This window comes from Drosophila gunungcola, unplaced genomic scaffold (genome assembly GCF_025200985.1).
Source record: "Drosophila gunungcola strain Sukarami unplaced genomic scaffold, Dgunungcola_SK_2 000067F, whole genome shotgun sequence".
Classification (NCBI taxonomy): domain Eukaryota; kingdom Metazoa; phylum Arthropoda; class Insecta; order Diptera; family Drosophilidae; genus Drosophila; species Drosophila gunungcola.
In genome coordinates, this window is record NW_026453230.1 from 246,665 (window position 1) to 318,753 (window position 72,089).

Consider the following 72,089-nt stretch of genomic DNA (forward strand, 5'->3'; position numbering starts at 1 on the left):
AACGCCTAACCGGGTCCCAATTCAGCTGTCGAAGAGCAAATAATAGAAATTGCTTTTGGACAGACTCGATTAAGATTAGTTGATCAATATATTGAGGGAGAATTTTTATAAAATTCAGCAGAATTTTTATAAATTCATGTTGTCAGACCCAGTGGCGTCACTCTTTATTCTCAGTATACTTTTAAGGACATTACACTGGTTAACACACATAAACCTAAATCTAATATCACATACAGTTTCAGGTACAAATCGTGGGTTCAGATAGTTATTATCAGTGATTTCAGGTACTGTGCAGCTTAAGAACTTTTTATTAAGTTCATTTACATTCATGTCTTGTTCAAGTCTTGGTTTAACTTTGCATATTCCCAGGTTTTTAAATAGTTTGCATGTCTGAGCAGTGGAAGATGCGTTGTTGAATTTATGGGAATAGAAATTTGTCTTTGCGGTGTCAGTAAGTTTGGTAACTTTTTTTCTCAATGACTTGAACACTGCGTAAGCTGGAGGTGTCCTGTACCTTCTCCAATTATTGTACGCCCCGTTACGCTGCAATATTGCGTCTTTGGTGTTTCTTTGGAACCATGGTTTTTCAGAAAAACGAATAACTTTGCTACGAACAGGTACAAGACAGTTATATAAATAACAAATGTAGTTTTGTAAAAGGTTAACTTGTTCCTCTACTTCGGAAATGTTATTCCAATTGCACGAATTAAAAGTGGAGTCCAAAAGGTCATAGTTGATATTTCTAAAGTCCCTAAAAACTATTGGATGGTCAAGGTATTGTAGATCAAGTGCGTAAGTCAAGAATATGAGGTCATGTTTTGAAAAGGATGGGACAATAAGTTGGTCATATGTAGCTACTTCGTCTGTATCAGACACAAAAAATAAATCTAAAAGCGAGTTCCGGGTTTTGGTAAAATGCGTAGGGACACGAAGTGAGCCAACTTCATCCCCAGCGATTTCATGTCTTCTGTGAGGTTGAACTCCCTTAAAATATCGCTCTTAAAATTGCCTGTTATAATGACGTCTGAATAATTTAATGAATAATTAATTTCAAAATTGATCATAGTCAATATTTTTCTTGTCTGTAGCTTTACTAGTTTAGTAGTTAAAGCCGTGCAAAAGATAGCTGTTTTCAGCGATTTCTCGCTAAATAAGCTGGTTTTTCAAAAAGAAGTAGAACAAACAAACTAACGACCTGCCCAACCCAAAAATAATATTCCAGAATTCTAAAACAAGTCCTTCAAATATTTTGAGACTGACAAACGACATGGAAAAATGTTGTATTTTTAAATATATTAAAAAATAAATAATTTTTGAACAACTTTTTAAAACAGCATCGGATACAAGCACATTTGGTGTCATTCGACGCGAATTTTGAATAAAATTTGAACTGTGTTTAAAAAGTCTAAAATTTTAACAAACCCAAACTCAAGAACTTAACTTAAAAAAATTGTTAGTGTGTAACTTTCATCGCCCTTTCTCCTAAGCCAATTAGTTTTTCCAAAGTCTTGGTATGCAATACTTATTCATTTAGCGATACCATTCAATTGATGTATTACTCGTTACGATCGGACCATCACAGGTGATTTTCAATTCTACGGCTATATAAAGTATGCACACTCTTGGTGCGCATCGTCACTACATGTACTGTCGTCCATATTAATGTTCATTGCCTGCTTGTAGTTTTTTATTTAATTTAAATGACGCAGGATAACAGAGATACCTTAATAGCTGGCAGCTTGGTCAAGGTCTTACGCGGATTTAGAAATGGGTTGACTATTGTACATATAAATGCACAGAACTTATGCATAAAAATTGATGAGCTTTGAGAGATATTTGAGAAAGTTGACATTCGGATATGTGTCAGTCCTTCCTTACTTGTGAAGACTTTGTAGTAGTAGTAGAGTAGGCTGTTTATTATTTGTTTCTTTTTTCTTTATCTTTCTTATTTTAGCTGACTGTATAAATTTGAAAGTTAAATAAGAACAAAAAAACAAACAAAAGTTGGTCACAACGACAATTGGCTTGTATGTCGTCAGACGGTTAGTTTAGTAAAGTTTGATTTCTAAAATAATATTTTGCCTGTAGAAAATGGCTTTTGAAATAAAGCATGCCAGAATCTCCCAGTTTTCCTCATTTAGAAGACTGTGGAATCCGATTCGCATTGGGTGGTTTTCGTAAAACATGTAAAACAAATCTCTCTCAGAATGAGGCAGACTGCAATGAAGTGTTGAGCATCCTCGAATTCTGGCATGTTGCAGAGGCTGCACTTCTGTGATGGGCTGCTGCTGTATGACCTGCCATTAAGAGGCAAAGTCTCGGTTCTTGCTTAATATACATTTTTTTTTAAATTCTGCTCTATTTTGATTGTGGAAGTAATTTTTTTCAAATAAATTGTGCTGAAGCACTCCTCGACGCGCTGTTTTTGGCCTTATTTATAAACGTTTCCCTTTCCATGTTATTGTATCTGGTAATAATTTCTAATTCGTTCTCCACGATTTTACATAATTGAGATCAAGGGACCAGTTGCCTTCGGTTGCAATACCCTTTCATCTAGAGAACGGAAAATCGTTTCTTTCGCAAAAAAATGTTAGCACTCTCTTATTTCCCCACACCTCTGCCGAGTAGCACATGATTGATTTAACTGTCGCCTAAAAAATACTGTATTTTGCATTCATTTTAACGTTTTTTTGCCGAAAAGTTTTTCAAAGCGGCGTTTATGCTGTTTTTGCATCCTTGAGCGTATCCTATGTTGGTATAAAAACTCGGCGTTTATGCTGTTTTTGCATCCTTGAGCGTATCCTATGTTGGTATAAAAACTCATATTTGCAGTAAGCGTTATAATGAGGTATTTGAAGGATTTAACACGTTCCAGCTGGATTCCGTTCATCGGCGCACATAAGACTCTTAACATGGGTTCCACTCACGGTCACTCCACCTGGTAGAAAGTCGACGACATCGTCCACAATGAAAAAAAAGGGGAAAGGGCTGCGAATATATTTTTGTTTAACTCCAACATTGGTATCGAACCAATTCGAATGTTCTGATCCATCTCACACACTTGCTTTGCTATCCTTATCCATGTTGGTGAGTGGTAGTATGGCTTTAGTTGAGAGTCCGTGTTGGCTTAGTTTGTACAAAAGGCTATTTCGGTTCACAGTGTCAAGTGCGGCTTCAAACACTTTTTTGCAGAAAGGTTTGGACGATGGATGTCAGCACGAAAACCTTTTCGAAAGCCTGTCTGAAACTCACTGAGAATGTTTTCTCGGCTTACCCATGTCGTCATACGTGTAAGCAAAAGTCACAATTCTTGTAAAAATCTTAGAGACTGCGTTTTGTGTAGAAATGCCTCGGTAATAGCTGGGATCGGTCTCCACACTTTTTTTAAATTTTTGGACTGGTCAGACTTTATTGGAAGCCATGGAAGTCCATGGTTGTAAAACTCATTGTAGGCATAAGTAAGTCGCTGTATTTATCTGAGCGGAGCGTTTTAGTCAAATTCTGCTGTTTTCTGTCTTTACCAGGAGCTTTAAATAGTTTTAGTAGTAGGACAACGCATTCTATTTCTGCTAGGCTGAAAGAGAAGTCCATATAGTCTAAGGAATACAGCGGCTTAGCATAGCTAAATTCTGTACCGTTTTGCATTTGGTAAAGCAGGCCACTGAAGTGTTCTGCAAAATCTGTAGGCTAACATATATGGGTTTATTCTGTTGGTTCTCATTTAATTTATTTAAGATTTCCCAGAACTTTTTGATGTCGCGTACTTCTTGTAGAACTGTTTGTTTTTCTCTTTGCATAGACGTTTGTAGTTTATTATTGGCGTTTTGTAAATATTGTCCGTTATTTCGTTTGTTGTTTAATCAAATGAGTCTTACCGAGCCCTTTTGATTTCCATTCTAAGTCGAACCATAGGTGCTTGCTGCAAAAGTTTAGTGACTGCTGCATGGGCTTGGAGGCATCTAAAATTAGGTTGAAGATTAATGATGATACCACTTTGCCAACAAATTTGCAACTGCTGTGCAGTAAAATAACTTTGTGTCCAACTTATCTTGACGTCAATGACATGACTTTAGACCCATAGCTATACTGACTTTTCTTTCTAAAGCTTTCGGGCAATTAATGACAACGCAAATGATAGACCACCTTAATGCAAATAGTTTACTAAGTGACAACCAATCTGGATTTCAAGAAAATGCGGAGTTGTTCATCCGCTACTATAAAAATGTTTGAGGATATCTGAAAGAATGTGCATAAAAGCTATGTCACTATCTCAACCTTGCTTGATCATAGCAAAGCTTTTGACACAGATAATCATAACATACTCTGTTCTATGCTGAATAACTTGTATAGCTTTTCAACCTTCGCAACCAGTCGCATAAGGTCACATTTATCTGATCGAGTTCAAGCCGTCGTATCTGGATCAAGAATGTCCAAACCATTTCAAAGCAGCGTGCCGGTTAAAAAACAAATTAAATAAAAACAAATACATTTTTGTTGGTAAAATAAATAGAATGGTCGTCACAAAATGTGATAATAGAAGTTTTTGAAGTTAAAGGTGCGATCGTCATGTTAATTTTACCACGCCTGAAGAGGTATTTTTGTTTGATTAAATATATTAATGGTATACCAATTGTGGTAGAAATACTTTAAATCTCAAGTTCAGAGTTTGAATATAAACATTCAATTCTATTGGGATTTAACAAACTAACGATGAAACCAAATTAAAGTTATTATAAGAAAAAATCTTTTAAAAGTGTGCAAGGTACTGCTCAACAAATAATTTAAAAATTGTTTAAATACTGGTAAAGATTACTCAGGTCATTATTTTGTAAAATGTAAAATGTTTAAAAAGTCGTGAACAAAGGATATTTTAAGGATAAATTGCCATATATGTTTGTATGGCCTCCAAAGCCAGAAGATTTATTGGTAGACAGAGGAAATGTGCCAACATCTATTCTGATAACGGAACAAAAGAAAGTAAGTATGACACAAAGAATCAAGTTTAAAGTCGAGACCATTATATACCACAGTCTCTTAATAGATGAAAATTTTGCCTTTTGGGAAGGTGGAAGGGATGCATAAATGCAGCGATGGTAAAATTCGAGTAAGAAAAAAAATGCAAGAAGGATTTTTCGTTCTGGTGATTTTAGTAACATATGTCCCTTATTAAGTCTGTTGACAAAAAGAACATCTGCAAAATAATTTAGGGTGGCACAATTACATGTTGTTGATTTAGTGGTCACAGCAGAAGTGAGTTTGTTCTTTTCCAAGTTAGGCATGCTTAGACTATTTCACAAGAGTGGAACTTAAACCGATCGTACGTACGAGACCGATACACACATAGTGTTCGGTTGACAATGTGTTTCGCAAAAGTTTAAAAGAGACTTATATAGGATATAATAATTGAGTAACTTAACTTAGAGCATGTATGTATAATAGGATCCTTAGTACTTAAGTGAAGGTGTGCAAGTACATGTGTGTATGACTGCTTTCTACAACTCGGCCATCTTAACCGGAGAGCTCCTGAACTCCTAGCTATTAACATTATTGATCCATGGGCGCATATTTGATACTGCCCAAAACCCTCTGTTAGGAAAATCTGGACTGTTGAAAACCTTCAACATTCTCCAAGACATATCTATCAATACGTAGTACTTTAGTTATTCTATAAGGACCTTTAAACTTTGGTACTAGTTTTTTCGACGCTCCTATGTGAGAGTCGAAATTTTTAATCATTACTAAATCCTCTTGCTCGTACCTGTGAGGATGATTTCTTTTAGAGCCTGTTCGCCACTTGTTGTACTCTTATAACTTTTCAATGCTGTAACTGGATTTATGTCTAATTTGCTCCAAGTTTCTAGTTTAACTATCCTTAAACTTTCTTTTAAACTTTCTTTCGAGCTATCTATTATTTTGACAATTTGAGACACTCCGAAAAAACCTGTTTTGGATGTTGATTTATCGATCTTTGAACTGTATTATTAAGAGCATGTTCAAACGTTCCTAAAGCTGTATCCCAGTAATATCCTTTCCCTGGTTTGGTCAATTTAGCAATCATGGGGCCAATGCTTCTACTTACTCCTTCGACTTAACCATTTGCCTACGGAAATCCAGTAGCTGTTTTTATGTGATTAACGTTGTTTTCCTCTAAGAAATCTTGAAGTTTTTTAGATATAAAGCATGTTTACCGGCCTGAAATCACACTTTTCGGCCTACTATAAGCCTAAAAATAGTCCTTTAACGCTAAAATTGCTTCCCTTGATTTTGTGGTTTTAGCTGGTTAGCCTTACAAATTTCGTAAACGCATCTAATATTACCAACACGAGCTTGTTAGATCTACTTTTATCTACAGAACCATAATGGTCAATTTGTATTACGTCAAAAGGAGTAGTTTTTACTGGGGATGTTGTAATACATAATTTTTTTCAGACTTTTCGGAATAGGCAATAAATTTCAGGCAATTATAATTGAGTAGCTTGCATTTTTGGGAACCAGTAGCTTTTTGAAATCACTTCTACCATTTTATCTATACCAACATGTCCAAACTGATCTTGATAACTAAACAAAACATATCTTTCCATTCCGCTTGGCTCATAAAATAAAAGAGCTTCCTTATCCTTTTTCCTGTAAACTATTCTATTTCGCATTTCATAATTTTTGAGTTCTTCTCGTTGCAACAATGCTTTGGATTTCCTTATCTCTACTCTGACAAATAACTAAGTTTTCTTCTAATGTGTTCTATCGTGAGTATGTGTGTGTTTCTAGTCAGTTCATCAGCGTGTTGCATGCGCTTTCCAGCTCTATGTTCTAGACTATAGTCGTAGTCCTGAAGAAATAGCGCCCACCTTGATATCCTCGGGCACAGTTCTTTTTGTTCAACGCCAGTGAAAATGCACTACAGACTGTAACTATTTCGCTTCCACTTTTGTTGTCTTTCTGTTTCTGCATCAGAATTTAAGCGAAACCTAAGGCGCTAGCATCACAATGTAATTCTGTCGGATTATACAATGCCATAATAGGAGCTTCTTTAAGATTTTTTTAACATGTCAAAACATACTAGCTCTGTCCCAACAATATCAAATTTTCTATTCTTTCTTACCAGATCGTATAATGGCTTTGCTTTTGTTGAAAAATATTTTACAAACCTTCTAGTTCCTAGAACGCTATAAACTTCATGCGTTGTTGTGGGTACAGGAAAATCTCTTGCCACTTGTATCTCGTACCTTTCGATGTATTCTAAATACTTAATTTCCTTTTGAAGAACTTCAACTTGTCTAACCTTAATTCGATTTGGTTTTCTACCAATCGCTTAAACACTTCAATTAATATTTCTAAATGACTCTTTCTATCTTTTGTTGCTATCAAAATTTCGTCCATGTAAATAAAAAACTTGTCTTCTGTAACCAAATCAGCAAAATTTGTATTTACAAATCCTTGGAGCACCGCGGGGAGGTTCGTAATCCAAACGGCATTCTAAGCCATTCATATTGGCCCATTGGCGTTGTGAAGGCGGTAAATTTAACTGAATCTTCATGGATGTTATTTTATTTTTTTTTGAATTGCCTTGCTATTTATTTTATCTTTATTATTTATCTTTGCCACTTGAAAAACTCCCAACCAATACCGACCAAAAATATATGTAAATATTTTGTTTAACATACATTTCGTTTTATTAAACAAATTAATTTATTATTTAAACAATTTTTCGATTATTTAATAACACTTGAACGTTTGTGCTTGTTCCAGGCAACCTTGCTCCCTTCATAATAATTTTTAGGTTCAAATAAACATAAGCAAAAAACATAATTGTATTATTTCATTTAAAAAATGTAGAGCCAAATAACATCAAATATATTCTTTTGCCCCACCGTGTACACAATTACACATATACCAGTTTTGATAAATACACAATTCTACTTTTAGCCGGGTGCAAGAGCGTTATATTGCCACACATGAGACATTCAGTTTGGGCGATTTTCGCTTCTTAAAGTGGACTCACTTAATGTATTCCAAACGAGAACACAGGTTAGATTAACAAATGAATGTGACTCAACATCCCTGCTGCATTGAAACGGCCAAGGGCGCTTTCAAGAAATGGGTAGCAAAGCCAGTATATAAATTGGTCGCCGAATTATTCCTTCAAAGTTCGCACGAGCCTTGTTGTCCTTGCCTGGAATGACCAGAACTATGCGGTTATTAATGTAAGAGAAACATCAATTGAGTATTTTTTTTGTTATACTAGTTCTAAGGGCGCCTGTGAAACTAATATACGTTAATAAGATTTAAGTCTAAGGTTTAGAGTTGCCATTTACTTCGCGCCTTGACGAACGTCACGAGATCGTCCTGAACTAGTAGTTAGTATTTATTAGGCGTGGCTATGACCATTCCTGGTTAATCCAGAGAACGTTGGCGTGCCCCTGATGGACACATCCTTGATCTCCGAAGTTACTGATCCCCGATTCCTGCCAGTAGTTAGTATCCCTCAGGCGGCTCAGGGGCTACGAGCATTCCTGGTTAATCCAGGCAACGTTGGCGTGCCCCTATTGGACACATCCCCGACCTCCGTAGTTACTGATCCCCGATCCTTGCCGGTAGTTAGTATCCCTCAGGCGGGGCTACGACCATTCCTGGTCAATCCAGGGAACGTTTGCGTGCCCCTGTTGGATCATATTCTTACTCTTCGCCCCCCCATCCGAAAGCATAGTTTTCGAGTAGCCCCGATTCGCACAGGCACGTGGGAGCACTCCCTCTTGCTCCCCTCCTCGAGGGCCAATTGATCCAAAACACGCGCTCGCGTATTCCTTTTACAAAGACATTTCTTGTCAGGATCTCTGGCACGACTGAGGCTCATCCCGGCCAGAGAAACATCGTAACAAATGGCGCCCGAACAGGGACTTGTAGGGTAAAATCCTAGGAAAAAAACACCTCGTAGAGCAGGGAAAAATTTGGACAAAAAAAATATCCGGTTTCGGAGCCCCGAAAATTGGCGCGAAAGTCTTGATAAAAGTCCAAGACCGCGTGTTTAGTGACGCAAAAAACCGCAAAACGTGACGCAGAGTAACGCGATCGAGTGAAACGTAGAAAGCCCACGAACTAACTGCGGAGTACCGACAAGTAAACTGAACGAGTGCATAAAGTAAACCGAACGAGTGCATAAAGTAAACCAGTGAAAAAAAAATATATATATTTGACAAGTGGAAAATAATCCAGTGGCAAATCAGCAAACCAGCAAGTGAAACACACAAAAAAATACACTGAAAAAAAAATTATAACCTAATAAATTGGCACAGAAGAAAAATACACTGGAAAAAAATAAAATAATAATATCCTAATAAATTAGCAGAGAAATAAAATACACTGGAAAAAATTTAATTAAATAAATAAAAAAAAAACTGTTAATAATGCATACAAATTATAATAATTTATACACTGGGAAAAACAATTTATAACCTAATTAATTAACACAGAAGTTAAGTACGTTGAAAAAAAAGGATAATAATATATATGTTTGCGCACTCAGCGCTTGTATTTAAATCACTAGTTGTGGGGCGAGAGCGGGAGCCAATAAAGCTTTCGTCTGTTCGCTCTTGCGAATTCGCCCCGTCTCTCGCCACCGTAGCATATGTTAGGTTCTAAGAGAAATTATTGAAATATAATTGTTAGTGATCCATCGAACATCATCGTAGCCACTCCTTTTCGTCGCGCTTTCGACATAGTTTCACAATTTTTCGCAAATTAAAATCGTCTCGAACTACTGCGTTCACAAAGTTTTCGCGTTGTTAATACAAAATAGTATTAAATTTTTCATGGTGACCCCGACGTGATCAGCAGTAGAGTTCGCGAGTTTTAATTTTTTTTGTCGGTGAAAACTATAAACAATACCAACAACAACCAATTTATTCGTGTCGGTTCGGCCAATAAATTAAATTCAATAATTTCGTCGCTGGAAATTTTCTGCCGTTCTTGAAGTTGCGCCTGACGTTTCGGCAATTTTAATTGCCCAATTTGCTGCTGCCGCCAAATGGAAGACAAAAAGGAAGTTGCAATTATCAAGTCGGCCATCCAGGTATAGAGTGCCAAAAGTTGAAAGTTAATCTGTGGCGTTTTGTCAATTGTGTTTTGGCCCATCTTTCAACTTTTCGCATTCGTGTAAAAATCGGTAGATAGTGAGCATTCTAACCAAGAAATAAAAATTTGCATGTATTAACAACCAAAATTCTACAATAAACATAATCTTTCGAATTATATGTGAATCGCTTTGGCCAAAGAACAAGCAATAAAATACTCGTCGTCGACCCAATTAGTGCGAACTTAATTCCCCCAACTTTCGTCGTAGTGAGCACCAATTTAGGGTATAAATAAAAATAGCTGGAAAAAAAAAAGTGCAAATTGTGAAAATTGAAGCTCTCAGAAAATTAGCGGCAATAACTTTCGCTGCAGTTTGTACGAACATTTCCCGCGCTTTTCAGAATTTTCCCGCGCTTTTCCAATTTTCCGCGCTTTTCATAATTTTGCGCGCATTTTGGCATCAGGCTTATATATTCGTTGCCCTTAGTTATCGGTCAGTGTATCATTCTCCGTTAGCATCTGCATAGGAAGAACCGCTAGCCGCGTACACATACACACGCACACCGACACCGCTGCCGCTATTTCGAGTTATCTTTTGTCGTTTTCGTTCTCGATCGCTGCAGCAGTGCAATTTTCGGTCTGCCTAAACGTTTGTTCGTTTTTTCGGTACGCTTGAGCTTGAGCGGTAACTCCCCTACAGTGCGTGCGTGCGGCATATTCTGTCGCAGGGTTTATATAAAATATATAAAAACCTTATTTAGATTTTTCGCTGTAATTCTCTCGGCACTTAGCTCCCTTACACCGTGTGCGATCGGTATAGTACTCGTTGATTTTTTATTTTATTATTTAACAAAAAAAAAAAAAAAAAAATAATTTAATAAAAATAAATATTTAACACCTCTTCGATACCAACCAAATAAATACAAATAAACGCAATGGCAACTAAGGATATCGAAGAGCTTAAACATCAACGAGATGTTTGCATGAAAAGTATTAACCGAACTTATCGCCACTTAAAAGATGCTAAATTATCTATAAATCCGGTCGAGCTTGAGTGTCGATTAGAGATTCTAAATACGCACATTGAAAATGCTTCACTTTTGCAAAACCAAATAGAAGTGAAAGATACAAAAGATGTATACCGCGAAGAGTTGGAAGAGAGGGCCGTAATGACAAAGTCATTGCTGATTTCAATTTTAAATAAGTCCAAACAAAATAATATCGAGAAATCCGCTCCGCCAGCAAATCGCCCGCCTCAATGCCGTCTGCCGAGCGTTGCACTCCCAACTTTTAGCGGAAAACACTCCGAATTTAAAAATTTTATAAGCCTTTTCGAAACTTTCGTTGACAAAGATGACACTTTACACGATATTGAAAAATTCAATCATTTAATTTCGTGTTTAGCTGGAGACGCTTTAGGAACAGTTAGGGCCTTCCAAGTCACTGCGGAAAATTATCCCAAAGCCCTTGCTAGCCTGAAGCGGGTGTACGATAATGATTGTCTTATTTTTTTTGACAACATATCGACACTTTTTAATTTGCAAAAAATTTCCCAGCCTTCAGCTACAGCCTTGAGAACCCTCATCGACACGGTCACAGCCTTGTATGACTCCTTGCTGTCTATTGGGGATGATAGACGCATTACTAATGCCATTTTAATACATCTGGTAATGAGCAAGATCGATGCAGGAACTAAAAGAAAATGGGAAGAACAGTTAGATTATACTTCGCTTCCACTTTGGAGCGAATGTGAGGCGGCCCTCAACAGGCGATACCAACACATGGTAGCAGAAGAGGCTTCCAAGCCCAAAACTGTTCAGCAGGCCCAATCTAACCCTAAGAAGAATGGAAATAGGAGTTTTTCGTTTGTCACTGCCAGGAACGACTCTGTTCAATGCATGTATTGCAACTCAGCTGAACATCAGATTGGAAACTGCGCTTCCTTCGCAGCCCTGACAGTTCAGCAAAGATTCGATCTCGCTAAAAGAGCACCCTTATGCATTAACTGTTTAAGAAAGGGTCACACTGTCAAAAAATGCAAATCGAACAGATGTAGAGTGTGCAATTCCTCACATCACACTTTGCTACATATATATGCCCCAAACACAAATCTCGCGTTGCCACCTCCTTCTCAGCCCACGCTCATGCAGGAGTCTCCATCCACTTCGCATGTTTTGCATGCGAATGCATCGGATCGAGTCATTCTTGCAACTGCTGTTGTGAGCGTCCAAACAAAAAGCGGCGAGTTTGTATTAGCTCGAGCGTTGCTCGACTCTGGTTCACAATTAAACTTTGTAACCGACGAGCTCGCCCAGAGGCTCAAAATTACAAGAGAGGACGTGTGCATGAGCTTGCGAGGCATTGGTGGAACTAATGCCCAAGCCACAAAAAAAATACACACGATTGTGAAGTCGCGAGTAGGGAATAGCCAATTGTCGTCCGATTTTTGGATTATGAAAAATATTTCTGGTTATCATCCGGATCAAGCGGTGAACACCAGCGGGTGGAGGGTGCCTGAAAATATTCAGTTGGCAGATCCATTCTTCTTCAAGCCCCAAAAAATAGATATGCTAATCGGCGCTGAAACATTCTTTGAACTTTTATCTATTGGCCAGATAAAGCAGGGGCCTGAATTCCCCATCCTACAAAAGACAGTTCTCGGCTGGATAGTTTTAGGCAGATGTGCCTCTGAAAATAATAAAAACGCTGAAAAAATGGTACATCTCAGCTGCCAGGAGGAAGCGTTGGAGTCAATTGACACAACCCTGCAGAAATTTTGGTCTGTGGAGGACTTGCCGCCCAAGGCTAAAGTCCATACTCCTGAGCAACAACTCTGTCAACAACACTTTGAGAAAAATACTCAAAGATTGTCGTCCGGTAGATTTTCGGTTCGTTTGCCGTTTAAATCTGACCCAAATACTCTTGGTTCGTCATACGAAGTTGCGAAACGTAGATTTTTGTCGCTAGAAAGGAAATTGTCAAAGGACCCTTCGCTGAAGAAGATGTATATTGAATTCATGGAGGAATATGTTTCACTGGGCCACATGTCTTCCACCAATGACAAAATTCCGAATACTCCGCACTATTTCATTCCGCACCAATGCGTTTTACGGCCACAAAGTACTTCAACTAAGTTGAGAGTAGTTTTCGATGCATCGAGCCGTACTTCTACGCAGGTAGCGTTGAATGACATCTTAATGGTAGGCCCAACTATTCAAGAGGAGCTGTACTTGACTCTGCTTCGGTTTAGATTGCATAAGTTTGCCCTTGCGGCCGACGTCAAAAAGATGTACCGCCAAGTGATGGTGGACGAAGCTGATCGTAACTTCCAGACGAGATCCTTCTGAGTCCCTGAAAATCTTTAAGTTGAACACCGTTACATATGGAACTTCGCCAGCACCCTTTTTGGCGATTCGGTGTTTAATGCGGCTAGGAGAGATGGCGCAAGCAACTCATCCAAAAGCCGCAAAGGTTACTCAGAATGATTTTTATGTTGACGATTTGTTGACTGGCGCCGGATGCGTTGAGGACCTGCAAAGCCTTCGAGACGAAGTTTCTCAGGTCTTGCAAGAGGCAGGCTTTGAATTGGCAAAGTGGTTTTCAAACTGCCCAGAGTTATCCGCATCTGATAGCGCTGTAATGCCACTTATGGCAGACTCAGACGTAACCAAGACCCTTGGCGTGGTTTGGTTACCGGTTAAAGATTACTTTCAATTTCGGTTGGATGACTCTTTCCTGGATCTTCGCGCGACAAAACGAAATATTTTGTCGGTGACTGCTCGACTTTTCGACCCACTTGGCCTCTTGTGTCCTTTGGTCACAAAGGCAAAGATGTTGTTGCAGGAACTGTGGCTTCGAAAATTAGATTGGGACGAGTCGCTACCGATGCAGTTGCTCACTTCGTGGGAGACGTTTAAAGCGACGCTTCTGCAGCTGCCTAAAATTAAGGTATCGCGATTCGTCAACACAGATCCACAAGTCCCGATTCAAATACATGGTTTCGCTGACGCTTCCATGCGAGCATATGGAGCGTGCATCTACATTCGGACTCAAACTGCTGAAGGTTTGAAAGTGTCTTTATTGACCGCCAAATCGAAAGTAGCTCCCCTCAAGACGAAAACTTTGCCTCGCCTTGAGCTGTGTGCAGCTCACCTTTTAGCAGATCTCTATAATCGTGTCAGGCCATTGCTAAATTCTCCCATTGAGAATGTTTTCCTGTGGACAGACTCCGAGATCACTTTACACTGGATTAAAACCCATCCCTCGTCGTTGTCGGTTTTTGTTTCGAACCGGGTTGCAGAAATTCAGGAGTGGTCGGAGAAAGCAATTTGGAGACACGTTCCCACGAAAGTCAACCCAGCAGACATAGTGTCCCGAGGATGTGACGTAGAGGAGCTTACAACGTTCGGTGGGCCTTTGTTCTTGCTAGACTCAGAAAATAATTGGCCTGTAAATAAACATTTCGAACTGCCGGCTGATGTAATGTCGATGGAGCTACGCAAATCGGCAATAGCTCTCGTAGTCAGCCCAGAGCCAAATTATGTGCTTCAGAAAATAGAGTCTTTTTCGTCGCACCTGAAGCTTCTGAGAGTTTTCGAGTGGGTTTTTCGTTTTATTCAAAGGTGCAGAAAGGTGTCGAAGCCCTTTGAAAAAAGTATTTCGCCAAGAGAACTGGATTTCGCTTTTGATAAAATTGTCAAAGTTGTCCAATTTCACGAGTCCAGGGACGACATAAGTAAAATTCGGAAGAATAAACCGGTAGCAACGAATATTCAAAAGTTAAACCCTTTTCTTCAGGAAAATAAATCGGATTGGTGCTCCTCGACATTGCTACGAGTTGGGGGTCGGTTATTGAATGCTCCTATCCTGTACGAAGCCAAATTCCCGTTGTTGCTGTCTAAAAGCTCACAGTTCGTCAGATCCTATGTGTCATACCTGCACGTTACGAACTGTCACGCTGGCCCACGAGCTCTCGTAAGTCGTCTGCGCGAGAAAATCTGGCTAGTTAATGCTCAAGAAGTCTGCCGACGAACAGTTCGGTCGTGCATGCGCTGCTTTCGCTGTAAGCCGCAACTTTTGACGCAAATTATGGGAAACTTGCCAGCAGATAGACTTCGAGCTCTCCGCCCGTTCAATATTTGTGGCGTTGATTTTTGTGGTCCCTTCAGCACAACGTATCGTATCCGTGGTAAGCCACCGTACAAGTCGTACGTGGCCTTGTTCGTCTGTTTTGCGTCCAAAGCGGTCCACTTAGAATTAGTGTCTGACCTAACCACTGATGCGTTCTTGTTGGCATTTCAAAGGTTCGTGAGTCGTCGCGGGATTCCGGAGAAGGTGTGGTGCGACAACGCCACCAATTTCGTCGGCGCAGATCGCCACATGAGAGAGTTCCGAGCCCGTCTGGAGGAGCAGGGGGGCGGTATCGAAACATTCGCATCAAAAAAAGGATGCGAGTTTGCGTTCATACCGCCCAGAGCACCGCACTTTGGCGGACTATGGGAGGCAGGTGTGAAGTCTGCAAAGCACCTGTTCCTTCGGACGGTAGGCCAAGACCTCTTGACCGCGGAGGAGCTCGGAACTCTGCTCACCAGCGTGGAGGCCGTGCTCAACTCCAGGCCCCTCGGCGCTCTAAACAGCGACCCGAACGACGGCGAGGCCCTGACCCCCGGGCATCTGCTCATCGGCGGCCCTCTTCTGGCCCCACCATCAGCGGCGCTCCCGGACCAGATCAGCCTGACCTGCTTGCGACGATGGCGAGGTGTCTCGTCTCTCAGGCACAGGTTCTGGCAGCGATGGTCCCGGGAGTACATCTCCAGCCTCCAGCAGCGGTCCAAGTGGCACCAGGGGGAGCCCAACCTCGTCGTGGGAGCGCTCGTCGTCGTCGCAGAAGACAATCTTCCGCCCCAGCAGTGGAGGATCGGACGAGTGGTAGCGGTGCACGCCGGCGCCGATAGCAAGGTTCGCGTGGCGGACGTCAGGACGCAGGACGGCGAATATCGGCGAGCTGTCCACCGACTGGCCCTGTTGCCCGTTCTGGGCTGAAGGACGTCGTCCCTTCAGAGGGGGCGGTGTTTGCGCACTCAGCGCTTGTATTTAAATCACTAGTTGTAGGGCGAGAGCGGGAGCCAATAAAGCTTTCGTCTGTTCGCTCTTGCGAATTCGCCCCGTCTCTCGCCACCGTAGCATAAGTTAGGTTCTAAGAGAAATTATTGAAATATAATTGTTAGTGATCCATCGAACATCATCGTAGCCACTCCTTTTCGTCGCGCTTTCGACATAGTTTCACAATTTTTCGCAAATTAAAATCGTCTCGAACTACTGCGTTCACAAAGTTTTCGCGTTGTTAATACAAAATAGTATTAAATTTTTCAATATATGATCTTATAATTATAAGGTGCATACACTGAAAAAAGAATTATTTAAATAAATCGAATATATAAATAAAATAAAATATTGGATATATTGCAAAATACAATTTAAAATGAAATAATAAAAAAAAAACGTTGGACAAAGAAATACGAGGGCACATGAGTCAAAACAAACGAGATCACAGAAGAAGAGATTCCCAACATGGACGAAGCAAATACCATGGCGCAGAGCAAAGAGGTAGCAAACAATTCTTGTGAGTCTGCTCCAGTTAGACTTAAGAATCCTGGGGTAGGGACAACTTCGATATATACCCGTCGTAAGGAGGAATTATTAGCCTTCGCAGTAGAGTTTGGGTTCGCGCCAGGGTCCGCGTCGAGGATTTTCCGAAAAGTTTCGCCTCCTTCGTTAAGCACTCAGACGCAGTCTGGGCCAAACTAAATTGCCCTCGAATTGCATATTTCTTCACGTGCCCCAAGCCCAAGCCCGAAAGAAGAGAAAGTCAACACTGCCGACGACAAGGCCTCCGTGTCAAATGCAATTATTAATAGAAATATGCACTCACTGCTCCTCCCCGGTAACCTACTTCCTGGTAATCCTCTCCCTGGTAGTCCCGGCATTACCATACACGCACCACAGACTCAAGGAGTCCCAGGGAACGAAGTCCCTCGTAGTTTTAAATGCACCCCGGAAAGAAATCGCAAGTGGGGACTACAATTTAATAGCCAATCCGACCCTCTAACCTTTATCCGCATCGAATTACAGACACTTGCTCGAGCAATGGCTGAGCTTTTGACCGACCGAACGGATAAATTGTTTCAGACCAGCCGACTTCAAAAGGCGGACTGAATGACCTTCCGCAAAAATTTTTAGAATTATTTTTACCTCCACGGTACCTCCAACGGGTAGACGATAGGATAAGGTGACTAGACCAGCAGAACGGAGAGACCTTTAAGGACTTCGTGCTGGATCTTCGGTACTAATGAGGCCGAACAACAGGAGCACAACTGACTCTACGAGAACGCTGCACCGGAGTACCAAATGTACATACGTCGCCGCGAATTCAAAACTATCGGAGAACTGACTCAGCTTGCCACAGAATTTAAAGCCGTATTGTGGTCGACAAGGTCTATCGACTGTTTCCGTAATACGCAGCCTGGAAACGGACCAAGTCCTCGCGTCGTGCGGAAGATGACGGGGACTAGCGAGGCAGGGAACACCCTGTAACCGCACCCATCAGAGTAGAAGACGGAAAGATAGTGGCTACGGTAAGAACTGGAGGGCAGACCAGCCTGGCCACGATTGACACCGGGGCGCCACGCAGTTTCGTAAGTCAGGAGTTTGCAGATGCAGTCGGTGAACCACATCAATTTAAAGAAATTCGAACCCAGATAAGTCTTGCCGATAATTTGATGATAGAAGTACCAAAGTTATTCATAGCCCGGATCATGCTAGTACTGGACCTCCTCGAGATGCCGCTTCTACTCATGACATCCATACTGGAACCTTTGATTTTAGGATTAGACTTCCTTTGTAGTATCAGCACAACACTGCGCTGCGGAGCGGCGAAACTGCATCTTTCATTAAGATCCAACCTTTTTGAGCTGTGAAGCATGGGCTCGAAAGCGACTACACCGGACATATTACAAACCAGAGACACGGTGGCCCTGATCCCACGCTATCACCAGAACCAGGACACGACGATGAACAAGGAAAGCCTGTCACACACCAGGAACATGCAGAACAAACACTCACGCGCGGATCGCAACCAATCACCAGGACCCAAAGGAACTCAGGAGGCCCAGTTACACATGACAAAACAAGCACAAGAAGAAGCGACCTTGAAACCCCGGAGTCAACCAGCAAGGATCATAGATACAGAACCACCACGTCAACCAGACACGCAATAGGCAGTGGAACCAAGCAACAAAGTGAAATCCACGACAGAAGACACGGAGACAGCATCACGGGAACCACAACCGTTTAACGAAGGACAGGAACGGCAGATACAAAACTTTCTTAGCTTCCAGCTTAAGAATTTCAAGGGAATGACATGCGTAGCGACTATAGCCCAACATAGAATCACCATGCGAGATGATAAGCCGTGTAAACAACGATACTTTACCAAGAGCCCTGCCATGCAGGAGATCATTAATCAACAGGTAGACAAGTAAGGGTGCATAGAACCTTCTCGCAGCGCGCCTTTGATGCTGGTGCGGAAAAAAACTGGGCAGTGGCGCATGTGCGTTGACTACCGGCAGCTTAATGCTCGATCGATTCCCGGCGCATACCTCTTGCCTAGAGAGAGACTTAGAAATGCGAAGTATATCTCAACGATGGCATTTACACAGACCCAGAGAAGGTCGGCGCTGTGCGAAATCTAAGCCCATTAGAAAACATCCGGGAACTACGAAGTTGCTCAGGGATGGCCTCCTGGTACCGGAGATTTGTTTCTAACTTTGCATCAGTGGTCCAACCAATGACTAACCTTCTAAGAAAGAACCAGAAGCGGACCTGGGGAGAAGAGCAGAACACCGCATTCGACCGGCTCAAGGAACTTTTAACAGATGCACCCGTCCTAGCATGCCCTGATTTTACTGAGAAAATGACTCTACAAACCGATGCTAGTAATTACGGACTAGGCGGTGTTTAGACCCAGATAATCAACGGACAGGAACAAGTGATAGCAAAATATACGCTGCCGAACTCAACTTGCTTGGCGATCGTCTGGGGAATTCGCAAGCTCAGATGCTACGTCGAAGGTTATCGTTTCAACGTAATCACCGATCACTTAGCGCTTAAATGTCTGGACCATATAGAGAACCCCACGGGAAGAATAGAAAGATGGGCGTTAGAACTCCAGCAATACCAATTCGAAGTCCAGTATCGCCGAAGGAAATACAACAGCCGCTAGAAAGACTCCAGCGGATCACGACAGAAAACCACCAGAGCAAGTGGATTCAACGCAAACTACAGCTGTGTCGCCACTTAGGACATCGCCACGACGACCAGAACTACATACCATGGAATCTATGTGTTCCAAGCGAGGTACGGAAGACCATTCTCCGTATCTCTCAGAAATATTACTGGCCAGGCAAGTTCCGCGATGTCGGAGCCAATGTACGAAAATGTGTCTTATGCTAAAAGTTTAAAGCAGACCAACGAAGACAAGCCGGCATGATGCTCACGAGAAAAGTCGAGGAACCATTTGCAGTACTATATGCAGAAAAACGGGCCGCGTTCCAAACAACATGTTACTTGTCACTCTCCTGCCAGAAATTACACTTGCATTGAACACCTGTGTCTCCGACTCGGTGGGATATTGCCCAGCATTCCAGCTACAAGGCAGAGAACCGTGGCTACCCAAAGCTTGGTACGATCAAGTCACCTTGAACCGTGCCACAGACGGCCACACAGAAAGCCGACCACTTGAGAGAAATCTACAGCATCTTCCGAATAACATACAGAGAACCAGCAAAGATCAGGGTCGTCAGTACAATCTTCGCCGAAGGGAGTGGCGTCCAGCCATATGATCTTTTGTTTTGAAGCGACAACACCACCTTTCAAAGGCTTCCGAGGACTTCGAGGCTAAATTAGCGCCACAGTTTGCTGGACCATATAAAGTCGTGGCCTTCACCTCTCCCAATATCGTTCGGTTATGCCTCCCCGGCGAACGAAAGAAGCGGTTAGCCAACATTGGAGATTTAAAAGCTTTTTATTCTCCATCCTCTACAGGAAACAGCGAATTCAAAGACGATGACCCCAAAGAGGAAATAAAGTATAAGCGAGGGGTGATTATAAGAATAAACAACTAAACTATGTATACAACCATTGTTAGTTCTTAAGACTTTATCACCGTTAGGAGATTTGTTAGCTTCTGCCCGACATTAATATTAATTTGCATATACATATATATATATAATCTTAAGCTAAGCTAGATACACCTTAATTATAAATATTCTGCAGGAAGATTACCATGGACCAAGTGATTTCCGACTTTCCCCGAGCTCCGTCACCAAAGCCCCGAGATCCGCGTCTGCGCCACAGGACAGGATACCCACAGCGTACGCAAAGCCACCGCGTGCCAGGTCATCTAGTGAGTCGGACTCAGCTCACGAACGCCAGCCCTCTTCAACACGGTGAGGGGATTCCTCACCCTCGCAGTCCTGCCACACCAAGCTATGCCCCCTCCCTGGAGGCATATGTTGCGGATGCAAGCGACGACGAGCGGACCAGCGGTGGACGCGACGCGTCGAGCAATGACGGGACCGGCTACGGAGGTGTTTCGTTACTGCGGCGACCCACGCTATGCCCCATCCCCGGAAGCATTTGCTCTGGAGAACACTGAAGATAGTGACGGTCCTCAGGCTGGCGATGAGAAAGCCAGTGGCGGACGCGACGACGGAACCGGGTACGGAGGCGTTCCGCATCGTTACTTTGAGAATACCGAAAGATACGCCATCCGACACAGCCACTGAACGCAACTTCTACAGGTCCATTACACCTCGTGCTGGATACGGATGCACTTTCGACCGTCGGAGGATCCAACCGTGGAACTCCAATCTCGCCGGAACCCAACCTCGCACCCGAGGGGACGAGGTTGTTATTGACCTGACGACTTCACCACTTTCAGCGCTATGCTGCCCACTGGGTATTTACCCACCGGCATGGCGCGTCAGTCAGTGCGCGCACACGCCGCACACGCTCAGAAGGGCTACAGCACCGCGTTCCACTCTGAAACTCCGGCTATCCATGACACCCTTACCTCAAAAGGCACCCACGCTTTCAACCAGCTACCCGCTACCATCAGGATGCTGCGAGCAGGAAGCACCTATGCCGTCCGTCATATGGATTACGCGCGATCGTCCGACACGGCTAGTGGAAAGTGCATGGTCTTGTCGTCCCAATCCAGCGACTCCGACAAAGACAAGGTTGCCATATTTCGACGTAGCCGCAGGGGGAAACGCAGCCAACAATCTGAACAGCAGCAGACAGTGGGGGCTATCTAGAGGACCCTCCGTGACCGAACTCCTTCGGACACCAGCGCCAACGCACTAGAGCTGTTGATCTCCGACGAGGCAATGGACGCCTTGAAGGCTGAACTCTCACAAGAGGTCGAGAGCATGGTGCTGAACTGGATGCCGAATGGAGACAGACCATCTGCACCACTAGTGCAGATCTCTGATCAACCGTTGGACGACATCCGTCTAGACCTTCCGGAGAAGTGGCCCTGCGACACGCCTGATGGGAGAATCTTCACCGGCGTCGCAGAAATCGTTCAAGCCAGAGCGCTGCAGGAGAGCGGTACCGAGGAAAGCTACTCTAAATCCAAATCCTCTAATCCACGCTACGACTACAAAGCATCGTTTGTAGCAATCGTTTTTGCTTCCAAAAAGTAAATGGGTACTTTCCGTCAGTAACCACGAATGCCGATTTTCTTTTCTCTAAGCTAAGAATTTTATTTTTCTATATTCCACTAGTTTTCGGTGGCCATTTGTTTTCCGGTAAATATAAAGGTCCTCTAAACTATGTTGGCCGGATGATGACGAGTTGGAACGTATCGCCATGTACAGTCCGAGGTAAAATCTTGAATTTCTGCGAAACGGCTTCCGACGTAGGTTGAAAAAGTGGCTGAATGCTGTTTGATCCAGTGTAGCACAACTTAGGAGTCACACTATAGGAATAAGGAAGTACGTAAGCCCTTGAAGCTGATCTTCATCCTTGCGACTAGCGTAGAGAGCAGATGTGCTGCGAATAACTTCAATTTTGGTAGCGACAATTTTTTTTTGTCGGAGCTACCCTTGACTTGGCCGGCACCATATGTGTAGCCGTCTTGCCATTTCATATAAGCTCCTTGCATTAAGACAACATCCACATGCGTGGATTGATGGGTCGCAAAAACCGTGGAATTCTAATTCACGCTGGTTAAAGACACAACCGGGGAACTGTCAGGGACTCCAGAGACGATAACGAAGATAGAAATGAACTCTATACCTGATAACGCGCTTGTGGAATTGACTCGTCCCATTGTAATTTAGGTAGCCAAAGTTCCTGAAGTAATATTTTAGCTGATCCGATTATCGATGATAGTAATCCAAGTGGGTCAAATAACGATGACGTTGATAAAATCGAACGGATTTTAGTCAAGTTGTTGGACTTGAGGGATCAAACACCACTCTCAACTCTGTGCGCGTGCTAGTGGGCTTAAACACGCAGTGATGCGAAATGTAGAAATGGGGTTGTTCCAGGTTGGGCTTGTCGACGAGTTCCTTGTAGTTTAAAGCGATATATTCATCAAAAAAATTGGTATATTGAGCTTTGAGATGTGTATTTCGGTTGAGGCGTCGTTCGTAAGCCAAAAATCTAGTTCGCGCACGTTCAATCAAAGCTCCAAACTGGCAGGGATCCTCTAAATGGCAAAAAACCTACAAGCTTCCCATCAGATTCACTGGTGCTCCGGATTAATGTGACTGACAGGTTTTCGGATTTCTTCAGTGGTCCAAAATCGTTCAAAGATTTTTGATTGATTCCTCTTGAGATAAGTTGAAATTGTGTGAGCTTCCATGACTCGGTGTTCCAGCAAGACCAGAGGCTATCCATCCAAATATGTTTTTTTGCAAGCTTGGTAGATTATCTTTCAATTTGATTTGGTCAAGTGCTAGAGCCTCAAAGAAGAAGCAAGTCAATTCGACGCGATTGACAAAAGGTTTCCTATGCTGCGAATGTCCATGTTGCGATTTTCCCTGGGTAAACAAAGTTTTTGAGTAAAATTTGCTGAAATATAATTTACATGTGAGTACGAGTCGAGAAGTGCGCAACCAATAGTGTCTTTTACCAATACGTTCTCAGTGAACAGGAAAATTTGCAACATCTTCATGTGAGCATGAGTGACTGCCCCGGGTCCGGGATAGGGTTGGTTGATGAGTGGTGCTGCTCCATTCGATTGTAGAATGGGGTTATCCCGATGCCACATGTTATGGTGCGCCCTGGAGCAGTTGCGACACCATTCTGCACTGGGACAGTTGATTGCCCGATGACCAAAATCAAGAAAATTCAAGCACAAATATATACTCTTTTTGCAGTTTCATATCTTTGGACACAGTTCATGGCGCGGAGTTGCTCACACTTGAAGCTTCTGTGCTCAGTACTGCCACAGATTGGGCAAATATTTGCCGAACAATTGAAGCTGTGACCCAGACATGATGGCTGTTAATGACGTTTCTTATTCATGATCTGGGGTGCGATGTTGCATTTGATTTAGGGCGTAGTCGTCGACTCCAAATATTGGCAATGACGTTCTATTATTTGCATGCATGAAGCCCAGGATGGTAACGTTGAAAATTCCAAAGATTCATTCCATTTTAGTCGATTAAGCAATGCCGAGGCCCGGTCGAGAAGGTTGCGTTAATCTTTGATGTTCGTTGTTTCTACAGGTTTTTAAATAAATTGTGAACAATTGTTTTCGAGAAATGCTAAGGTCTGATTATCATAGCGTGATTTTAACCGATCGGGTAGTTATCAATTGTACTTTGAAAGGCCTGAATGGTTTCTAATGCAGCAACCCTGAGACAAGAAATTAGTTTATTAAACTTTTTGATTATTGATAATGGGAATTGGCCATTGATAATCTGATTAAACATTGTAATCAAGTTTTTGTACTCCATGGCATAAAGGTAAGTTGAGCCTTGGAAGTTTTAGCGACGTCGAATTTCCAGTTGACGGTAGCGTTTTGTCACCTGTGCCATTAGGTGACTGTATGCTAATGAGATCTTGAATCTTAACAGCAACGTAGAGTTCTTCGGTTTCAGCCTATCCGTCGGTCGAACCAGATTTCCAACGATTACTCAACAATAAATTGATGTGGCAAATCCGATAGTGGTTCCCAAGAGACATTGTGAACCATCTTTATAAAACGATGTCTCCAAATGAACCAGTTTCTTCTCCATCCAAAACTTAAAGCGAATTCCCAACAAACGAAGCAGTGCGTAACCCAGGAGTGGATGACATCCAACTCTCTGTAGTTTCCACCATGCTTTATGTTCCAATTCGATTATGCTTCCAATCATAAAATTTCCAGATCGAGATGGTGCTACCAATTTGCACGCTATGTCCAACAATGTGAGGTTATGATCCAGTTCAACATTTTCCATTTTTAATCGTAGTCCACAAACGCGAGTGAAAAAACATTAAAAATTAAACCTATTTCAAAACTTAATTATTATCATACCTTCGATGCACACCCCAACTTTAACTTTATCTTTAATTATTTGTACTTTCTAATTTCAAATGTTTTTCCCTTTTTAATTTTTGACTGTTTAAATGCCGAAATTGTTATTCTTGTTACACACTTGCCTGAGAACGCGAAAAGTAAAGTATGTATAGCTTTTTCTCATAAAAATCAGAGCTGAGGTTCTAAAATTTAAACAATATGCTTAAAAAGACAAAAATAAAAGGTAAAAGCTAACAATGTAGTTCATGTGGTTGGATAAACAATAAATGTGACTCAACACATTTCGAAAAGTTAAAATGGTACAAACGTTAGGAGCTGCTGACTTAAGAGTTCGGATTACAAAAAAAAGAGTAATTGGATTCGTTATATTTTATAATGGTTTTCATATTTTACATTAAAGAATATATTTTATTACAAATATTTTGTTGTACACAGTTCGAAAATTTACCGCCTTTTTTTCTCAACAGTTGAGAAAGAAAATTATAAATTTTATATTTATATTTTCTGGCCATAAAAGTATCCAAAGACCCCAAGCAAAATGTCTTGCTAAAAAAAAACTTGTTCTTAAAAATTTACCTCCTTTTATTCTCAACAGTTGAGAATGAAAATTATAAATTATATATTAATATTTTTGGGCCAAAAGAGTGTCCAAAGACCCAAAGCAAAATGTCTTGCTAAAAAAAAACTTTTTCTTAAAAATCGAGAAGTAGATAAGATTTTGAATGTGTAATGGTTTCAATTACTTTTTGATCTTATAAGTTGTTAATATGGAATATAATCGACATAACTTATAAAATTGTTTTGTATAAAGAGATTTATATTTAAAAAGTTACTTACCTAGAAGCAAGAATAGTATTTGCTTGCGTATCCATTATAACGTGACAAAAGTAATATGAACGAAAAATTCTAAGTTGAAGAACAACAAAAGAAAAAATAATCGCATGCCACACTAAAGTATTTTTAAAAATCATATTTTTTGGTCCATAGTAAAATTTGTCTTTTTTTTTTAATGTATTAATTTCATTTATTTCAGATCCTTTTGTGGCATATACTTTTTCAAATGATACATTTTGATGTAGGACATTAAAAACTGCAACTAATATCGGTTCCTTATTAATAATTTGTGAGTCTTCAAGAACAATTATAAAAACTTTGATAATTAAATTAAAAACATTAAAGGCAATTAAGCAGTTCCAACGACAGATGATGTAGTGAATATTTTGCAAGTATACTTCAGAGCCCTGTAGTAAAAAGACTAACGCAAATATTATGTATCCCAAAGACAGAATATCCAAGCTGCAAACGCCACCCATAAATACTATAGCAAGAGTTATCCAAAAAAAACTGCAAAATATAACAGTTTTAAAAACATCCGCGTAGTTACGTACATAAGAGCAGAAATCATGAGTTGGGTTCTCAAAGAACACGTGTCCAAGCTTTGCTATGTTATGAACAACGTAATTATTATTGCCACCACGGTAAGATAAATCATTTATATGCGACAATTCTGCCCTAAAGGATTTTTGCTGCCGTGAAATAAGCAAAAGAATAATATACTCCAGCATAAGATTTGACCTGTATGTATATTTTTTTGAATCATCCAACATACTCCAGATAGACTTATACGAAGACTCTTTTGATGATGCTTTAATTAATCTATTAGTATGTTTCATAAATGATTACATTATAATACCTACCATCGCAAAGGTTGGGAGGAAAATTTAATAGATAGATATATTGCACAAAAATGGATAAAACAAAATATAGTTGAAAGACTTCCCAAATTCGTGCACATTGTGTTCGATTAAGGCACAGCAATAAAATTAGCCATGTTACGTAGGTTAACGCAAGAAAATCGCGTCGATGAGCTATTGTTGACACAAGTCCAATAAGAGTGATTTCTATTCCAAATTTAAAATAGCCATAATTAAGCAAATATTTTAGTAGTCCAGGAAAATCACGCTCCGCATCCAGTCTTGAAATTTTTGGAAATATCACTTTACTATCCTTACTTTTATACATTGCGTATCGTATTAAATGGTCTCGAAGCTTAACCACTGCAAGCAGTGAAGTTACAATCATATAAACAATATTCGGTGATATATACCGCAAGTGAACACCGAATATTTTTCCAGTTTTTCGCAACCCCATCCATTCCGCAAAATTAACAGTATTGTTTTTCTAAGAATAGTTTTTTGATTAAATCGCTTAAATATTTACAATTTTATTATTTTACGCATTTGTAATTAAAGTGGGTTTGATCCAGGTACTTTAGTTGATATATCATTTTCATAAGCACTAAAACCGAAATCCAAAATGTAACTGCCCTAAAAATAACCCGCCTGAGAATTCGATTTACACAAACCGTTAACAGGGAAAAAATAACCAAAAATATATTAAAAAAACAGACTTCGGAAGAAGCACAATAAAAACAAGCTAGTATAACTGCTTTCATCGTATGAATTTCCAAAAATCCCCATGTGAAGAGTTTCCCTGGCCTAAATAATATACGATTCCTTGCTCGTAATTTTTCATAGCCAGCACAAAAAAATATTTTCCAGGACTGCTTATGTATATCCAATACTTTTGGCTGAATTTTCGCTCTTAATGCCAAATGAGAAACAAATTTCCTTAACTCAGTAGACTTTGGACGACGTACGGACTCCATAAATCTTCTGTGAAAATAATGAAGCTGAACCACTGTGAAAATAACAGTGAGTGTGGGTATAAGCAGATTTAAAAATAGATCCTTTGTTTGGTAGCGCCGTAAGCCAATATCACTTTGCCTGGTTTGTATTTGTATATAAAAAAAAGTTATATAAATATCAACAAGAAAAGAATACAACTTCGGCAAGTTAATGTACCCTTGTAGCTTCTTAAAAATTAAATATTCTAAGCTTGTATATAATTTTCGCTAAGTTTTTGGATCGTTTCTATGGAATCTATATGATATTTTAACAAATTTAAAACCGTTATTATGATTAATAAACCATTATTAGAACTAAACGTATATGATTTAATAAATTAAAAATGCGTAGATTTTTTTATTTTGCTTTTTTTCAAATGTTTTTTTTGGAGCTAACCGATATAGTCGTCTGATTTTAATAAAATTGAACCGTAATTAAATTAGAGACTAGTCTGCGGTCAGTACGTGCGACGGACAAAGCTAGATCGAATACCCTAATGACGCTGATCAAAACATTGAATACTTAATGTTACCAAAAATGTCTCCTTTATTGCGCTGTAAGCTTTTGGTTGCGACTATAATAACCTCGGTTAAGCAGAACTAGAGATAAAAAATAAAATTGGCACGAAAACAGGTGAAAACGTAATTTACACAAAACAAATGGTGGCAGAAAAAATGTTAAGTATCATTTTCTGAATTAGGGAGTCCATCTGCAATGAAAAATCCAGGTGTGATCTCTGAAGTATTTTGTCAATTTAAATTTGTAAGCCAGTTCAATTATAGCAATATAAATAATTATGTCAATGTTATAGCTTTCATAATAAATATTAATAAATTTTATAAAGAGTGCCCGAAAAGTAAGTTAGTTGTATTCAAGAAAATGTTAATGTACATTAAGTGCCAATCCCATTCAGTGGTACAATATATAGGGGAAAGATTAAGTGCACAAAACTAATGCAATTTAAAAACAGAAATACACGTCACAAGTAACTGCAGTTAATGAATAGCTGATGCCTTGTGACAACGAAGGGTTAGTGGGCTGAGATACTAGAGTACTTCTTCGAAACTAATTTCTCTATATGAAAATTACTCAATTGTCGAGAAAATCTCTTGTCTTGGCACGCTTAGGCGTATAATGGGCGAAATAATTGATTTTGCAGTGCGATATATTGTTGTGACCCCATCAAGAGGAAAAGCTCGAACATAAAGGCATTGACCTAAGTGAGTCAAAAGTGCATATCTACAAATTTTTGTAGCTACGTTGATTTGCAAAGATTTTGTTTTGTTATTATACGTTAATGCTAGCACAGGTTCACTTTTAAGCCGGGAAATGATCTGGTCAGTTGGCGGTAGGATCCACGTTTTTCTCTATGTCGAGTCCGTGTCCTCGACGGGTCTGCACGGCGCACTTGTACATTTTGAGCCCTTTTAGGACCGTCATGATCACCTGGACTCCTGTCATAAGCCACAGCACGATGTGTATTCTGTTTTTTTTTTCTACTTTGAGGTCTACGATTCCTACGTTGTTCAGAACTTTGGCCTCGTTTTCAGAAGCCTTCGAGGCTTGCGACCCCATAGCATTGCCGTTCACTTTAACCAGGATCCAGGCTAGGCACTCGGATGGGCTCTTCTCGTTTATTGCGCTCGCCTGTAGTGCAGTTTTCAGCGTTTAGTTATCGTTTTTGACTTGTGTATGACTGTCTTTTGCCATGAAGTTGGGCTTTTTATAACATCATTTATAGCATCTATCATCATCATCAATGTACCACTTTTGAATATAGCTAGTTTTCGTGAATTGTTTACCAAGACGCTTTTGTATTGGCCACCTTAGGTGTTTTACAACCTGCTAATGTTAATGTAGATTTATTGGGTGTTAAAACTTTGGCTTCCCAAACCTACCATCCGCTCTAGTTTAAAACTACAGTCGTTTGAATGTCATGTTCTGATATAATTGCCCAGGTCGGTAATTTTCGGTAGATTCTTGAGTACTTCCATTAAACTTGACAAATAGCTTGATGGCTGCCGTTTGTACTGATGTGGATAACACCTAGACTATTTCTCAAACATTAAAAGGGCAATATAACGTTGGAAATGTGGTTTTTGTGAGCCTTCGACTTGTAAAACAAAGGTCTACAAAGTCGGTTCCTGTGTTGCAAAGATCTGGGTTTGGCTGGAAGTAATTTACTAAGGACTTTTGTAAAAAAAATAACGTCTCCCAATTTGTTAAAATTGGATGTCTCACCGATTATTATGTCCCTACAAAATACTAGCTGACACCTCCAAATTTGGGACTTCGTGGTGCTAACATAGATTTTGAGCAGAGAAAAGGAAACGACACTGATTCGAGGCCTCTGCTCATATATAAATATAAAACAAGAAATGAAGCGAACTTTGGCAAGCCGAAGTTTATAGGATAGCCTTAGGTATTGCACAAAACAAATATTCTTTAAAACATCTAAATTTCGGTTCATACATGTTTGAAAACTTTGAAGCTAATATGACTTTCAGCTCAATTATTTGATCGTTCCTAGGGCAGCTATAAGATTTAGTTTTCCGACTTTATTTAAACTGAAACCGTTATTTTGAATATTAAACCATTACTATATACAAAAGAATTTGTTTATGATATTGTTTTCAGATTTGAAAAAAAAACTAATGCGTAAATCTGAACTATTAAGCCAATACTATGTCCAAAAAAAATAAGAAATTAAGATAAGAGAATCTATAATTTTTGTTTTAATTTTTTTTTAATATTCCGATTGTTCCCATTGGATCTATATGATATAGTCGGTTTTGACTAATTAATTCTGAAATAACAAAACATAACTATACATCGAAAAACTAAAAAAAAAAAAACAAATAAGATTGATGTTTCGTGTTTTTGCTGTAATTTTTTTTTCATATTTTCCCCATATATCTCTTATGCGAGCTATAGGCGTCCGATCCGACTTTTATACTACCTGCAATAGGAAGACAACTTTTGGGAAAGTTTCATGCAGAGAGCTTCAAAACTAAGAGATTAGTTTGCGTAGAAACGGACGGACGGACAGGCGGACAGGCGGACATCTATTGTACTTAAAGGATTTAATAACCAGATGCAGACTGATTTTATATATACACACTTTAGTAAGGCTTTTGATTCTTTTAACCATTCCCTCAATTTCAAGTTATTTGAATTGAAAAACTCAGAAGGTTATTTTTAAAAGCGCAGTTTCCAATATGATTAACATAACAATCTAAAGTGCCTGAGGGTAGTCATACGGGCATATTGCTATTTACTTTTGTCATAACACATTCCCAAGAATTAATGTATACTGATGATGTAAAACTTTGTTTGTCCTATAATAACTTGCAATCGGGTTTCGGTTTACAGTCTGATATTGATATTGATTGTTTTCAGTAATGGTTTCATCTAACCTCTTAAATCTGAATTGCCTTAACTATAATGTAATGACATTTTGTAGGGATACGCCTTTATTTATAAGCTATTCTCTGCATAATATGCCACTGGTCCGAATTCGTTCAACGATTTAGGAGTTCTTCTTGCCCCAAAATGTAAGTTCGACTGTCACATAAAGTGTACTGTTAACAAGGCTATGAGTGTTCTTGGATTTATGTAGCAATGGTCAAAAGAATTTGAAGATCCTTATACAACTACATCATTATTTACTTGTCCTATCCGTCCTAATTTAGAACTTTAAGTACAAAAGTAAAGTCGGAACAAAAAAGTTTTTTCGTTTCGCCCTTCGTGGTTGAACTGGGATCAAAACGTAAGGTTGCCTTCTTACTCTAGTAGATAACTATTGCTTAATTTACGCACTCTTGTAAACAGTAGAATCATGCTTGGAACTATTTCTATGCCCAACTTGTCAAAGGTTGACTCATAAAATTGGTAAGCCGATTAACTTTTAATGTATCTTTTAAACCCACCCGCAACTACCATCCTCTTAACTTACCAAGATGTACCTCAAATTTTGGTGTGCAAGAACTCTTTCCCTTTGTAATAATTATAATAACATATATAATCAAATTTGCATTTAACCTCTATCCCTGTCTTAAAAACTACAGTTTTAACATATTTGTACCGTACTTAGATTTCAGTTTTTTTAAAAAGGTCTCTACATTATGTTATTTGTGTTTTCCTCGCAAACTCTATAACTGCCCACTATGCTAATAGGGCCCGAATTATCGTCTGTGGCCGGATCTGGCTGGTGTAGACTGTGCTGGTGGAGTTTAGGAGGCTTCGGGAAGATCCTGGTGGAGTTTTGAGAAGGCTTCTGAATAAAAAACTTATGCTTTCAAGTGTCGCTCTAAGACTGACTTTTATTTTGGTTTCAAGTACAATCGAGAGCTTCGTTTGAGGATGGGGTACATATGTTGAGTTTGCGAAATCTCCTAGGTCAGCGGTTTCGGCCGGATGCCCGAGACCCAGTTGTTTACACGATCCGGCATCCAGAAACCGCTGCGTTGGCGATCCTATGTCCGGGTTGAACGGCATCGCCGTTAGTGGGACAATGCCCGAGGGGGTTTGGGTGGAGGTGATGTCATCGGGAAGACATTAGCGGTAACTCCTCCCCCCTTAGCTTGGAACGATGGCCATAATGAAGGTATGGCGGGAGTGACAATGGGGTCCGCAGGGGTAGGGAAAAAAATTATCTCATTCTTTTTAAAGGTCCAAGCCACAGTTTTGTAGGGGTACGCCTTTATTTATAAGCTATTCTCTGCATAATATGCCACTGGTCCGAATTCGTTCAACGATTTAGGAGTTCTTCTTGCCCCAAAATTTAAGTTCGACTGTCACATAAAGTGTACTGTTAACAAGGCTATGAGTGTTCTTGGATTTATGTAGCAATGGTCAAAAGAATTTGAAGATCCTTATACAACTACATCATTATTTACTTGTCTTATCCGTCCTAATTTAGAACTTTAAGTACAAAAGTAAAGTCGGAACAAAAAAGTTTTTTCGTTTCGCCCTTCGTGGTTGAACTGGGATCAAAACGTAAGGTTGCCTTCTTACTCTAGTAGATAACTATTGCTTAATTTACGCACTCTTGTAAACAGTAGAATCATGCTTGGAACTATTTCTATGCCCAACTTGTCAAAGGTTGACTCATAAAATTGGTAAGCCGATTAACTTTTAATGTATCTATTAAACCCACCCGCAACTACCATCCTCTTAACTTACCAAGATGTACCTCAAATTTTGGTGTGCATGAACTCTTTCCCTTTGTAATAATTATAATATTATATATAATCAAATTTGCATTTAACCTCTATCCCTGTCTTAAAAACTACAGTTTTAACATATTTGTACCGTACTTAGATTTCAGTTTTTTTAAAAAGGTCTCTACATTATGTTATTTGTGTTTTCCTCGCAAACTCTATAACTGCCCACTATGCTAATAGGGCCCGAATTATCGTCTGTGGCCGGATCTGGCTGGTGTAGACTGTGCTGGTGGAGTTTAGGAGGCTTCGGGAAGATCCTGGTGGAGTTTTGAGAAGGCTTCTGAATAAAAGACTTATGCTTTCAAGTGTCGCTCTAAGACTGACTTTTATTTTGGTTTCAAGTACAATCGAGAGCTTCGTTTAAGGATGGGGTACATATGTTGAGTTTGCGAAATCTCCTAGGTCAGCGGTTTCGGCCGGATGCGCGAGACCCAGTTGTTTACACGATCCGGCAACCAGAAACCGCTGCGTTGGCGATCCTATGTCCGGGTTGAACGGCATCGCCGTTAGTGGGACAATGCCCGAGGGGGTTTGGGTGGAGGTGATGTCATCGGGAAGACATTAGCGGTAACTCCTCCCCCCTTAGCTTGGAACGATGGCCATAATGAAGGTATGGCGGGAGTGACAATGGGGTCCGCAGGGGTAGAGGAAAAAAATTATCTCCTTCTTTTTAAAGGTCCAAGCCACAGTTGTAATCAGGATTAACGATGCCACGAGTATGTATATGATTGACAGGTGAGTAGTGGCACGTTCTTCTATGTTGGAAACTGCCAATCCATTTTCCAGGTTGTGCAGACGTAGTTCTTGAAAGTTTAAGGGTTCGACCTCGGGAATTGTTGTTAAGTATTGGATGTGAGGGAGGTTAATTTCGATGTCGTCAATTATTGTAGTGGCGGCCTCGACGTATTTGGTACCGTTGGCGGAGATAGAACAGTTATCGTATTTTAAAAGAGGCATTCTGTGTTATTCGGAGTCGAAGGAGTTTCGCAAACATGTGTACTATCCACTTTTATACAAGGTGTATCAATAATCTTAATTTCTACATCATTCTTAATAATAACATTCGGTACGTTTACATACATTGTTTTGTTAAATGGTAGTGCTATGAGTCGGTATAAATTGTAAGATTGTTGGGACAGAATTGGAACTTTAATGTTAAATATGAGTTTTTATTAATAGTAGTGGATTCTAATAAAAGCACATTATATAATTCGTGTTCCAACTGAACTTCTACTTTCTGATCTGCTAGTAAAGTTTTTAATTTTTCCATAGAATTTAATAAGTATTTCGGGACTATTTTTAATTTGGCAAAAGTAGGCTTTCCGCTATATTATTTAAGTGATTGTAAAGTAAATCTATGTTGAAATTAATCCTGTCTATATATTGAATAAGTTGAATGTTTTTCTGTTCCTCATCTATTTGTTTAAAGATTTTATTCTGGTATTAATTTACAAAATTGCCTATAAGCTCTTGCTCCCTGTTAATGTGGTTAGTTATTTCCTCAAATCTTATACGTGTTTCATTTTGGAAAAAAAGGTTTGTTTCTTTGTTTATTTTTATTTTTGCCTCGTCATAGGCGTCCATATTCCCTGAAACTATTTTAACTATGTGGCCTAATCCATTAATTAATCCTCTCCTGGGCCTATTACCCCCATTGTTGGGAAGCAAGGAATTTAGTCTTTGTTGAACTTGAGATAATTTTTGATGTAAGGTGAGTTTCAAATCTTCAAAACCCTGTTCGTCAGGTAAGTTTCCTATCACCTCCTGTATTTTAGGTTGTCCTGTTCTCGTTTAAGCGATCTATTCGTCTTTTCGTTGCGTCCGCCATGTGTTTCTTTTAGGTCGGGTATAGTTCAGTTTGGAATTCGTTAAGTTTTTGTAAGTAGTGACTGTTTTTACAAAAATGTGAGTGCGGCCACTAAAAAGTTCGAATGGAGTTAAATTTGTACTAGAGTGGATCGCATTGTTGTAGGTTATAATGGTTTCGGAAAGTATCTCATCGTGTTCAATGGTTAATTTTAATTCTTTTCTCTTACTCAAAATGATTCTATACGTTCTACTACAGAGTTACTACTGGACTGTTGAAAGGAAGTAATATGAAGTTCTATTTCGTATTGTGCCAAGAAGTCTTTGAAAATAGCACCAGAGAACTCGGCCCCCTGGTCAAGTATTATTTTTTTGGGTATTCCAAACTGGCAAAAGAAGGTTTTAAAGGCTTTGATAACAAGAATTGAGTTTCTGTTGGTTAACTGGTAGGCTTGAGCGAATTTGGAGAATTTATCAATAATTGTTAAGTTATAATTATTATTGATAGTATATATGTCCGTGTGTAATATTTCTAGGGGCCTGTTCGGTATTTCTGGTAATACAAATGGTGGTTTTTGTGGACACCTATCATACTTAAGTGTAAGGCAGGTTTCGCAGTCCCGGATTACTTGTGAGATTGGAGATTTTAGTTGGGGTATGTAAATTTCCCTTTTTAGATGCTGGTACATCTCTTCCACCCCTCTATGATTGTTGTTAGAATGATGAGTTTTTATTGGGCAGTTAATTTCGTTCGGGTCGATAGGCTCGTGTAAAAGAATCAGACATCTGTAAATCTTATACAAACCGGAGTCTGCGAAATAAAATATCTGTGATTCCTTCTAAGGTATAAGATGGTTCCGTTATACGTGTCCGTGTTTTATTTTTAGATGGATTGCTCGTTACAAATGAGGGGTCTGGCCGATTTCGAATATAACTTGTGTGTTGAATGTGTTAAGTGCCTTTTGGGCTAATGGGATACTAGGTGAAACGGTACGGTCACCGTCGTTGGCAAGTATGTTTGGCTCAATTCTACTCAAAGCATCGTCAATGACGTTTTGTGAGCCTTTTTTGTAGACAATATCGTAATCGTACTCAGAGAGAGTTAGTTTCCAACGAAGGAGCTTGGGGTTTTGGCCCTTAAAGTTTTGTAACCATACTAAGGGTTTGTGATCTGTAATGATTTTGAATTTGTTGCCATACAAATATGGGCGAAAGTACTTAACTGCCCAGATTATTGCTAACATTTCTTTCTCTATATCTGAATACCGGGCTTCCGCTTCATTCAAGGTTCTACTCGCGAAACAAATTGGTCTGTCGGACCCGTCAGGGCCCTGGGAGAGAACGGCACCAATTGCGAAGTTACTTGCGTCCGTGGTGAGAGAAAATGGTTTTTGGAAGTTTGGGTGTTGCAAGATCGGGTTGTTTGTTAGAAGAGTTTTGCAAATTTCAAACGCCTCTATAAATTCTGCATCTATAATGACGGATTTGCCACCCTTAAGCTGGCGAGAAATGGGTTTCGTTATTCTAGCAAAGTCTTTTATAAACATCCTATAATAACCCAATAATCCTAAAAAGGATTTTATTTGTTTAGTAGTTTTTGGGCAAGGAAAATTTTTCACCGCTGCTATTTTGTCTGGGTATGGTTTGATACCATTCTGTGTTATTACGTGTCCCAAAAAATCGTTTTCTTTTCTCAAGAAATTCGACTTGGTGATTTGAATTTTTAGATTTGCTTGGCGTAGTCTCTGAAATACAGAGTTTACGTCCATTAAGTGTTTTTGGAGGGAGGCAGAGAATATAATGATGTCGTCAAGATAGACTAAGCAGATGTCTCCTATTAATTCGCCTAGTACATTATCCATTACCCTTTGGAAGGTAGCTGGGGGGTTTTTCAGTCCGAAGGTCCATCTGGATTTGATGAAACCCGCTGGCCAAATCTAAAGTGGAAAAATATTTGGCCCTACCGATGTAAAGTTTTTAATTTTTCCATAGAATTTAATAAGTATTTCGGGACTATTTTTAATTTGGCAAAAGTAGGCTTTCCGCTATATTATTTAAGTGATTGTAAAGTAAATCTATGTTTAAATTAATCCTGTCTATATATTGAATAAGTTGAATGTTTTTCTGTTCCTCATCTATTTGTTTAAAGATTTTATTCTGGTATTAATTAACAAAATTGCCTATAAGCTCTTGCTCCCTGTTAATGTGGTTAGTTATTTCCTCAAATCTTATACGTGTTTCATTTTGGAAAAAAAGGTTTGTTTCTTTGTTTATTTTTATTTTTGCCTCGTCATAGGCGTCCATATTCCCTGAAACTATTTTAACTATGTGGCCTAATCCATTAATTAATCCTCTCCTGGGCCTATTACCCCCATTGTTGGGAAGCAAGGAATTTAGTCTTTGTTGAACTTGAGATAATTTTTGATGTAAGGTGAGTTTCAAATCTTCAAAACCCTGTTCGTCAGGTAAGTTTCCTATCACCTCCTGTATTTTAGCTGCCGATTCCTCATAATTGTTCAGATGAATTACATGTTTAAATATTTTAAATGATTTTACCACTCTCGCTGTACCCAGGTTGATTTTTAAAAGGGGTTGATCTCTATCCAATATTTCGCTAACGAGCCGTTGAGTTGTTCCCAAGGTCAATCTGTAAAATTACATTGGGAGTATTATAAATAATATAAATTATCCAAGTTTCGCAAGTATGCTTATGTGTTATTTGTCTGTATTACAGTTCTCCTAACTTTTTGCTTGTGTAGTTTTGTTTCCTTATTGTTCGTAATGTTACCCCGCTATCCAGTAATTTTATTTCTCCTATTTTCCTTGCGAAAAATTGAAGTTCCAACCGGTAAGTCGGGGGGGGGGGGGGGGGGGGTTGTCCTGTTCTCGTTTAAGCGATCTATTCGTCTTTTCGTTGCGTCCGCCATGTGTTTCTTTAAGGTCGGGTATAGTTCAGTTTGGAATTCGTTAAGTTTTGTAAGTAGTGACTGTTTTTACAAAAATGTGAGTGCGGCCACTAAAAAGTTCGAATGGAGTTAAATTTGTACTAGAGTGGATCGCATTGTTGTAGGTTATAATGGTTTCGGAAAGTATCTCATCGTGTTCAATGGTTAATTTTAATTCTTTTCTCTTACTCAAAATGATTCTATACGTTCTACTACAGAGTTACTACTGGACTGTTGAAAGGAAGTAATATGAAGTTCTATTTCGTATTGTGCCAAGAAGTCTTTGAAAATAGCACCAGAGAACTCGGCCCCCTGGTCAAGTATTATTTTTTTTGGGTATTCCAAACTGGCAAAAGAAGGTTTTAAAGGCTTTGATAACAAGAATTGAGTTTCTGTTGGTTAACTATTTTTAATTTGGCAAAAGTAGGCTTTCCGCTATATTATTTAAGTGATTGTAAAGTAAATCTATGTTGAAATTAATCCTGTCTATATATTGAATAAGTTGAATGTTTTTCTGTTCCTCATCTATTTGTTTAAAGATTTTATTCTGGTATTAATTTACAAAATTGCCTATAAGCTCTTGCTCCCTGTTAATGTGGTTAGTTATTTCCTCAAATCTTATACGTGTTTCATTTTGGAAAAAAAGGTTTGTTTCTTTGTTTATTTTATTTTTGCCTCGTCATAGGCGTCCATATTCCCTGAAACTATTTTAACTATGTGGCCTAATCCATTAATTAATCCTCTCCTGGGCCTATTACCCCCATTGTTGGGAAGCAAGGAATTTAGTCTTTGTTGAACTTGAGATAATTTTTGATGTAAGGTGAGTTTCAAATCTTCAAAACCCTGTTCGTCAGGTAAGTTTCCTATCACCTCCTGTATTTTAGCTGCCGATTCCTCATAATTGTTCAGATGAATTACATGTTTAAATATTTTAAATGATTTTACCACTCTCGCTGTACCCAGGTTGATTTTTAAAAGGGGATTGATCTCTATCCAATATTTCGCTAACGAGCCGTTGAGTTGTTCCCAAGGTCAATCTGTAAAATTACATTGGGAGTATTATAAATAATATAAATTATCCAAGTTTCGCAAGTATGCTTATGTGTTATTTGTCTGTATTACAGTTCTCCTAACTTTTTGCTTGTGTAGTTTTTGTTTCCTTATTGTTCGTAATGTTACCCCGCTATCCAGTAATTTTATTTCTCCTATTTTCCTTGCGAAAAATTGAAGTTCCAACCGGTAAGTCGGGGGGGGGGGGGGGTTGTCCTGTTCTCGTTTAAGCGATCTATTCGTCTTTTCGTTGCGTCCGCCATGTGTTTCTTTAAGGTCGGGTATAGTTCAGTTTGGAATTCGTTAAGTTTTTGTAAGTAGTGACTGTTTTTACAAAAATGTGAGTGCGGCCACTAAAAAGTTCGAATGGAGTTAAATTTGTACTAGAGTGGATCGCATTGTTGTAGGTTATAATGGTTTCGGAAAGTATCTCATCGTGTTCAATGGTTAATTTTAATTATTTTCTCTTACTCAAAATGATTCTATACGTTCTACTACAGAGTTACTACTGGACTGTTGAAAGGAAGTAATATGAAGTTCTATTTCGTATTGTGCCAAGAAGTCTTTGAAAATAGCACCAGAGAACTCGGCCCCCTGGTCAAGTATTATTTTTTTTGGGTATTCCAAACTGGCAAAAGAAGGTTTTAAAGGCTTTGATAACAAGAATTGAGTTTCTGTTGGTTAACTGGTAGGCTTGAGCGAATTTGGAGAATTTATCAATAATTGTTAAGTTATAATTATTATTGATAGTATATATGTCCGTGTGTAATATTTCTAGGGGCCTGTTCGGTATTTCTGGTAATACAAATGGTGGTTTTTGTGGACACCTATCGTACTTAAGTGTAAGGCAGGTTTCGCAGTCCCGGATTACTTGTGAGATTGGAGATTTTAGTTGGGGTATGTAAATTTCCCTTTTTAGATGCTGGTACATCTCTTCCACCCCTCTATGATTGTTGTTAGAATGATGAGTTTTTATTGGGCAGTTAATTTCGTTCGGGTCGATAGGCTCGTGTAAAAGAATCAGACATCTGTAAATCTTATACAAACCGGAGTCTGCGACATAAAATATCTGTGATTCCTTCTAAGGTATAAGATGGTTCCGTTATACGTGTCCGTGTTTTATTTTTAGATGGATTGCTCGTTACAAATGAGTGGTCTGGCCGATTTCGAATATAACTTGTGTGTTGAATGTGTTAAGTGCCTTTTGGGCTAATGGGATACTAGGTGAAACGGTACGGTCACCGTCGTTGGCAAGTATGTTTGGCTCAATTCTACTCAAAGCATCGTCAATGACGTTTTGTGAGCCTTTTTTGTAGACAATATCGTAATCGTACTCAGAGAGAGTTAGTTTCCAACGAAGGAGCTTGGGGTTTTGGCCCTTAAAGTTTTGTAACCATACTAAGGGTTTGTGATCTGTAATGATTTTGAATTTGTTGCCATACAAATATGGGCGAAAGTACTTAACTGCCCAGATTATTGCTAACATTTCTTTCTCTATATCTGAATACCGGGCTTCCGCTTCATTCAAGGTTCTACTCGCGAAACAAATTGGTCTGTCGGACCCGTCAGGGCCCTGGGAGGAGAACGGCACCAATTGCGAAGTTACTTGCGTCCGTGGTGAGAGAAAATGGTTTTTGGAAGTTTGGGTGTTGCAAGATCGGGTTGTTTGTTAGAAGAGTTTTGCAAATTTCAAACGCCTCTATAAATTCTGCATCTATAATGACGGATTTGCCACCCTTAAGCTGGCGAGAAATGGGTTTCGTTATTCTAGCAAAGTCTTTTATAAACATCCTATAATAACCCAATAATCCTAAAAAGGATTTTATTTGTTTAGTAGTTTTTGGGCAAGGAAAATTTTTCACCGCTGCTATTTTGTCTGGGTATGGTTTGATACCATTCTGTGTTATTACGTGTCCCAAAAAATCGTTTTCTTTTCTCAAGAAATTCGACTTGGTGATTTGAATTTTTAGATTTGCTTGGCGTAATCTCTGAAATACAGAGTTTACGTCCATTAAGTGTTTTTGGAGGGAGGCAGAGAATATAATGATGTCGTCAAGATAGACTAAGCAGATGTCTCCTATTAATTCGCCTAGTACATTATCCATTACCCTTTGGAAGGTAGCTGGGGCGTTTTTCAGTCCGAAGGTCCATCTGGATTTGATGAAACCCGCTGGCCAAATCTAAAGTGGAAAAATATTTGGCCCTACCGATGTAAAGTTTTTAATTTTTCCATAGAATTTAATAAGTATTTCGGGACTATTTTTAATTTGGCAAAAGTAGGCTTTCCGCTATATTATTTAAGTGATTGTAAAGTAAATCTATGTTGAAATTAATCCTGTCTATATATTGAATAAGTTGAATGTTTTTCTGTTCCTCATCTATTTGTTTAAAGATTTTATTCTGGTATTAATTTACAAAATTGCCTATAAGCTCTTGCTCCCTGTTAATGTGGTTAGTTATTTCCTCAAATCTTATACGTGTTTCATTTTGGAAAAAAAGGTTTGTTTCTTTGTTTATTTTTATTTTTGCCTCGTCATAGGCGTCCATATTCCCTGAAACTATTTTAACTATGTGGCCTAATCCATTAATTAATCCTCTCCTGGGCCTATTACCCCCATTGTTGGGAAGCAAGGAATTTAGTCTTTGTTGAACTTGAGATAATTTTTGATGTAAGGTGAGTTTCAAATCTTCAAAACCCTGTTCGTCAGGTAAGTTTCCTATCACCTCCTGTATTTTAGGTTGTCCTGTTCTCGTTTAAGCGATCTATTCGTCTTTTCGTTGCGTCCGCCATGTGTTTCTTTTAGGTCGGGTATAGTTCAGTTTGGAATTCGTTAAGTTTTTGTAAGTAGTGACTGTTTTTACAAAAATGTGAGTGCGGCCACTAAAAAGTTCGAATGGAGTTAAATTTGTACTAGAGTGGATCGCATTGTTGTAGGTTATAATGGTTTCGGAAAGTATCTCATCGTGTTCAATGGTTAATTTTAATTCTTTTCTCTTACTCAAAATGATTCTATACGTTCTACTACAGAGTTACTACTGGACTGTTGAAAGGAAGTAATATGAAGTTCTATTTCGTATTGTGCCAAGAAGTCTTTGAAAATAGCACCAGAGAACTCGGCCCCCTGGTCAAGTATTATTTTTTTTGGGTATTCCAACTGGCAAAAGAAGGTTTTAAAGGCTTTGATAACAAGAATTGAGTTTCTGTTGGTTAACTATTTTTAATTTGGCAAAAGTAGGCTTTCCGCTATATTATTTAAGTGATTGTAAAGTAAATCTATGTTGAAATTAATCCTGTCTATATATTGAATAAGTTGAATGTTTTTCTGTTCCTCATCTATTTGTTTAAAGATTTTATTCTGGTATTAATTTACAAAATTGCCTATAAGCTCTTGCTCCCTGTTAATGTGGTTAGTTATTTCCTCAATTCTTATACGTGTTTCATTTTGGAAAAAAAGGTTTGTTTCTTTGTTTATTTTTATTTTTGCCTCGTCATAGGCGTCCATATTCCCTGAAACTATTTTAACTATGTGGCCTAATCCATTAATTAATCGTCTCCTGGGCCTATTACCCCCTATGTTGGGAAGCAAGGAATTTAGTCTTTGTTGAACTTGAGATAATTTTTGATGTAAGGTGAGTTTCAAATCTTCAAAACCCTGTTCGTCAGGTAAGTTTCCTATCACCTCCTGTATTTTAGCTGCCGATTCCTCATAATTGTTCAGATGAATTACATGTTTAAATATTTTAAATGATTTTACCACTCTCGCTGTACCCAGGTTGATTTTTTAAAAGGGGTTGATCTCTATCCAATATTTCGCTAACGAGCCGTTGAGTTGTTCCCAAGGTCAATCTGTAAAATTACATTGGGAGTATTATAAATAATATAAATTATCCAAGTTTCGCAAGTATGCTTATGTGTTATTTGTCTGTATTACAGTTCTCCTAACTTTTTGCTTGTGTAGTTTTTGTTTCCTTATTGTTCGTAATGTTACCCCGCTATCCAGTAATTTTATTTCTCCTATTTTCCTTGCGAAAAATTGAAGTTCCAACCGGTAAGTCGGGGGGGGGGGGGGGGGGGGGGGTTGTCCTGTTCTCGTTTAAGCGATCTATTCGTCATTTCGTTGCGTCCGCCATGTGTTTCTTTAAGGTCGGGTATAGTTCAGTTTGGAATTCGTTAAGTTTTTGTAAGTAGTGACTGTTTTTACAAAAATGTGAGTGCGGCCACTAAAAAGTTCGAATGGAGTTAAATTTGTACTAGAGTGGATCGCATTGTTGTAGGTTATAATGGTTTCGGAAAGTATCTCATCGTGTTCAATGGTTAATTTTAATTCTTTTCTCTTACTCAAAATGATTCTAAACGTTCTACTACAGAGTTACTACTGGACTGTTGAAAGGAAGTAATATGAAGTTCTATTTCGTATTGTGCCAAGAAGTCTTTGAAAATAGCACCAGAGAACTCGGCCCCCTGGTCAAGTATTATTTTTTTTGGGTATTCCAAACTGGCAAAAGAAGGTTTTAAAGGCTTGATAACAAGAATAGAGTCTGTTGGTTAACTGGTAGGCTTGAGCGAATTTGGAGAATTTATCAATAATTGTTAAGTTATAATTATTATTGATAGTATATATGTCCGTGTGTAATATTTCTAGGGGCCTGTTCGGTATTTCTGGTAATACAAATGGTGGTTTTTGAGGACACCTATCGTACTTAAGTGTAAGGCAGGTTTCGCAGTCCCGGATTACTTGTGAGATTGGAGATTTTAGTTGGGGTATGTAAATTTCCCTTTTTAGATGCTGGTACATCTCTTCCACCCCTCTATGATTGTTGTTAGAATGATGAGTTTTTATTGGGCAGTTAATTTCGTTCGGGTCGATAGGCTCGTGTAAAAGAATCAGACATCTGTAAATCTTATACAAACCGGAGTCTGCGAAATAAAATATCTGTGATTCCTTCTAAGGTATAAGATGGTTCCGTTATACGTGTCCGTATTTTATTTTTAGATGGATTGCTCGTTACAAATGAGGGGTCTGGCCGATTTCGAATATAACTTGTGTGTTGAATGTGTTAAGTGCCTTTTGGGCTAATGGGATACTAGGTGAAACGGTACGGTCACCGTCGTTGGCAAGTATGTTTGGCTCAATTCTACTCAAAGCATCGTCAATGACGTTTTGTGAGCCTTTTTTGTAGACAATATCGTAATCGTACTCAGAGAGAGTTAGTTTCCAACGAAGGAGCTTGGGGTTTTGGCCCTTAAAGTTTTGTAACCATACTAAGGGTTTGTGATCTGTAATGATTTTGAATTTGTTGCCATACAAATATGGGCGAAAGTACTTAACTGCCCAGATTATTGCTAACATTTCTTTCTCTATATCTGAATACCGGGCTTCCGCTTCATTCAAGGTTCTACTCGCGAAACAAATTGGTCTGTCGGACCCGTCAGGGCCCTGGGAGAGAACGGCACCAATTGCGAAGTTACTTGCGTCCGTGGTGAGAGAAAATGGTTTTTGGAAGTTTGGGTGTTGCAAGATCGGGTTGTTTGTTAGAAGAGTTTTGCAAATTTCAAACGCCTCTATAAATTCTGCATCTATAATGACGGATTTGCCACCCTTAAGCTGGCGAGAAATGGGTTTCGTTATTCTAGCAAAGTCTTTTATAAACATCCTATAATAACCCAATAATCCTAAAAAGGATTTTATTTGTTTAGTAGTTTTTGGGCAAGGAAAATTTTTCACCGCTGCTATTTTGTCTGGGTATGGTTTGATACCATTCTGTGTTATTACGTGTCCCAAAAAATCGTTTTCTTTTCTCAAGAAATTCGACTTGGTGATTTGAATTTTTAGATTTGCTTGGCGTAATCTCTGAAATACAGAGTTTACGTCCATTAAGTGTTTTTGGAGGGAGGCAGAGAATATAATGATGTCGTCAAGATAGACTAAGCAGATGTCTCCTATTAATTCGCCTAGTACATTATCCATTACCCTTTGGAAGGTAGCTGGGGCGTTTTTCAGTCCGAAGGTCCATCTGGATTTGATGAAACCCGCTGGCCAAATCTAAAGTGGAAAAATATTTGGCCCTACCGATGTAAAGTTTTTAATTTTTCCATAGAATTTAATAAGTATTTCGGGACTATTTTTAATTTGGCAAAAGTAGGCTTTCCGCTATATTATTTAAGTGATTGTAAAGTAAATCTATGTTGAAATTAATCCTGTCTATATATTGAATAAGTTGAATGTTTTTCTGTTCCTCATCTATTTGTTTAAAGATTTTATTCTGGTATTAATTTACAAAATTAACTATAAGCTCTTGCTCCCTGTTAATGTGGTTAGTTATTTCCTCAAATCTTATACGTGTTTCATTTTGGAAAAAAAGGTTTGTTTCTTTGTTTATTTTTATTTTTGCCTCGTCATAGGCGTCCATATTCCCTGAAACTATTTTAACTATGTGGCCTAATCCATTAATTAATCCTCTCCTGGGCCTATTACCCCCATTGTTGGGAAGCAAGGAATTTAGTCTTTGTTGAACTTGAGATAATTTTTGATGTAAGGTGAGTTTCAAATCTTCAAAACCCTGTTCGTCAGGTAAGTTTCCTATCACCTCCTGTATTTTAGCTGCCGATTCCTCATAATTGTTCAGATGAATTACATGTTTAAATATTTTAAATGATTTTACCACTCTCGCTGTACCCAGGTTGATTTTTAAAAGGGGTTGATCTCTATCCAATATTTCGCTAACGAGCCGTTGAGTTGTTCCCAAGGTCAATCTGTAAAATTACATTGGGAGTATTATAAATAATATAAATTATCCAAGTTTCGCAAGTATGCTTATGTGTTATTTGTCTGTATTACAGTTCTCCTAACTTTTTGCTTGTGTAGTTTTTGTTTCCTTATTGTTCGTAATGTTACCCCGCTATCCAGTAATTTTATTTCTCCTATTTTCCTTGCGAAAAATTGAAGTTCCAACCGGTAAGTCGGGGGGGGGGGGGGGGGGGGGGGTTGTCCTGTTCTCGTTTAAGCGATCTATTCGTCTTTTCGTTGCGTCCGCCATGTGTTTCTTTAAGGTCGGGTATAGTTCAGTTTGGAATTCGTTAAGTTTTTGTAAGTAGTGACTGTTTTTACAAAAATGTGAGTGCGGCCACTAAAAAGTTCGAATGGAGTTAAATTTGTACTAGAGTGGATCGCATTGTTGTAGGTTATAATGGTTTCGGAAAGTATCTCATCGTGTTCAATGGTTAATTTTAATTCTTTTCTCTTACTCAAAATGATTCTATACGTTCTACTACAGAGTTACTACTGGACTGTTGAAAGGAAGTAATATGAAGTTCTATTTCGTATTGTGCCAAGAAGTCTTTGAAAATAGCACCAGAGAACTCGGCCCCCTGGTCAAGTATTATTTTTTTTGGGTATTCCAAACTGGCAAAAGAAGGTTTTAAAGGCTTTGATAACAAGAATTGAGTTTCTGTTGGTTAACTGGTAGGCTTCAGCGAATTTGGAGAATTTATCAATAATTGTTAAGTTATAATTATTATTGATAGTATATATGTCCGTGTGTAATATTTCTAGGGGCCTGTTCGGTATTTCTGGTAATACAAATGGTGGTTTTTGTGGACACCTATCGTACTTAAGTGTAAGGCAGGTTTCGCAGTCCCGGATTACTTGTGAGATTGGAGATTTTAGTTGGGGTATGTAAATTTCCCTTTTTAGATGCTGGTACATCTCTTCCACTCCTCTATGATTGTTGTTAGAATGATGAGTTTTTATTGGGCAGTTAATTTCGTTCGGGTCGATAGGCTCGTGTAAAAGAATCAGACATCTGTAAATCTTATACAAACCGGAGTCTGCGAAATAAAATATCTGTGATTCCTTCTAAGGTATAAGATGGTTCCGTTATACGTGTCCGTGTTTTATTTTTAGATGGATTGCTCGTTACAAATGAGGGGTCTGGCCGATTTCGAATATAACTTGTGTGTTGAATGTGTTAAGTGCCTTTTGGGCTAATGGGATACTAGGTGAAACGGTACGGTCACCGTCGTTGGCAAGTATGTTTGGCTCAATTCTACTCAAAGCATCGTCAATGACGTTTTGTGAGCCTTTTTTGTAGACAATATCGTAATCGTACTCAGAGAGAGTTAGTTTCCAACGAAGGAGCTTGGGGTTTTGGCCCTTAAAGTTTTGTAACCATACTAAGGGTTTGTGATCTGTAATGATTTTGAATTTGTTGCCATACAAATATGGGCGAAAGTACTTAACTGCCCAGATTATTGCTAACATTTCTTTCTCTATATCTGAATACCGGGCTTCCGCTTCATTCAAGGTTCTACTCGCGAAACAAATTGGTCTGTCGGACCCGTCAGGGCCCTGGGAGAGAACGGCACCAATTGCGAAGTTACTTGCGTCCGTGGTGAGAGAAAATGGTTTTTGGAAGTTTGGGTGTTGCAAGATCGGGTTGTTTGTTAGAAGAGTTTTGCAAATTTCAAACGCCTCTATAAATTCTGCATCTATAATGACGGATTTGCCACCCTTAAGCTGGCGAGAAATGGGTTTCGTTATTCTAGCAAAGTCTTTTATAAACATCCTATAATAACCCAATAATCCTAAAAGGATTTTATTTGTTTAGTAGTTTTTGGGCAAGGAAAATTTTTCACCGCTGCTATTTTGTCTGGGTATGGTTTGATACCATTCTGTGTTATTACGTGTCCCAAAAAATCGTTTTCTTTTCTCAAGAAATTCGACTTGGTGATTTGAATTTTTAGATTTGCTTGGCGTAATCTCTGAAATACAGAGTTTACGTCCATTAAGTGTTTTTGGAGGGAGGCAGAGAATATAATGATGTCGTCAAGATAGACTAAGCAGATGTCTCCTATTAATTCGCCTAGTACATTATCCATTACCCTTTGGAAGGTAGCTGGGGCGTTTTCCAGCCCGAAGGTCCATCTGGATTTGATGAAACCCGCTGGCCAAATCTAAAGTGGAAAAATATTTGGCCCTACCGATGTTGTCAAGAATGTCGTTAATATTGGGAATCGGGTACCTGTCGGAGATGGTTTTTTCGTTCAGTTTCCTGAAATCTATTACCAATCTCCACTTCTTTTGTTCGGGGGAGTCGGATTTTTTTGGAACTACCCACACGAGGGCGCCCCAAGGGGAGTGGCTGCTTTTTTTTTTATAATATTTTGTTCAAGCATTTTGGATATTTTTTTTTCGGACCTCCTCCTTATGTATATATGGATATCTGTACGTTTTGACATGTATTGGTATGTTGTCGGTGGTCGGGATAGGGTGCTTGACTGTGTTGGAAAATGTGAGAGATGTCGCGTCGTCATAGAAAAGATCTTGAAATTTTTTGCAAATTTTAACCAACCCTTGTTTTTTCTCGTCCGTTAGATGCTCCATTTAAATTTGTTCGCTAAGATTGCCCCTTATTTGTTGGTAGCTTGGATTGAGTGTTACTCCGTTTATTTGGTCGTAACATTCTTTGTTATATGGTTGTACCTTCAATGGTTGGTCGAGGCATAGGATCTGTCCAGTCCCGGAATTGTTAGTTATTTCAAAGAAGCTATGGCCGTCTGAGGCTGTGTAAAGTCCCCCGGAAACAGAAAGACTGCTGTCTACCTCTAGTGAATTACAGAGAAAGTCACCTTCCATTAGATTTACTGGTAGTTTGATAATGGTTTTACTTTGGGGCTGGATAAAAAGTTCATCTGTTCCTCTATTAACTTCTGTAATAATGTTGATTGTGGTGAATGGGGTTTCGATTTTAAGCTCCTTAATATTAATCTTTACTTTTCGGTCTGTTAGGAAATCCATTCCAAGAAAACCATCAAAGTATGGGTGGAATTTGAAAAGTAGTAACTGAATTTCTCCATGTTCTTTAAGTGATACCGGTGTCGATGAGGAATTTTAGTGGTTTTGGGGAATAGGACAGAGTGACAACTATATAGGGAAGAGATAGACCATGCGTTTTCTTGTTTATGTAACCGACTTGTCGGTCGAGGCTTCGTGTTGAAAATTTGAGCTGTCGTCAATGTTGTTAAAATTGGGAGCAGGCCTTCGTGAGGTACTGCTACGATTTTGATCAGTATTATTTCCTCCCACTCTATTGTTGTTATTCTGCCTGTTGTTATTGAAACGATACTGGCTTTGGTTGGGGCCTTGGCGGAACGGGTTTCCCGAGGAATAGGAATTTCCACGATAATCTTGCCCGTAATTATTGGAAGAGTAGTTATTTCCACCAACAGAGTTGTTCTGGTACGAACCCCTCTGATAGGGTCTATTGCGATATGAGTTGAATCTTTTATTTTGTAGTTTGTTTTGTTTTTGATAAATGAAGTTCTGCTCAGCTTGGCACCACTCGTAAGCCGCCTCGATCGTTGTCGGATTCCGGGCTCGGATGACCGTTCTGAGTGGGTCCCGTAGCCCGACGAGGAAGGCGTTAAGGCAAATTCCTTCATAAAGAGCTCTTTTTGATGCTGCACTTACACCGTGGTCAGGGTCTGCGGGGAGTGACAAAAGTTCGCTACGGAGTCTTGTGATTTCGAAAAATAATCTACCCAGGGACTTACTAGCGGGAAGGTTCTGAATTTCGGCGATGAGTATTGGTTCTGTCTTTTTGCAGGCATACATACGCTTCAGATTTTCCCTGATACTGTCCCATTCTAGCTTGGTGTCTAAGATATTCAGAGTCTCGTCCGCTTTTCCAATAATTTTGTTTCTCAAGTTTCTTAGTAGTAATTGTCCGTACGGGGTTTGGTCCGTTCCCCTTATTAACATAATAATTTCCTCAACGCTTACAACAAATTTCTGGAGGGTACCTGGGGTCCCTTCGAAAGTAGGCAATTGCTTGACGAAGGCTAATATATCGGTTGGGTTAAATGGTGGTATTTAGGGTTGTGGTTGACGAAGTGTTTAGAATGGTGCTAGCATTTCCTATATTGTTAGTGGCTCTATCAGTGGGGCTAGTGGTCCTAGAACCCGATGCGTTTCCCGAATCCATGATTATAATTTCTTCTTCCCTAATATTTGGTAGGCTAGTAATACTCCTGAGACCTAGTCTAGTTCTAGTTTTCTCTACTATTGTTTTTCTGACATTAGGTGGGGAAAATACGTATTTGCGTAATTAAAGATTTAGGAGATAAATATGTGAATTTTGGAATTATATGTTTTGGTAGATATTATGTGCTTTATAAGAGGAGGTGTAAAATTATAAATTGTGTGAAAAAATCGTATTATCTATATTTTCTCGTGTAGTTATCTTAATAAGAATGTGTCTTTCGCAAATTGTTATTTGATTTTACTCTTAAATTATAGTTGAAATGGCAACAATGTAAATAGTTTAGAGGTTTTTTTTTTTTGTTTTTTATTTTTTTAACGATTTCATCGACGAGTTTGTATTCTTTTCTGCAGCATTGTAGCTGTTTATTTATTTATTTTTTTGTTTTTTTTTATGTGTGGGGCTCAATTGTATCCGGTTTCATGGCAAGAACAAGGGAATAGGGGAGAAAGAAAGAGCGAGTCGTCGTTGGTTCCCGGTCTTACGCTCTCATTTATATAAATATACAAAAGAACAAAAGGCCTGGAACACAGACGACGCGAGTGGTGCCCCCCTCCCTTCCTCTATTTAGAGTGCTTAGACATGAATAATATTTTTCTATGATTGTATGTTGCAAATGTGCGTATGTGGAGGTTCGAAGACAATTTAAAGTGTGTAACAATTGTCGATGTGATTCAGACATAGATGGTCGAAATTAATGTGGGTGCGAAAATCAAATTTTCAGTGTACGTTTTATTTGGAGTATTTTAGGTTGTACATATCTATAAAAATGCGCGATGCATTTTGTGCCGATCAGCGATTGATGGTCACAATTGATATATAATAAAAATTTGTAGTGTTTAAATTTTTTTTATTTATATTTTTTTTAAACATGTCGTTTTATATATCTATAATAATGCGCGATGCATTTTGTGCCGATCAGCGATTGATGGTCACAATTGATATAGATATATAATAAAAATTTGTAGTGTATAAATTTTTTTATTTATATTTTTTTTTTTAACATGTCGTTTTTTTATATCTATAATAATGCGCGATGCATTTTGTGCCGATCAGCGATTGATGGTCACAATTGACATAGATATATAATGAAAATTTGTGGTGTATAAATTTTTTTATTTTTTATTTTTTTTTTTTTTAAACATGTCGTTTTATATATCTATAATAATGCGCGATGCATTTTGTGCCGATCAGCGATTGATGGTCACAATTAATATAGATATATAATAAAAATTTGTAGTGTATAAATTTTTTTTATTTATATTTTTTTTAAACATGTCGTTTTTATATATCTATAATAATGCGCGATGCATTTTGTTCCGATCAGCGATTGATGGTCACAATTGATATAGATATATAATAAAAATTTGTAGTGTATAAATTTTTTTTATTTATATTTTTTTAAACATGTCGTTTTTATATATCTATAATAATGCGCGATGCATTTTGTGCCGATCAGCGATTGATGGTCACAATTCGTATAGATACATAATTTGATTTAGATAACCACATTTAGATAGATTGAGATAACCACATTTTATGTACAGTGCATACTGTGCTGGCCAACAATTGATAAACACCAAATGGGTATTTGTTATAAATAATTTTTTTTTGTTAACCGTCACTAACTTGTTGACTCTGATCGTTGATTGGATTTATTTATTTATTTATTTTTTTTTTTAAGTTTTTTGTTTAAATATATATATTTTCTTTATTATCCACATTTCTTTGTGGGCACACAAAAATGCTTGCACTTTCATTTCCACTGGTTTATTTTATTTTACTTTGCCCCTTGGCTTACCCGAATTATTACATAGTAACTTCTATGATGATTTCGGTGAATTTCATCTTTGGTTCTTTTTAAAAACCGGCTGCGCCAATAATTGTCTGTGGCCGGATCTGGCTGGTGTAGACTGTGCTGGTGGAGTTTTGAGAAGGCTTCTGAATAAAAGACTTATGCTTTCAAGTGTCACTCTAAGACTGACTTTTATTTTGGTTTCAAGTACAATCGAGAGCTTCGTTTGCGGGTGGGGTACATATGTTGAGTTTGCGAAATCTCCTAGGTCAGCGGTTTCGGCCGGATGCCCGAGACCCAGTTGTTTACACGATCCGGCATCCAGAAACCGCTGCGTTGGCGATCCTATGTCCGGGTTGAACGGCATCGCCGTTAGTGGGACAATGCCCGAGGGGGTATGGGTGGAGGTGATGTCATCGGGAAGACATCAGCGGTAACTCGCGCCCAGTCTGCTTGTATGTGTGCCGACCAACCAATGGCCTGTAAGCACTCGTATTAGCATTCCGCACTCGGTACGGTTTAGCTTTAGAAGTTCAGAAGTTTTCTTCGCATTAATAATTAGCCATGTCTGGCGAGAGATGCGACAATCCATTACATGTGTCCATGCTAGGCTCGCAAGTTCTTTATATTTGTTTTTAATGTTCAGCTTGCAGGTGGCCATCGGCATACCAATGTTCTCCTTGTCCGGTAGGAGAGGAACGGACAGCCTGGCCAGCTCATCTGCAATACAATTGCCTGCAATATTTCGGTGACCCGGGACCCATATTTGGTATATTTTAAACTGCAAAGCCATCTCATGTAGAGATTTGCGGCAGTTTGATATGGTTTGAGAGTTTGTATTGGTCGAGATAATCGACCTGATAGCCGCTTGACTATCACTGTAGATGTTTACACATTTCATTTGACAGTTTGCATCGTTTAGGAGCAACAAAGCTTAATTTATAGCATATACTTCCGCTTGGAAGATACTGCAGTGATCCGGAAGTCGGAAGGATTTCCTGATGTTAAGAACATTCGGAGTACATTCCTCCTCCGACTTGATTATTTAATTTAGAGCCGTCAGTGTAAAAGTTGACTGCCTCTTTTAGGCCCGGTTGACCTTGCTCCCAGTCTTCTCTGGTTGGGAGTAATGCTGCCAAAGGGGTGTGGCAGTATTCAATTGGTTCGAATAGATCCGTTTTAGGTGGGATCGTTGTGTCTTGCTGGAGTATCCTGGCATGACCATATGTTTGGGGTTTCCATTACCCTAAGTCCCTCATTCGAACCGCAGCTATCTTGGCCCGCTCTATGCCGGCTAAGTCCAGGCTGGGAAGGTTCAGAATAGCATTTAGCGCCTGGTTGAGGGTGGTGCGAAGGACTCCGCTTTTGCATAAGGATGCCATATGTTGAACCTTGTTGAGGTTTGCTGTGATTGTCTGTTTCATTAGCGAAGGCCACTGTTCACGAACCTTGTTTGTGTTGAGGTTCCAAGGGTGGAGGTTACCATTCTGCTCATCAGCAATTTACGACTTGAAACTCAACACCCAGGTCAGTGAGGGGTTCGGTTATGGCTGCAGGGAGAACATTGTTGAAAGCGCCCTCTATGTCCAGGAATGCAACTAGTGCGTATTCCTTGTGGTTGAGTGACTTTTCGATTTGGCTGATTCGGTGGACTTGCTTTTTGAGTAAGCATGTTGTGCTGCTGATAATTGTTTTGAGTCCATGACTGACCTGATGTGCAGTCCAATCAGTCGTTCAAAACTCTTAAGTAGAAAGGATGTCAGACTTATAGGCCTGAAATCTTTCGTCGTGCGAGGCTTTGCCCGCTTTGGGTATAAAGACTACCTTTGTTTCCCTGCATGTTGATGGCAATGTTCCTATCTTACGTAAGGTGCGGAAAATTTTCTTTAGCCAGTTAATGGCAAGTTGACCAGCATTTTGGATGTGCGCAGGAGAGAGATGATCAGGTCCTGCTGATTTGAAGGGTTTGAAAGGGAAGGGAAGGGGGGGCGTTACCCCTGTTGCATAGGAATAGATTAGAGCCAAGGATCAAACTAAAAAGAGACTCACCCCTGTTATTGCTTGATGGGCTTTCCCACTGAGTGTGGTGAGCATTTGCGTCGCAGCCAATTACCAGGCCGATGTTGAGCCACTCGCTCTCTTCGACCAGTTGTCGGACTAGCTCGTCTGGGGGGTCCTCCTTTTCGAAGGCCATGTACGTTGAAGTCACCCTTATGGTAGCCACTGGAAAGTCCAGGCTTGCTACGGTGTTGTCTCCGTTGCTGTAATTATGAAGCAGAAATATGCTAAGGTGCCTTTTGGCTAAAATGCAGGTTCGAATTTTACCTCCTCTAGGGTCAAGTAGCAACCTGAATTCCTTGGTGCCTAGTCCAGAGACCTTGCCTCCAACGACCCAAGCTTCCTGTACCAGCACTAGGTCTGCCGCACCGTCAGCCAGGCGAGGCAGCAGAGCAGCAGACGCTGCCTTACTGTGGTGGAGGTTCACCTGCAGCAGTCTTAATGACATCTGCAACGTTTCCCTTCACTACCGTGACGTCGGCTTCCTCATCGTCACTGAATTCGTCGTCTCCAACAGCCGGCTTCATCTCCTGCATCACTCTGCTCAACGAAGCGTCGGTGGAATAGCCGTCCTCCGGCTCTTCGTCCCCGCGACTTAAAAGATAACGACATGACAATTTGCTGACATAAGCGATGAAATGTTGTGATAGTGCTTACATATGTAAAATTTGATCAGCTTATCTGGGTTTCTTTAATTCTGAATTGTCGCTAATCAAATCAAAATGAATTAAAAATTATAGATATTCGCGAGTTTACGGAGACCTATAATTCTTAGGTGGACATTCATAATGTTATCGAGGCATGTCCTTACTTGGATGACTAGGAAGGGAAGCTGATGACGTTGTTTGACGGGTTTGCTAAGAAGACCAACACAATCTTTTTTTTTTTTTTTAATTAAAAAAAAAAATTTTTTTCTATAGGTAATTTTACGTGTAAATATATATATGGGTATATGGCTTAGTCTATGCTAATAGTTAATAAAACCGACATAATTAGTGTGTGTGTGTGTTCTTTTTAGTGTGGTGACCATATGGCAAAGCAATTATTCAAACCGTTGGTGAGGTAATGATTACTAAGATTTTTGTGTGCTTCTTTTGCAAATTGTTATTTGATTTTACTCTTAAATTATAGTTGAAATGGCAACAATGTAATTAGTTTAGAGGGTTTTTTTTTTTTCAACGATTTCATCGACGAGTTTGTATTCTTTTCTGCAGCATTGTAGCTGTTTATTTATTTATTTTTTTGTTTTTTTTTATGTGTGGGGCTCAATTGTATCCGGTTTCATGGCAAGAACAAGGGAATAGGGGAGGAAGAAAGAGCGAGTCGTCGTTGGTTCCCGGTCTTACGCTCTCATTTATATAAATATACAAAAGAACAAAAGGCCTGGAACACAGACGACGCGAGTGGTGCCCCCTCCCTTCCTCTATTTAGAGTGCTTAGCCATGAATAATATTTTTGTATGGTTGTATGTTGCAAATGTGCGTATGTGGAGGTTCGAAGACAATTTAAAGTGTGTAACAATTGTCGATGTGATTCAGACATAGATGGTCGAAATTGATGTGGGTGCGAAAATCAAATTTTTTGTACATATCTATAAAAATGCTCGATGCATTTTGTGCCGATCAGCAATTGATGGTCACAATTGGTATAGATATATAATAAAAATTTGTAGTGTATAATTTTTTTTATTTATATTTTTTTTAAACATGTCGTTTTATATATCTATAATAATGCGCGATGCATTTTGTGCCGATCAGCGATTGATGGTCACAATTGATATAGATATATAATAAAAATTTGTAGTGTATAATTTTTTTTTATTTATATTTTTTTAAACATGTCGTTTTTATATATCTATACTAATGCGCGATGCATTTTGTGCCGATCAGCGATTGATGGTCAAAATTGATATAGATATATAATAAAAATTTGTAGTGTATAAATTTTTTTATTTATATTTTTTTTAAACATGTCGTTTTTATATATCTATAATAATGCGCGATGCATTTTGTGCCGATCAGCGATTGATGGTCACAATTCGTATAGATACATAATTTGATTTAGATAACCACATTTAGATAGATTAAGATAACCACATTTAATGTACAGTGCATACTGTGCTGGTCAACAATTGATAAACACCAAATGGGTATTTGTTATAAATATTTTTTTTTGTTAACCGTCACTAACTTGTTGACTCAGATCGTTGATTGGATTTATTTAAAAAAATTTTTTGTTAAAATATATATATTTTCTTTATTTTCCACATTTCTTTGTGGGCACACAAAAATGCTTGCACTTTCATTTCCACTGGTTTATTTTGTTTTACTTTGCCCCTTGGCTTACCCGAATTATTACATAGTAACTTCTATGATGATTTCGGTGAATTTCATCTTTGGTTCTTTTTAAAAACCGGCTGCGCCAATTATCGTCTGTGGCCGGATCTGGCTGGTGTAGACTGTGCTGGTGGAGTTTAGGAGGCTTTGGGAGGATCCTGGTGGAGTTTTGAGAAGGCTTCTGAATAAAAGACTTATGCTTTCAAGTGTCGCTCTAAGACTGACTTTTATTTTGGTTTCAATTACAATCGAAAGCTTCGTTTGCGGATGGGGTACATATGTTGAGTTTGCGAAATCTCCTAGGTTAGGGGTTTCGGCCGGATGCCCGAGACCCAGTTGTTTACACGATCCGGCATCCAGAAACCGCTGCGTTGGCGATCCTATGTCCGGGTTGAACGGCATCGCCGTTAGTGGGACAATGCCCGAGGGGGTTTGGGTGGAGGTGATGTCATCGGGAAGACATCAGCGGTAAATCCCGCGCGTAACAGGCTCGTGATTGGTTTCGTTGGGCCACTTGTTTGTACTTTTTAAAGTGCATCAACGTTCAACAATATATCGAAGAACTAAAAAATAAATTAAAAAAACAGCGAAGTTTTTTCATGTTTAATGCAGATACGACGGATGGTCGGACAGGCAGACGGACGGAAAGGAGTGAAGCTTATCAGGATCAAGAATATATCGCGGATCCGCTGGAATCGTGCTCCACTTCAGGCGGCTTGTGAGGAAATCTCTATCATTGCTAGCGGCCTTAGTGTCGTGTTCTTTTTCACTCCTTCACACTTTGACACACACACTTTTAGGAGCCTTCCATTATTTCTTTTGGATGCGGCCACCTACATCCTCCTATTTCACTCACACCAGCGCTCAGACTTACGTTGACTACAGAAACTGTGGCCTGTGGAGATCCGAAGAACAGCACAGAAGCACACGAAAACGAATAGGAAACGAGGGACAAGTCAAAGCAAACAGTAGTTATAGTTTAAAATTGCCAAATAATCGACGACATATATATACTTTATTGCATAGCAAAAAGTCCGAGAGCAACCGATTGCATTGTTCGGATAATATTGTTGCTCGCGGTCAACTGACGAGCAGTTTTAAAGATCTCTTTTGCTCTGCTCATTCCTGGACCGTTTGCTCTTGAACAACGATTCAAATAGTCTTTTGCGCAAGTATTTGTGTAACATATGTGAAGTTTTGTGGGTTTTACGCGTCAATTGGTTTTGTGAATTTCGCTTGAGAAAATTGACTGCGTTGACTTTTGCAGTCAAATGGTCTTTTCGTAAGTCTCCCTGTGCGAGCATCACTTGTTTCTCTCATCGTGCGAAGTTCGATAAGGGAGCGTCTCACGAACAGCTCAACGTAAAGCAGTCAACAGAAAACCAAAACGAAAAAACGAAGTCTGCTGCTCAGAGAGCACACGAGGGAGGATGTTTTTCTTCGATTGATACCGCAAGCAAAGCGTAATGATAAAAACGGTTAACCGTTATTTGCGAACTATGCTTTAAAGCAGGAGTGCTTATCCCTATGCACAATTAGCTAAATTGATTTTGTAAATGCACAATGCTTAGATAAGCACAATAGATAAGCTTGATGGACTCAATTTGCTATACACTAAAAATTTTTCGTTTCAATTACTGATTCGGTTTCGTTACTGATAAGACCAGGGCAATACAAAAACAATTTCATTTGATTTTTTTTGGATGGCTAAGCAAAATGATTTTTGTTTTGTCTTTTCCTCGGTTCTACACTGATTTTGTTACTTGAGTTCGTGCTCTTTTTTAAATTTGACAAAAACACCTCATAACGAGGTTGTAAAGCCGTGACGATCACACTTTCAACAAAATATTCGCTATTAGATTTTGTGCTTAAAAAATGTATAAGCAGGTCTAATTACACTTTTAAAATGTTCCCATTCAGATAGCATCATCCAGGTATTTTGCCTACACAGGCATTTTTTATCTCAGCGTGCCGAATGGGAACATTTTAAAAGTGTTATATACCATAATTTAAGGAATCTCTAGAGCTCGGCACACTTATATTAAAAATGCCTGAGTAGGGAAAACCTATGTTTTAAGTAACGTTTACGTTTTTGCTTTAACGGAGAGGACACGATAAAAGAATAAGGCAAATGCACTTAAGGTTTAATATCAATGTCTTTATTATACGCGTAAGCGACTATATACTTAAAGAGGTAGAGCCGAAGTGGGAAATAGAATAAAGAGAACAGACTGAGATAAATCTCTAGTAATACAGTGACAGCGTATATACAGCGTATAATAAAGACTTTAAGGAATTGTTGCCAAACTTATAGTATATTTTCAATACTCCTCAACAACCTTTAATCAATATTCATTTCTTTAACACATTTTGTATGTTTGATCTTTACTATTTACCATATCATTTGTACATATGTACTGACCATTGATATTCTTTTCGTGAAACAGATCTTTTACAAATTGGTGTCTAATGTCAAAATGTTTACTCCGTTTATGCAAAATTTGATTCTATTTTGATTCCTTACAAGTTTGAGAGGCTTGAATTTTCTTTGTAACTTGTAGAATAAATTAATTCTTCAAAATTTGAACTTTGTTCTCATTTGCATCTCTATGGGCTCTTTTTCCCATTACCTCTTCGAATGTAATGATTCCGTTTATAAGCTTTGGGTCAAGTTTACTAGTTAAAATTGCTATAAGTTTTTCTTCTGTATAAGATTTTTGTTTAGTTATGTGTCTGTGTTATGTTGGGAATGGGATTTCGAAACTATTGGAATCTGTCTCGGCAGTCAGTAAAAATAATTGGTTGGGTGCACGAAAAGAACTTTATTGGCCTATGATTTTGTTGTAATACTCCGCCTGTTGCGTAACTTGAAGCGTCAGTAGTCAATGGGAACTTTTTTCCGAAATCTGGATACGCAAGCGTAGCCTCTCTGGAGACGAGAGTTTTTTTAAGTTGCTCTAATGCTGTAATCTCGTCTTTGCTCAAGTTAATAGCAGTTCTGCTTGACTTGGTCTTAGATATACGGCCTTCTTCGCCTCTTAGAAGAATGGTTAGGGGTTTTGCTATTTTCGAGTAATTTTTTATGAACCGCCTATAACAACCTGTCATGCCCAAAAAGGAACTGAGATCTTTTAATGTTTTTAGAACTGGCCATCTATGTTTGTTATTACTCCATTTTCTGATATTGTGTACCCCAAGAATTCTACTTCGTTTTTGAACAAATGGCATTTCTCTATTTGGACCCTCAAATTTGCGTTTTGTAGCGTTGAAAATGATCTTTCCACTTCGTTTTTGATAAAGACATTAACATCATCAACGTACACATAGCAAATTTTCCCTATGTATTCCCCAAAAATGTCATCTAATGCTCTTTTAAAAATGGATGGTCAATTTTTCAAACCGAATGGTTTCTCGTAAATTCAAATTTTCCGCCATTTACCGCGAATGCTGATTTTTCTATGTCCGTATCTTTCAATAATACTTGGTGAAAACCACTCTTAAGATATAATACCGAAAAATACTTGTTGTCCCTAAGCTGTGCAATAATTTCGCCGATTTCGGGAATGGGATACCGATCTGAGATGGTAACTTCATTAAGTTTCCTATAATCAATTACTAATCTGTACTTTTTTTCTTCGCACTGACCGAACTTTTAATACCAACTCCTAGCATCTCTGTTATTTTTTTTTTACTTCGTGTTTGAGTGATATTGGGTATGGGTAAGGTTTTTCGTAAACTGGGGAATCTGATAAACTTCTGATCTAACCTACCACTTTAGTTGTGTATGCTAACTTTGTATCGGGGTCTGCAAAGAGAGAGGAGTTTCATTATTGATTTCTGTGACTCGGTCATATGGCTGACTTACGGTCCAATTTTATTTACTGCTTGTGTCGCTAATTGATGAATTTTAATTTTGCGTTTTTTTCCGAGAACTAATATATAATTTTTCATATCTTCATCCGAAATATTAGTGAGCTGAAGTATTGCGTGTTGTGTTATTTTAGTCTTACCTCCGACTGAACTATCTGGAAAAATTTTCTCATTTTACTTTGGTTTTGGTACTTAATGGTTTTGAATAAAATTTTGATTTAAGCCTGTGTCGATAAAGAATTTTAGAATTTTTGCGTTCCCCGTGGCTACTTTAAAGTAGGTAGAGGTTTCGGTTGTGGTCGAGGCGGAGGTTTTGGTGTTCTATAGGGTGCTACTGCACCGTCTGTATAAGGTTGTATAAGGTTGACTATAAGATTTGAATTGATTCGTTTTGGTAATAGGGATTTTTCCAGACGCAGGTACTAAATGTATTTGGTTTGGATTATGGTAAGATGAGGATGGAAATTTTGTTCGACGGCTACCATCCGATATGGTGGTTGGAGTTTGGGTGGGAGCATGGGTTCCCTCCCTAAATCCGGAGCTTTTGGTGTCTGGTTGTTCCTAGTATTTTGGTTGTCTAGCAGACTGCATGAATGTAGAGCGTGTCCTAAGTCATGTGGTTCTTAAATGGCCAGTAATTGTGCCAGGTTTCCATTAAGGCCTCTGAAAAAAGTGTCCAAGGTTTTTTCCTGTACATGGCTGTCAGAGATTGTACACTGCCTGTAATATTCGTCTATAGTATTGTTGCCTTGATTAAGTGCATGGAGTTGATATTATAAGGTCTTTGAGTCGTTAGGCATTTTGAAATAGTTGTCCAATCTAAGGGGGTATTAAATGAGTCTAGTGCTGCGGCCGCGTGACCAGTAATTTTGTTACGCATTGCTAAAAGAGTTCCATAATATTTTGGTGAACAAATTCTGTTTTCATAGATTTTTAACGCCCTCTGGACACTTTTCCTCCATGACGAATATTCACTTTTGTTTCCTGAAAATTGTCTAAGTGTCCGAACATGTCTGGAAATTTATCTAACTCACTAAGATTGTGCGTTAGTTCTCTTTTAATTGTTCGATCTGAATATTTGGAAAAATCTTTATTTGGATTAAGTATTTCATTTACTGTGCTACTGAGCTTTGTCTCTAAGACTGTTTTATTTTTTCCTCAATGTCCCTCTCGGTCATGATTCGCGGATTTATTTTTGTGGTATTAGCATGGGTTCCCTCCCTAAATCCGTAGTCTTTGGTGTCTGTTTGTTCCTAGTATTTTGGTTGTCTAGCAGACTGCAAGAATGTAGAGCGTGTCCTAAGTCATGTGGTTCTTAAATGGCCAGTAATTGTGCCAGTGTCCAAGGTTTTTTCCTGTACATGGCTGTCAGAGATTGTACACTGCCTGGTAATATTCGTCTATAGTATTGTTGCCTTGATTAAGTGCATGGAGTTGATATTATAAGGTCTTTAAGTCGTTGGGCATTTTGAAATAGTTGTCCAATCTAAGGGGGTATTAAATGATTCTAGTACTGCGTCCGCGTGACCAGTAATTTTGTTACGGATTGCTAAAAAGTTCCATAATATTTTGGTGAACAAATTCTGTTTTCATAGATTTTTAACGCCCTCTGGACACTTTTCCTCCATGACGAATATTCACTTTTGTTTCCTGAAAATTCTCTAAGTGTCCGAACAATATCTGGAAATTTATCTAACTCACTAAGATTGTGCGTTAGTTCTCTTTTAATTGTTCGATCTGAATATTTGGAAAAATCTTTATTTGGATTAAGTATTTCATTTACTATGCTACTGAGCTTTGTCTCTAAGACTGTTTTATTTTTTCCTCAATGTCCCACTCGGTCATGATTCGCGGATTTATTTGTGTGGTATTGGCTGATGAGGGTCCGGCAAGATTCGCGAGTCTGTCTGCCAAATCTTGTTCGTCATTTTGGGTATGGATATATGAGCAGGGAAAAGTTGAATTTATTTTTAATTTTAATTATTCAGAATTCGGAAGTTTTTTTCTAAGAATTAGAGTGTGGGATTTTTATTCTGGGGTGGATTTTTATTTATTGTGACTTCTACACTTTATATTTGGGTAAAACCTTTTGTTCTTTGTATAATTTTTATATTTTAAATAATTTGTATGTTTTCGTTTTTATTAGATTGCTTAAAATTATTCTTACAATACAAACGTATCTCGGCGTGCTCTCGTGATGACAGGTTCGGCGGATTCCGTTTTATCCCACGCTGCAGCGATCTCTCCTGAGTGTGAGTTTAATAAGGGGCCCTCTCTGTACCTTAATTCACGTACCCTTCGAACGGATACTAAAGGGATCACGGCGTTGGAATTTGGCCTGATTATTCCACTGGGCACAAGTCCTGTTTTCTTCAGGAATGACAATTTGCAGCGTTTTTTAAACGGCACTTTTGCACTTCCGGGCCTCTGAATTTTTAGTTTTTCACTTCTCACTGATTAGGCGGAGGTTCGAAATGAAACGTCAGAATTTTTTACTTTCCGAACTTCGCTACACGCGGAACTTCTTATCCTTTCGCGGTTTTAATCAGGTCCCTGTTCGGGCGCCACTTAAGAGATTGATTAAGATTTTGTTAATAAAAACAAGAAAGGAAGCAAACTTCGGCCAGCCGAAGTTCATATACCCTTGCAGCTATTGCTAAAATTAAATATTCTTGAAGACATTAAAGCAAGCATTTTTTTCGTTTTCCGAATTTAATAAAATTAAAAGCAAAATTCTAAAAAAGTTAAATTAAAAAAAAAATTTTTTTTATATATTTTTTTTTCCATGAGAGCTTTATGTTAAAGTCGTCCGATCTTGATGAAATTTAAACAGTAATTCTGAAATTTTTAACCATTAATATATATCGAAGAACTTAAAAAAAAATTTAAAAACAGCTAAGTTATAATTTTTTTTATTTTTTTTTTTTTTCCGATTGTTCCTATGGGAGCTATATGCTATTGTCGTACTACCTGCAATAGAAAGACAACTTTAGAAAAAATTTCATGCAGTTAGCTTTAAAACTGAGAGACTAGTTTGCGTAGAATTGGACGGACAGACGGACGTTCAGACGGACGGACAGACGTACATGGCTAGATCGACACTCCTAGTGATGCTGATCAAGAATATATATATTTTATAGGGTCGGAAACGTCTCCTTCACTGCGTTGCAAATTTCTGAATGAAATTATAATACCCTCTGCAAGGGTATAAAAAGCAAAACAAACTTATATTTATTGAGTTGAATTAAGAACTAATTTAGTTTAGTTAAGCAATTATCTATTATAGCTACGGGTCGCTCCATCGCTGCCACCGTCTTTGCCGCGGTTGCTAACGTTCTTTGATATCATTGGTTGCTGCCCATAGACGCCGTCGCCGTTGGGCAAACTTAATTGTATATGGCCGGTGGATGTTAATTATTGTTTTTATTGTATCTACTTAGTTGAGTTCGATCAACTTCGGAAATTGGCTGTTCTGCTTTCACACGATCGCTGACCAAAAGGTGCAAGCTCAGCGCACGTGGCTAAGCATTGCATGGCTGTTTGTTGTGCAATCAATGCTTACTCATTTCTTCTGTCTGGGAATTTGTTTTATTTGAGTGTTAGCTCGTGTATACCAATAAAATTTTTTGCTTAGGGACAGTTTTTTTAAAGGTTTTTTAAAGTTTTTGTCTGCTGTCTTTTTAAGTTTTATTTTATATCTCGAGTTTTGGCAAACAAAATTTATTTACAAAATTCTATAACCAATAAATCAATCTTTAACATTGTCATACTGAGTAATTGGATTGGATAAGTCATTTGTCTGCAAGAGCTCGACAAACACAAACTTTTTGAAAATTTTGAACTGTTAAACGGCTGTAAAACGGCTGCTACACCCTTAAAAACTCGATGAAAATCCATTGAAAATACCATATAAATTCTAACTTATTGTTGGTATCCGACATACTTGGACAAGCTTATCATGCCAGAAATTCAATGGAATTTCGATTTCTTGTGAATTTTTAAGTTAGGTGTTTTAGGTTTTTTCGGCCGTTAGGCACAAAATTTGAACATCATCTTAGTAGGCATATGACCTGTAAACTGTAATGAGTGTTGTCGGATAAATAAAAGAAGCTTATTCCGATAGAAATAAAGCTAAACAAATATATATATTGTATATTCGTAAAGTTGAAGTGTGGAGACAATATCATAAAACAAAGGGAATTTAAGGACAATATATAAAAGTTAATTATTTTCATACAAATTTTCTTTAGATAGGGTCTTAAGGAAAATCAATAAAAAATGTACATATGAGAAAGGTACAAAATTTGCTACAAGTTGCTAAAAACACAACTCAGTTTTAAATTAAACCGTTTTAAATGAATACAAGTCGAATGCGCCTTAGATATAGTGTGTGTTTATTATATAAAATGTTGAACTTTTTATTTATTTTGAAATAATCGGTTGGCTTTTTTTTGGCCTATTAAAGTTACTATTGGTTTCTCGAACGATTGATGTTTCTAACATGTTTTTTTTTTTAGAAATGGCTGCTATATTTTTTTTCTAAGCTTAATTAAAAGAAGCTAACTGCTTTACAAATAATAACGATTTTATATTTACTTTGCTTTTTGATGGATACTTACACAACTAAAGTGTTTTTAGCGTTTTGAACTTGTTATCCTTTCGCAGAATAGTAGCGTGCGTAGGCAGAGAATAAGCGAAATAAGTTTAGGAAAATTCCATTGAAATTTGGTAACGTTACGTTATGCAGGCTGACGAGCGTCAGCTAGTCGGATCGTTCTCTCGTGTTGACGGAGTCGCATAGCGCGATCTCTCTCGCGCGTCAGCGAAAGCGCGTAGGAGCCAGAAACGAGAACAAAAACCTGGAAGGATTCCGTTATTTGAAGTTTCACAACCTCGCTAAGTACAGGCAGCAGCGCTTGCCAGAATTTTCGTTCACTTCATTTCAAATCGTAAAACAGTACACACGTCTACGCTGCGAGCGCAGTTTTGAAAGTGAATAAAAAAATTTTAACGCCACGTGAAGTGCTACACATTTGATTGAAAAATACAGAAGGTAATTGTGAATAAAATAGGCAGGTGTGTAAGTGATAGTGTTATTTGTTGCATCAGTCCAATATCGTCAAAAACGTATAAGTAAAAGCCGGCCAGGAAGTACCGAGTTTGCTACAGCTGTGTTCGATTACTGGTCGGCGGACAACTATAGGATCAGCATTGTGAGGCAGCGAAAAACTCTGGTGTGCAAATTAATTTTCTTCCGGAAATTTTTAAGAAAAATATAATTTTTATTTTCAAATATTTTATGATGTTAAACCTTTATTGATATAATTATTAAACACAATACAGTTTTGTTACTTTCTAATATTTCTTAACCGATCGCGGTCTCGATCAAAATAGGACTGACTTTTCCAATCCCAAATCAAATCCAACGAACCTCGGCCAGGAGCTTTTCTTTAAGAACTTTTGAACTTTAATTTATGTTTAGATTAAAAGCTTAAGATGAAACTTGTCGCATCTTATTGTGAAATTCAATTATGCTGGCCGATGCAATTTGTCGGACACTTGAAACGCAAAAGGCGTAATTGATTGAGCTTCGAACGGAAGCTGATGTTTACTTTAATTTGATTTGTTTAACTTAGCTGTGGAACCAAGATCGGACCTCTAAGTCAAAGGCAAAGACAAAGGCAAATGCAGAGATTGAAATTATTGTTTATAAAAGCCATAAGTGGCCTGGTTTCACGGGTTGGATAACTCTCCCCCTTCTAAAATGGATCGTCCCGATTCAATATGAAATTCATTTAATTGATCTCTTAATTCTGTTAGAAAATTTTCTTGGTTAATAGATTTTTCTGGTTCTGGCCGTTGTTTTTTGGTTACAAATAATATAGCATTTTTGTATTTTATAACAAGTAAAAATATTAAATATATAATGATTAAAATTAATAATATAAAGGTAAGTGATATTTTAGTATTATTAATTTTAATGAAAGGATTTAAGATATTTATATTATCTAAAGAGAGTTCCGAGTTATTTGATAAAATGTAATCGGATATTTCATAATTTTTGAAGTGGTTCGTAGTTATGTAGTCAAGAATTTTGTTTTCCAAATTGGTATATGAGATATTATTAATTTTGGTTGTACCATTAAATGTTATTAAATATGACCCGTTTAAATGGGAGTTGTTAACAATATTGTTACCATTTATAAGAATGGCACCATCTTGAATGATGTCTATTTTTTTATTTTTTTCTCTTATTTTCTTACAAGTTGATTTCTCACCATTTAATAATCGGGTAAAACAAGTTTTTTCCTTAATTAAAGTGCAATAATTATTAAAAAGTTCGTTCTTAAAGTTAGACATTTCATAAAAAATATTATCGCATTTTGCGACTTGATTGCTTAATACTAGTTTCCCATCGATTTGAGAAATCGCTCTGGTGTGATATATTTCGCATCTGTTTTTTATTATTGGGTATTTTATATAAATTATTAAAAGTTCTTTATGAAGTGCGATTTTAAAAACAGAGATGTCCATTAAGTCAGCGATAATTACTGGTTTTTGTTCGTGTTTTAATATTTCCATGATATCATCATTGTTTAAAATTTTGGTATTAAAAACGTCAATTTTTGCAAGTGTGATTGTGTCAATTAAATTTTGCAAATCAAATGTTAATAATCGTAAGCGATGTTTTCGCAATGGTAAATCTTGATCAATAAAAACATTTTTAAAATCATCAGAAAGAGATTCTATTTCTTTGAACAATTTGGAATTGATAATAGATTGCTTATTATTATTTTCAATTAATTCATTGATTTTATTCTGTACTTTAATAAAATCATCATGATCCGGGGTTCCAGCTAACCATTTCCACATAGTGCCTAACTCATTTATACCCCTTTTTGATCTGGTTGAAATTAATTGTGATAAAATTAATTCGATTACTTCTAAGTCATATTTAATTTCCCATTGTGATCTTTTATTAGTATCCCTTTTTATATTATCTGATTCCAATTTTATTATTTCTTTATAAAAACTTAAGTTAGTTACGTGAAATAAATCTGCGTATGAATCATACGTCAATACGTCTTTATTGTCCTTGAATAAAAGATACTCGTGACTTGTATAGTCAATTATTTCTGATTTTGTAAATAAAATAAGGTGTAGTATGAGCATCTGATAAAACATTTTCTGGAAAAGGTAAAAAAAAAAATAGGTAATATATAAATATTTAGAATTTTATATTATCCTTGTGAATAATTCTATTTCTACTGTTGATTATTATTTTGTTAGGTAAATTTTCCTTAACTACTTGTTTTTTATATCTAGTTTTAAGTTTATTTCTTTCCCCGTGTTTCTTTTCATAAACTACCTGTCCTACATGATATTGTTTTTCTTTTCTGTTATCATTATGTGTTTCTAACATTTTCTCTTGTGTATTTTTTAAAATTTGAGGAATATTTTCGTGCTTTATTTTATTGTATAGTACGTCAAATGGTTTTTGGTTCGTTGATGAATGAATGCTCTGATTATATTCTTGAGCTGCTCTAATTACTATTTCGGAATAGTCAGTTAAATTAAATTCTTCTTTAATGCATCGAGCTAATTCTGTTAATGTAGAATGTGCCCTTTCAACTTGTCCGTTTGAGGTACTGTGCCTCGGGTCTGCGTAATGTAAAGTTAAACCGCACCTTTGTGCAAAAGATTTAAATTGGGCCGAGGTAAAGCTTGGTTCATTATCTGTCATTATTACTTTGGCTTGTGGAAATTGTTGAAGTAATTCCATTATTTTGTTTTCGATATTTAATTTATTTTGGATTTCTTTTACTACTAGAAATTTTGAATAAGCATCAATACAAGTTATGAAAGTGAGACTTTGCGCGTAATATATGTCAATGTGTAAATTTTCTCCTTCTTTACTTGGGATTGGGGCTTCTCCAATTGGAATTTTAATTGGATGCCTGTTATATTTGTTTTCATTGCAAATTTTACAATTTTTTATATATTCTTTTAATTTTGTGAGTAAGTTTGGCCAATAATACAATCTATTGATTTGTTTATAATTTTCGTCAAGTCCCCTGTGCGCTCGACAATGTGTTTCTTCGATTATAAGTGCTCTGTCTTCAGAATTTTCCACATCTTGGACAAATATTCTTGTATACAAAAATTTATTCATAAAATTTTCTTTAAGTGGTTTTTGAATTCTGTAAAAGTCCTCTAAAGTACAATGAATACCTACTGTTATATTAGGAGGAATGTATTCTCTTAAGATTGAAATCAAATTTTCGGGAATGTCGAATTCTACTATATGTCTGGTATTTTCAAATATATTAATCGACTCATGTACTGTATACCTCCCCGTTGCTATTAGCAATTGTTGCTTAAACTGGTTTAAGGGTTTTCGGGTTTCTTGTATAACATTCTCAAAGCTACTCTCTGCTGAATGCTGAGTGTTTTGATCTGAGACCGATTCGTTACTTTCAGTTAAGTTGTTAATCTGAATCCTTGATAAAGCGTCTGCAACTACATTAGTTGTACCTGGTTTATAAATGACTTTTGGAGTGAAACTTTCTATGAAGGAATACCAGCGTTTCATTTCTATATTAGGATTTTTATCAGAGATTGCGAAAGATAATGGTTGATGATCGGTCTGAATTTCAATTCCAATCACTCCGTATAAGTAATTTCTTAGATTTTTAAGAGCCCATACTATAGCTAGAAGTTCTTTCTTATTAGTTGCATAAACTTGTTCTGTTTTGGATAAGGTTTTTGAAATAAAAGTAATCGGTTTACCTTCTTGAGATAAAACTGCACCAATTGCGACGTCCGAAGCGTCGGTGGTCAGGGTAAATTTTTTATTATAGTCTGGTTGAACTAATTCTACTTGCGCAATGAGATTTTCTTTCAGCTCGTTAAAAGCTTTAATAGCTGCGTCGTCCAGCTGAATTAACATTTTTGTTGACATTCTTTTTGAAATTTTGCCATTATGACCGCCAAGGTATTTTGTTAGAGGTTTGGCTATAAAGGCGTAGTTTAAAACAAATTTTCTATAATAGCCCGTAAGGCCTAGGAAACTTCTTAGTTCCCGAATATTTTTTGGAAGCGGATATTTAGAAATGGTGTCAATTTTTTCTGGGTCTGTCTTAATGACGTTATAAGATACGATGTATCCTAGAAAACTGGTTTCGCGTTTAAAAAACTTTGATTTTTCTAAAGAGATTTTCATGTTTGCATTAAATAATATATTTATAATTTTGTTTAGGTCTTTATAATGTTGTTCAATAGAATTTGAGAATATTATAATGTCGTCCATGTAGACATGGCATGTTTTCCCTATTTGTTCTCTTAGGATGTCATCCATTGCTCTCTGAAAAATTCTTGGTGCATTTGTTAATCCGAATGGCATTCTTAAAAATTCGTATTTTCCATTATTTATTGAAAAAGATGTTTTTTCGACATCAGATTCTTTCATTAATATCTGATGAAAACCTGATTCTAAATCTATTGTTGAAAAATATCTTGCTTTCCCCAAATTAGATAGAATTACTGATGGGTCTTGCATAGGGTACCTGTCAGGTATGGTACTTTCATTTAATTTTTTATAATCAATAACGAGTCTTAACTTACGGCTTCCGTCTTGATTCTCTCCTTTCTTTGGGACTACCAGAACTGGTGAATTGTAAGGGCTTCGGCTAGGCCTTATAATTTCTTCTGATAACATTCTACTGATTTCGCTATTCACAAAGTCGGTGACAGATAAAGCATACGGATATTGTTTCCCGTATATTGGCCTTTCGTGAATAAGATTTATTTCCCCCTTTATGTCTGTTCTAAAGGAATTTGCATATTTATCTTTGAATGCTCTTTTTCAATATAGTGAACTAATTTTTCTTTAGTTCTTCTAATTGATCTGTACCTATATTATTTATCTGTTGTTTGTCGGATACCTCAACGACGGCGGGCTTGAAATTTTTACATTTCAAACGATTTTTATTTATTCGATTTTTGACGGAATTTTCTTCGTCGGCACTCTCAGGATTTTTGATTCCCAAGATTTTTTTATTTTTGTTGACGGATATTTCTACGTCGGCGTTCTCAGGATTTTTTAATCCCAAGATATTGGTATTTTGATTGACGGATATTTCTACGTCGGCGTTCTCAGGATTTTTTAATCCCAAGATATTGGTATTTTGATTGACGGATATTTCTACGTCGGCGTTCTCAGGATTTTTTAATCCCAAGCTTTTCTCACTATTTTCCACAAATAATGAATCTGTGTCTTCGCTACTTTTTTCATCAAAATATTTTTGTATAATAAATTCTTTTAACGGAAGAATATTATTTTTTTCTTCAATTAAACTTGTTTTATTTTTTTCCTCATTATCGTAATATTTAACTTTTCAGTTTTCCCTTTATATTCCAGTACTCCCTTTGCTATATTTATTATAGCTCCAATTTTTCTTAGTAAATTGAACCCAATTAGAAGATCAGATTCTAATCCTTCTATTTCATAAAATAAATGTCGTGTTTCAAATATAGTTATCATATGGTAATACTTAATAATTGAATACCCATGAACTGTAGTTACCTTTTTATATGTTGATAACTCATTTTTATTTTCAAAAATTCCCTTTTTTATGTAACAAGCAGTGGCTCCTGTATCTATTAAAATTTTTAACTGCTTCTTGCTTTTTCTGTCTGTCCTATTTAAATAAGGCATTCCCCTGTAGGGGTCTCGTCTAAAAAATGATCTTCATTAATATTATTTATTCTAATTACTTTATTTGCTGGCTGATTTACAGTTCCCTCGAGTTCCCTTTTTTGAGCTTGAGTTTGCTCTTTATTTTGATTTGGGCGATAGTAATTTGAACGATAATTATTTTGATAATAATTGTTATTATATCTTCCTCGATTATTATTTGCCTGCCAACTATTATTCGGCTGCCGATTGTTATTGGGTTTATTTTGGAGTTGAATCGATGGATCAACATCCATTGGCTCGACAGCTTGTTGCTTTTGAGTGTTGTTTTGGTTATTGTTTTGCCAAAAATATCCCTTTTGTGGCCAATTATAATTTTGGTTATTACCCCAATGATTGCCCGTTTTAGTATTATTTGGTCGTACTTGATCAAATCGTAAGTTGTTTCCCTGATATTTATTTTCATTTTTAAACCCATTAAACCTGTTCGCAAATTGAGCACGGAAATTGTTTGATTCTAATTCCTGGACCTTTGCCAAAGCATTGGGTAAATCTGGTGGATTTAATGAGAATAGAGTTTCTGAAATAGATCCATTTAATCCGGATATAAATATTCGTAGAGCGTTGCCCCTTATTGTTTTGTTTGTTTCTTTGGTTATTACACTGTCCTTTCCGTGAGTCATTATGGTTTTGTTTATTAGTAAAGTCATTTTTTTATTAACTTCGTTATAGTATTCGGTAACTGTCATTCGTCCCTGCCTGAGAATACTTAATTCTGACTCTAGGATATGTATTGGTCGTTTATCGTTATATATAAAATCCAATCTAGATAAGATTGCTTGAAAATTTAAAACGGTGCCATGATTGGTAAGAGCATCATGGGCAGCTCCCATAATTTTATTTCGTAAAATTGTTAAAGCAATAAAGTATTGTTCGCTTTGAATTTTAAAAAGACTCATAGCAGTTTCCGCAGCTTCCCTCCAACCTACATATTGTGTTGGTTCCCCGGTGAATTTTGGTAAAGATTTTACCACTTCAAGCGTTGTATCGCACTTTATAGTCGGGTCGATTGTTTGTATTTTATAATCCTCTACAGTGTTTGCATCTGTGGCTAATCTATTTTCTAAACCTTCTATTTTCCTGCTCACTTCATTCAACTGAACATTTATTAATCTATTAATTAATTCCACTGTTAGGCCGCCAGCTGTGGCTATACTACCTGCAGGGAAATTTGGTGCTGAACCTCCGGTTGCCATTTTTAATTTTAATTCACCAAAGCAATCTATTAAATCTTCCAGATTGTTTCTCGATGATATTCTTTTAATTCACGAATCTATCTTATTGTTTTTATCAACTATTTTATTTTTCTCAATTCCCTGAACTTAAATTAAAATTTTTAATTTTTTATTATTTTAAATTAATTCCTCACGAAACTGTCCCGAAGGGGTTTTCCTTCTGTGAGGTTGTGGGTTGATCTTCCTTCCTTAGTTTGCTTGATCGTTTTTGTGTTGATTTTGGCGAGGGAATGCCCTTCAGCCCTTCCTTCCTTCTTATATATTTTATTTATTTGTTATCGTGTTGAGTTTGGCGAGGGATTGCCCTACAGCCCTTTATTTTTTTATAATTTATTCGATGATTTTTTTAATTCACTTAGTTTTTCTTTGTTAGATTTTTCTGTCTTTATTGTTTTTTTTTTTTTTTTTTATTATCCACTGTATTTTTAGTTTAGTTTTGGTTTTTATTTGTGTTAATAATTAATCTTTCGGTCCACCTTTAATATATTTCCGGGTTTAAATGGATTATTACATTAATTGATTTCCATTTAATTTTTGAACAACGATCACTGTCACTATGTTAGGTGTCGTCGACTGGTGATGGATTTTTTAATTTTTCCACTAAAAATGTTGAGTTATTGGC

At 37.9% G+C, this 72,089-nt stretch overlaps 1 protein-coding gene across 1 annotated transcript; it reads right to left on the bottom strand.

The window, feature by feature from the left end:
* Nucleotides 1-25,497: 25,497 nt before the first annotated feature.
* On the bottom strand, nt 25,498-49,137 carry LOC128264371 (piezo-type mechanosensitive ion channel component-like). The gene is made up of 5 exons (XM_052999816.1): nt 48,930-49,137; nt 48,350-48,860; nt 26,901-27,450; nt 26,362-26,845; nt 25,498-26,309 (listed from the first exon to the last, which is right to left on the bottom strand). The coding sequence occupies exons 1-5, from the start codon at nt 49,135-49,137 to the stop codon at nt 25,498-25,500; spliced, it is 2,565 nt and encodes an 854-aa protein (XP_052855776.1).
* Nucleotides 49,138-72,089: the final 22,952 nt, after the last annotated feature.

What these genes read in the sequence shown, in the direction of transcription:
- LOC128264371 (XM_052999816.1), bottom strand. Translation starts at nt 49,137, where the DNA reads ATGTTAATAAGGGGAACGGACCAAACCCCGTACGGACAATTACTACTA. An exon ending in AATTCAGAACCTTCCCGCTA is followed by an intron (nt 48,861 to 48,929) that starts GTAAGTCCCTGG and finishes CACTCCCCGCAG; the next exon opens with ACCCTGACCACGGTGTAAGT. An exon ending in CACGAAGCCTCGACCGACAA is followed by an intron (nt 27,451 to 48,349) that starts GTCGGTTACATA and finishes AATACAAACCAG; the next exon opens with GCAAAGTGATATTGGCTTAC.